A 72,089-nucleotide genomic window follows, 5' to 3' on the forward strand; every position below is an offset into this window, starting at 1 on the left:
GCGACTTCCTAGCGGAAGCCGCTCGGGGACTGAACATGCTACTGCTTTAAACTGCTTCACAGTTTCCAAAGCCTGAAGCGGTTAGAAGAAGTAACAAAAGAATGAACATGCACACAGCAATGTTATTTTTACATTACTATGCATAATGTTCATTTTTTGTGACACTGTTGAGGAGCTTTTTCAGTAGAATGTGCCTGAAAGGGGCTTTGTGTGCACATACCTAAGTTCTCTTTCACATGTCAGTGCCATTCGGTCTGATGTCGAATTGCGATGTATGGACTGGCCCTGACTCTCCCGATTCTAGTGTCACAGCTTCGTTTATTTTTATAAGGCTGTCACCCTCGGGTCATGAGTCTCGCGCCCTGTCCGTGCATTGTGATACGATATCGGACCGATTTGCACAGACTTGTGAAATACCCCTTAGACTTAGTATGAATGTCTACTCTTCGAAAAGCCAATAGTAATACTCAAAGAGTAAATCACAATCCTTGATTCACAAGTTTTTTTTTTATTTTTCTATAAAGGATGAACAGAAAAATATTTTTGGAGGGAACTGGAAATGGTAAAATTGGACGATACTATAATTTCCAAATTCATTTCCCCTGTGTCTATCCTCATCCAACTAAACTGCTCAGCGTGTGTAAATCATTAACTTGATTTTCTTTAAAACAACGAAGCCACTTTTTTGGTCTCACAGTAGATTTTTTTTCCCAGAGTCTGCAGTATCTGAATTTCCTCTGAATGTGATTAAAGTGGGAACAAAATGTTTTAGCACAATCAAAATGAAATATTCTGCCTTGAATACGGATATTTGTTGAAACTATTAACTTAAATGAGCTAAAAAGAAGATCAAAGCACCCGAAGCAATTTCATATTATGATGTGTCAGAGCGAAGACGTAGAGGATAACCTGGTGACTAATCATTTATTAGTGCCAGTCACAGAAGGGTTATATAGTCAACTGCAGAGTAATGTACAATTTATTCCCGAATCATTCTACATCAGCACAATTATAGCTGAAGAAGAAAAAAAAACTTTTTTTTTCTTTCCCTGTAGTTCAACCTGCTGTTTTATGTATTACTATAATTGTAAAACGTTATGAAATGAATATATCGTACATTTTTTCTTGAGTAATAGTCCTTTAAAGACAACCTGTCACCAGGTCAAACATGACCTAGTTTTGCTCCTACCAATAGGGTATTTCTCACAGGATCCTCTGGGGCGTGTCTACTCTGCAAAATCACTCTTGGAGCACCTCCTTCTTGTAAAGACCATACATATTAGCACTAATTAAAAAGGTCCATATTTCTGGAACCGTATGGTATATTTAAAAAAAAGAAAAAAAAGCAATCATCAGGGGAGCACCTGCAGAATACAATTTAAATCTACCACCCTCCACTAGTAACAGAATCATGCCATTTTTTGAGCTTTGCCCCTGTTGATGTCATTTAGTTTAGATATTAACTTAACTTCTGACGATATTATTCTCACTATTGCCTATACTTCATCAAAATCCTTTTTATTGACTCTGTACCACAGGTGACTTAGCCTATAAAGCTAGAAGTTGTATCTCTTGTTCCTTTGGGTAACTAATTTCATCAAGTCCTTCAGGGTAAATTACATTATATGTGTACTACAGGTCCTTCTCAAAAAATTAGCATATAGTGTTAAATTTCATTATTTACCATAATGTAATGATTACAATTAAACTTTCATATATTATAGATTCATTATCCACCAACTGAAATTTGTCAGGTCTTTTATTGTTTTAATACTGATGATTTTGGCATACAACTCCTGATAACCCAAAAAACCTGTCTCAATAAATTAGCATATCAAGAAAAGGTTCTCTAAACGACCTATTACCCTAATCTTCTGAATCAACTAATTAACTCTAAACACATGCAAAAGATACCTGAGGCTTTTATAAACTCCCTGCCTGGTTCATTACTCAAAACCCCCATCATGGGTAAGACTAGCGACCTGACAGATGTCAAGAAGGCCATCATTGACACCCTCAAGCAAGAGGGTAAGACCCAGAAAGAAATTTCTCAACAAATAGGCTGTTCCCAGAGTGCTGTATCAAGGCACCTCAATGGTAAGTCTGTTGGAAGGAAACAATGTGGCAGAAAACGCTGTACAACGAGAAGAGGAGACCGGACCCTGAGGAAGATTGTGGAGAAGGACCGATTCCAGACCTTAGGGAACCTGAGGAAGCAGTGGACTGAGTCTGGTGTGCAGGAAATGGGCTACATGTGCCGCATTCCCCAGGTAAAGCCACTTTTGAACCATAAACAGCGGCAGAGGCGCCTGACCTGGGCTACAGAGAAGCAGCACTGGACTGTTGCTAAGTGGTCCCAAGTACTTTTTTCTGATGAAAGCAAATTTTGCATGTCATTCGGAAATCAAGGTGCCAGAGTCTGGAGGAAGACTGGGGAGACGGAAATGCCAAAATGCCTGAAGTCCAGTGTCAAGTACCCACAGTCAGTGATGGTGTGGGGTGCCATGTCAGCTGCTGGTGTTGGTCCACTGTGTTTCATCAAGGGCAGGGTCAATGCAGCTAGCTATCAGGAGATTTTGGAGCACTTCATGCTTCCATCGGCTGAAATGCTTTATGGAGATGAAGATTTCATTTTTCAGCACGACCTGGCACCTGCTCACAGTGCCAAAACCACTGGTAAATGGTTTACTGACCATGGTATTACTGTGCTCAATTGGCCTGCCAACTCTCCTGACCTGAACCCCATAGAGAATCTGTGGGATATTGTGAAGAGAAAGTTGAGAGACACAAGACCCAACACTCTGGATGAGCTTAAGGCCGCTATTGAAGCATCCTGGGCCTCCATAACATCTCAGCAGTGTCACAGGCTGATTGCCTCCATGCCACGCCGCATTGAAGCAGTCATTTCTGCCAAAGGATTCCCGACCAAGTATTGAGTGCATAACTGAACATTATTATTTGATGGTTTTTTTGTTTGTTATTAAAAAACACTTTTATTTGATTGGATGGGTGAAATATGCTAATTTATTGAGACAGGTTTTTTGGGTTATCAGGAGTTGTATGCCAAAATCATCAGTATTAAAACAATAAAAGACCTGACAAATTTCAGTTGGTGGATAATGAATCTATAATATATGAAAGTTTAATTGTAATCATTACATTATGGTAAATAATGAAATTTAACACTATATGCTAATTTTTTGAGAAGGACCTGTATATGAAAAAGCAATGCTTAGAAACACTGCAGTAAGTAGATAAATATTAACACATGTAAAAAGTATACAGTACTTAGTTGACACCTCTTTGGTCAAAAAGGTGTAAAACCAAAAAGTAGATTTTAAAGTAGCAAGTTTTAAACACAGTCAGGCACAGGTCCTGCTGTGCCCGAGTCTATTTTGAAGCCTGGTTGGTGTAACACCCCAGGTAACTGGTTGTTACAGTGGCATTGCTTTCCTCATGGGTAGAGTGATGTCATGCTTGGAAGGGAGGGAGGATTCCTTTAAAGGGAACCTGTCACCCCGTTTTTTCAGTAGGAGATAAAAATACCGTTAAATAGGGCCTGAGCTGTGCTTTACAATAGGGTATTTTTTGTCCCCTGTCCTACCTATGCTGCCGAAATACCTTACAAAAGTGTCCTTTTTCGCCTGTCAATCAGGCAGGTTCGAATCTCGGCTTCAGGAAAATGGCCGCCGCGATGTCCATCTGCGCACGCGCGGCATCCCGTGGCCATTTTCCTGAAGCCCCGGGAAGCAGGAGACTCCATCTGCGCACGCGCGGCCTCAGGAAGATGGCCGCGCCCACCGAGAAACCACTGAATAGCGGCGAGCGCGCTCTTTTTCGACAGCTGCGCAGTGCATTCGGCACTTGCGCATGCGAGAAGCACTACGCCACCAACGGGAACTTAAGCAAGATGTGGGGGAAAAACAGCGCTGTGACCACGCTCATCTGACCTGACCAGCCTGATTGACAGGCGAAAAAGGCCACTTTTGTAAGGTATTTCGGCAGCATAGGTAGGGAATCAGGGGACAAAAAATACCCTATTGTAAAGCACAGCTCAGGCCCTATTTAACGGTATTTTTATCTCCTACTGAAAAAACGGGGTGACAGGTTCCCTTTAACAGGTATTCAGCACATACAACACTGTTCTGACTTCAGGCCAGAAGGGGGAGCTCTACACCCGACTTCAAGGGAGCTGCTCTTTCTGGTCAGGAGGAGGAGTCAGTTGCTAGGCAGTTGCTAGGCAGTTGGAGATAGTTAGACAGTTGGTGAGAGGAGAGCAAGGAGTGAGGAAGGAAAGCTGGGGCCGTGCAGACAAGTGATTCTGCAGCTTCTGGGAAGGAAAAAGAGAGCAAAGCAACTTTTAAAGAGACCGAAAGGAGAAAGGAGCAAAGGTGAAGTGAAAAGCTGGAGAGATAAGTTGTGACTGAACTTCCTCCACGCTGAGCTGTCCACTATTAACACCCGATGACACAGTAACAGAGCCCGGGTCGTGATAGAGATCCTGTAAAAAGGCTCGAGTTACCTGTCGCATGGGTTAGTGTCCTACCTAAAGCGGGACAGAGGTGTGAGACCAAAGGCAGCAAGGGACTATAATGACACAGAGCTAGAAAGAAGGCTTCCAACTCCACCTGGTTAGGGGGATTCCTGAGATGCTTCCAAGCCAGCCGGACCACCACCAGCACCTGTGATCCAGTACCTTGGTCTGTGGCTGCCTGAATCATATAATAAATAGGTAAAGAGACTGCAACCCTGTGTTGTCCACTTCTTTCTACACCACCTACCACCTGTCCCTACTACATCAGGAGCCCTGGGGACCCAGTTTCACCTGTAGGAAGACATACCATCCCTGCTGCCATAACATCACCCCAGTGGACCCCTATAAGCAGCGTTGGTCACCCCTGACCAAATACCATAGGTGGCGTCACGAACAAACTTTATTTCACAAACCCCTTTAGAGCCCGTCCCTTTTACATGGGTGACCAGGGCCATGGACCGGGTAGCTGCCGCCATGACACATCCCTTTAAGTACCAAACCCGGTACCGAGTACCCCACGTCCCTCACGGGCATTTCATTGGCACATAGCAAGAGGAGTAACTAGTTAGAGACCACACAGGTTGGGTATACCTTGTCTTGGATTGATGGCTTTTATGCTTTTTTATAAAAAAAAATGTCAACTAAGTACCCTATAGTTTTTTCATGTGTTACTATTAATTTACTTCCTGAAGTTCCTATGGGACCTGCACAATCAATGAATAAGCTGGCGTCAGTGGGGTAACTCAGTTCAAGAAAATGTCCTAGATGTATGGGACTATGGATATGCAGGGTCATATCTGGGGGAGGGTGAGAGGAGCACTTGCTTGGGGCACAACCAGCAGGGGCACTCCGTCAGGCTGCCTAATGCGGCAGTCCGACATGTCACCTTGGTAGCTGCATTTTGGGAGTCGGACACTCTCTTTGCCTGCTGTCAAGCTGACAGCCGACTCAGAGAAGCAATCAATTGTACTTGCCTCTGAAAGACATGAGTACAATTGAAGCCTTGAATGCTGGCACTTTTGAGTTAGGGTGACTTCAGCAGCGTAACCAGGTCATCTTATCATGCTGTTCACATGCCACTCTAGCCCTGCTTCAGCGGGGTGAACGTTGATCACGTTAGTGCTCCTCTGGAGCTGAAGAGTTGAAAAATGTATTGTAATTGAGGGAGGGGAGGAAATTTAAGGAGACTTGAGGAACAAGACTGACACAGTATTGGTGCAGACACAGTATATGGAGTGGGGTATGGTGAGTGGTGTGGACACACTGAGGAGTGAAGTTCATGAGATTGGTGTGAACACAGTATGAAGAGGGTGGTAGGGGATTGGTGCAGACACAGTATGAGATCGGGTAAGTGACTAGCGGTGACGTTACTGAGTCTGCGATCCCAGCCGGGCTGAACTGCGTTGACCTCAGTGACAACCCCACTAGCACAGTGGCACACGCCACATAAGAGTGTCATCGAGCATGTGGCAGGCATGCAGGACCGAATTGCGGGAGTACGGCCCATAGTAAAGGAGCATCTAATGGATGCCCAGGCCACGCAGATGTGCGTGTATAATAAAGGAGCCACTGTCATTACCTTTAAAAAGGGGACCGGGTGTTGGTAGTAGTGCCCACCCCAAAGGTAAGCTCCATGTGTCAACCAGGATGCGCAAAGAAGCATATTGAGGCCGTGGGAGTGCTTTGCAGACACAGGTGTAGCTGTGATTGGTCGACGCTCATAGCAAGTGAGTATTTCTGCTACACACTGTAGCCTGTGTGTAGCAGAGCCGATCAAAGTACTGCAGCTTCTAGTCTCCCATGGAGACTACTGAAGCATGAAAAAAAATGAAAAATATATAAAAGTTCAAATCACCCCCCTTTCGCCCCATTCAAAATAAAACAATACAAAATCAAATATACACATATTTAGTATTACCATGTTCAGAATCACCTGATCTATCAATATAAAAAAAAACCCGTTCGCTAAACGGCGTAACAAGAAAAAAATTCAAAACATCAGAATTACGTTTTTGTGGTAGCCGCTTCATTGCAATAAAATGCAATAACGGGCGATCAAAAGATCGTATCTACACCAAAATGGTATCAATAAAAATGAAAGCTCAGCACAAAAAAAAATAAGCCCTCATCCAAATATGCCCTCATCTAGCCCAAGATCACGAAAAATGGAGACGCTACAGGTCTTGGAAATGTCCCTTTTTTTTTCTTTTTACCAAAGTTTGGATTTTTTTTCACCACTTATATAAAAAAATAACCTGGACATGTTTGGTGTCTATGAACTCATAATGACCTGGAGAATCATAATGGCAGGTCATTTTTAGCATTTTGTGAACATATTAAAAAAAACAACTGTGGAATTACACTTTTTTTGCAATTTCACCGCACTTGGAATTTTTTTTCCCGATTTCCAGTATACGATATGATAAAACCAATGGTGTCTTTCAAAAGTACAACTTGTCCTGCAAAAAAATAAGCCCTCAGTTGGCCATTGTAATGGAAAAATAAAAAAAGTTATGGTTCTGGGAAGAAGGGGAGCAAAAAACGAAAATGCAAAAACAAAAATACCTCCGGCTATGAAGGGATTAAAATAACAAAGAATAAATACAATACAATTACATAAAACAATAACTTTCCAGTCCCCCCTCCCAAAAAAATACACACATGAGTAATCCCCCATCTTTCAAAAATAAGCCTTAGAGAGGATTTGTCACCAGGTTTTATAATATAAATTGCTTGCATTATTTGATTGATCTTTGAGACTGAATCTTTTGATTTTTAAGGAGCATAAAGAACTTTTGAGAGAAAGAGTTTTCTTATTAAAAAAATTTAAAGAGATCATAATCCCACCATATTGTTACTATATTTGTAAAGCATAATTATAATATCTAAAGTTAGAGAGTGGTAGTCCTCTCCAAAACGATTTTCTTCTCACTTTTTTTCCCTCCATGCCATAAAATAAATCTCATTATAGAATCCATTGGAAAACAAAATGTACTTGTGGTAAGTACAGATGATTTTTTTACATAAACACGTTGTAATAAATATAGATACCTGGAGATATAATGCTCATAATTCGGAATCATGCTTGACTTACTGAAAAAATTAAATACAATAAAAAGCAAAATAGAATCTTTTTTTGTATAAACACCATAAATTATGTACTTAGCTTTAATTGGCTTCACACGGCTTCAAAATAAACCCTTTGAAAGTGTAAAATGTAAAGAATAAAAGATGTGATGGAATAATCTCTAAACGCAAATATTCGCTTAATTTTATGTGATTTAACCATAGAACAATTAAACAACATGGGTCTTCCCTACAATAAACTGTATTGTATAAAGTGATCAGTCAGGTACCTCCAGATGAGGTTACACTTTTGTAGGACGGCGTTCAAATGAAAGTGGAACAAATCAACTTTAATTATTTTTATTATTTTTTCTCAATTTTTTTTTAGCCACTTAGACTCTATTCATTTTAGTGTCATACGTGGTGCCTCTTTATAAATCTATGCCCTATATTTATTTGTACCACATCCTAGAAATCCTGAGGGACCAAATTCTTTCTTTCTTAGGGTTTGCTTGGGTTCCGTTGGGCTTCTTACATTTTGAATAGCTCATGCAGACGACAGTAATAATCAGATGAGCTGTATATGCCATTTTGAGGCAGTGCAGATGTCAGATTCTTTCCTCGGACAGTGTCTGTTTGAGAAAAAAATCACGGCATGCTCAAATCCTGCTGACAGATTCACTTTAATTACTGAAGCTCCTACACCTGCACTGCCACTTCCCTGTTGTGAATTCCGCTCTTGGGCTCCCTCCGGTGGTTGTAAGTGGCACTTTTGTGAGTTCTGCTCTTGGGCTCCCTCTTGTGGTTTCTAGTGGTATGGCTGCTCCTTGGAGTTAGCTGTCATCAGCCGCCTCCACTTATCGTCCGCTATTTAAGTCTGGCTCTTTCTTCAGCCTGTGCCACTTGTCAATGTTTCCTGGCTGGATTCACATATCTGCTTGGATTCTCCTGGTTTCCTGACCAGCTCTGCAAAGATAAGTTCTGGCTTTGCTCATTTCAGTCCACATGTTGTGGACTTATTGTTCTGTGCATTCTATATTTGTCCAGCTTGTCTGTATGGATTTTTTCTGTTAGCTGGAAGCTCTGGGAAGCAGATTTACCCTCCACACCTTTAGTCAGGTGTGGAGATTTTGTAAACTCTGTGTGGATTGTTTTGTAGTTTTTATACTGACTGCACAGTATCCTTTCCTGTCCTATCTATCAAGCTAGACTGGCCTCCTATGCTAAAATCTGATTTCATTTCTGCGTATGTTATTTTCCCCTCCTCTCACCGTCAATATTTGTGGGGGGCTATCTTTCCTTTGGGGATTTTCTCTGAGGCAAGATAGGTTTCCTGTTTCCATCTTTAGGGGAAGTTAGATCTTAGGCTGTGCCGAGGGGTCTAGGGAGCGTCAGGTACCCCCCACGGCTATTTTTAGTTGCGCTGCTAGGTTCAGGGTTTGCGGTCAGTACAGATACCACCTCCTTCAGAGCTTGTCTCATGTAGTTCCTAAACCACCAGATCATAACACTTCCCCATTGTTCCTCCTTTTTTCTTGGCAGGTTTGTAGAGGTTACCACTGCTGCCAAATTATTGGATTTGGGTCTTGTTCACAAAGTTGCTCTTTGTGTGCTGAGCTTGTACAAAGGTGCTGTTAGTCCCTGGAGGGGTAAAGTAGAGAGGTATCTCCTTGGTTATGGTGTCTTGCTGTGCGCCCCTGCGCCTTTGGTGTGTGTGTTGTAGGCAGAGGCACGGGTGTGCACAACAAGACACCATAACCAATTAGATACCGCTCTACTTTACCCCTCCAGGGAATACTCCAGGAACAAGGTCCGCACACCAAGAGCGACTTTGTGAACAAGACCCAGGGCCAGGACAGGGGCAAAATATTTGGTCGCATTCACAACTTGTGTTGTATGTCTAACCTGAGCTTATGTTTACCTGCCTTGAATTTTTGAAATAAAAAGGAATGGCATTCCAAACAAGAGTGTGCAGTGAATTTGCTTCACTAGATGTTCCAGGGGCTCACTAACCCCTTCCCTCAGCACCTCGCCTCTATGACTGTGTGCACTCAAATTCATCTACCTTGACATTACCACTTAGTAGCGGAGTTGCCAAAATGAAAATTTGCCAAATTTCAAGAATTTTCTCAGGAAATTCAAATCGTAGTGAAGTTATTTTCTGTAAATTGAATGTCCACTATAATACTCCAACTCCACTAGAGGTAACTGCACATGGTAAGTTGTGATGTCACAGATTTTTCAACGCTCAGTGTACTCTTAGGCCTTCCGGCTGTGAGTGAACAGTCCAGAGCCCCCCTGGCTCCCATGACATTGTTATGCAATGTGAACACTGCAGCCAATTAGTGGCTCTTACTCCTTTAGCCTGCTTGGTTATGCAAATACATAAACCTTGGTTGCATGGAAGTTTTGAGAGCGCAGCAGTCCAATAGCGGCCTCTGATTGGCAACAGGTCTCACGTGGCATAACAATATCAGCAATCTCCGACAGCCCAAGAACTGACATCTCTGGAACAGTGCCTGTGCAGAAGTTGAGCATATGCTGTTTATGTTCCAATGGTTTGTCCCCGGTAGTGGGCAACCTCTTAACAGTTAAACTTTACTAAATGGTAAGATTTCCATCATATTCAGGGGTACAGCTCATGTAGGTCAACATCTCCTAAGCTTTCCCTGCTGCCTCTATGGACCATTCAAGTCACATCTGTTCATCAGCTCCCATCCTGGTCTCAGGCCCCGTATTTTGCCTGGGGACGATCCCGTTGAGCCGATGTCTGTCTCCACTGCTCTCCAGTCGGCTGCAGCTCTATCCCCCATGATCAGGTAACTCTCTGTGCTCACTGATGCACACGTCCTGCCCTGGGCAAGTCCACCCATGCTTCTGACACTACCCAGGAAAAGCTTCCCTTATACCCCCGATGACTCTGCACTGTCACACTCTAACTCCTCCCATCTACTTCACCCCTATGTTGCCATACCTTGCTAACACTCCTTCTATCCCTAAGCTTAAGCAAGACACATAACAATACATGTACATAACAATACATGAAGTAGCACAACATTCAATAAACATCAGTTCACAGCACGTAGCACAGGTGAACAGTGCTCAGGAGAGGAAAGGAAATCGAGGGTCCTCGACCCTCCTTACTTACTATTATAAGGAGATCATCAGGGGTTTCATCTGAATCCTGTTTTTCAGGGATTTAAATGGAAATCTCAACCCAGTGCAGGATAAATGAGCTCCTAGCCTAAATTCATTATTTGCCTGCTTTTATTCCACCTTTTCTATATAAATAAATATGCAAAAATTAGAATATTCCTTTGACGAAAGCTGTGTAAGAACAGCTTAAATGATTGCTCTAGTATATTAGAGGTAAATAATATGCAAAATGTTTTGTAACCAACTAAAAAAAAGGTAATTGTGCTAAAACTAAAATCAGCTTTTTTTATCAGAAAATTACTGAAACATAAAATGTTAGCAGCAAAAAGACCAATTATTGAAATATACAGGATTCAACTTGAAGCCCAATTAATTCTTCTGTGTCAATCAACAGTGTAGGAGATATAAAGCTAAAAAAAGAAATTCTCTATCTTGATGAATGTGAGCTTTAATAGCTCGGATTTAATAAGAAAAAGTAGATTATCTATGGAAACAATATGCAGTTGGCTTCTAGTTTGGAGTCCCATGTTTTACATTTACTAGAGTTTGTGTGCCAGCTCAGAGGCTCTTAAAGGAAACCTATCATGTGCAAAAAACAATATTTACCTGCAGATATAGGGTTAATTTGTAGGTAAATAGCATTTCATTTCTCCTTGACTGCTTTACTAAGACAAAATGAACTTATATCCTCCTGGGACCGGCTTCCCTTCAGTCGTAGGGTAGGGGCGGGGCAGAAAACAATTGCAGTCATCATGGTAGCCATGATGGTCTACTTGAATATCATATTCAGTCCCATTAACAATCAATGTAGCTGTTGTGCATGCGCAGCCATAGATCCATTCACATGGAGCAATTTACAGAAATATTCACAGGATTGGTGAGATTTTTGGGGAGTTGAACCTGTTGATAGAAGATGACTTGTTAAGGCCATGTCTTTTAGGCATCGGTGCAACCGTTAAGTTTTGCCAAGCGAAGCTGCCATCATTTCCATGAGACAGCTTTGTTGGTGGCATCGACTTTATGCTGTTAACCCCAAAGCCTGTTTTCACCTAAGTGACAGGGCCAATTTTTACAATTCTGACCACTGTCACTTTATGAGGTTATAACTCTGAAACGCTTCAACGGATCCTGGTGATTCTGACACTGTTTTCTCGTGACATATTGTACTTCATGATAGTGGTAAAACTTCTTCGATATGACTTGCATTTATTTGTGAAAAAAACAAAAAACTCTTAGTTTTTATGCCCTTAAATTAGAGAGTTATATCACATAATATAGTTAATAAACAACATTTCCCACATATCTGCTTTACATCAGCACAATTTTGGAAACATCATTTTTTTTTGTTAGGACGTTATAAGGGTTAAAAGTTGACCAGCGATTTCTCATTTTTGCAACAAAATTTGCAAAACCATTTTTTTACGGACCACCTCACACTTGAAGTGACTTTGAGGGGTCTATATGACAGAAAATGCCCAAAAGTGACACCATTCTAAAAACTGCACTCCTCAAGGTACTCAAAACCACATTCAAAAAGTTTATTAACCCTTCAGGTGCTTCACAGGAATTTTTTGAATGTTTAAAAAAATTGAACATTTAACTTTTTTTTCACAAAATTTTTAATTCAGGTCCAATTTGTTTCATTTTACCAAGGGTAACAGGAGAAATTGGACCACAAAAGTCGTTGTACAATTTGTCCTGAGTACGCCGATACCCCATATGTGGGGGTAAACCACTGTTTGGGCACATGGCAGAGCTCGGAAAGGAAGGAGCGCTATTTGACTTTTCAATGCAAGATTTGCTGGAATTGAGATCGGAGCCCATGTCACGATTGGAGAGCCCCTGATGTGCCTAAACAGTGGAAACCCCCACAGGTGACACCATTTTGGAAAGTAGACCCCCTAAGGAACTAATCTAGATGTGTGGTGAGCACTTTGAACCTCCAAGTGCTTCACAGAAGTTTATAATGTAGAGCTGTAAAAAAAAATTTTTTATTAATTTTCACAAAAAATGATCTTTTTGCCCCCAATTTTTTATTTTCCCAAGGGTAAAAGGATAAATTGTACCCCAAAAGTTGTTGTGCAATTTGTCCTGAGTACGTCGATACTTCATATATGGGGATAAACCACTGTTTGAGCGCATGGCAGAGCTCGGAAGGGAAGGAGTGCCATTTGACTTTTCAATGCAAAATTGGCTGGAATTGAGATCGGACGCCATGTCGCATTTGGAGAGCCCCTGACGTGCCTTAACAGTGGAAACCCCCCACAAGTGACCCCATTTTGGAAAGAAGACCCCCTAAGGAACTTATCTAGATGTGTGGTGAGCACTTTTAACGCCCAATTGTTTCACTAAAGTTTAGAATGTAGCATTGTGAAAATGAAAAAATCATTTTTTTTTCCACAAAATGATGTTTTAGCCCGCAATTTTTTTTTCCCAAGGGTAACAGGAGAAATTGGACCACAAATGTTATTGTCCAATTTGTCCTGAGTACGCTGATACCCCACATGTGGGGGGGAACCACCGTTTAAGTGCATGGCAGAGCTCGAAAGGGAAGGAGCACCGTTTGAAATGCAGACTTAGATGGAATGGACTGCAGGTGTCATGTTGCATTTGCAGAGCCCCTGATGTACCTAAACAGTAGAAACCCACCACAAGTGACCCCTTATTGGAAACTAGACCCCCCAAGGAACTTATCTAGATGTGTTGTGAGAGCTTTGAACCAACAAGTGTTTCACTACAGTTTATAACGCAGAGCCGTGAAAATAAAAAATATTTTTTTTTCCACGAAAATGATATTTTATCCCCTATGTTTTTATTTTCCCAAGGGTAACAGGACAAATTGGACCCCAAAAGTTGTTGTCCAACTTGTCCTGAGAACGCTGATACCCCATATGTTGGGGGGAACCACTGTTTGGGTGCACGGCAGAGCTCGAAAGGGAAGGAGCGCCATTTGAAATGCAGACTTAGATGGATTGGTCTGCAGGCGTCATGTTGCATTTGCAGAGCCCCTGATGTACCTAAACAGTAGAAACCCCCCACAAGTGACCCCATATTGGAAACTAGACCCCCAAAGGAACTTATCTAGATGTGTTGTGAGAGCTTTGAACCAACAAGTGTTTCACTACAGTTTATAACGCAGAGCCGTGAAAATAAAAAATATTTTTTTTTTCCACGAAAATGATATTTTATCCCCTATGTTTTTATTTTCCCAAGGGTAACAGGACAAATTGGACCCCAAAAGTTGTTGTCCAACTTGTCCTGAGAACGCTGATACCCCATATGTTGGGGGGAACCACTGTTTGGGCACACAGGAGAACTCGGAAGGGAAGGAGCCCTGTTTTACTTTTTCAAAGCAGAATTGGCTGGAATTGAGATCGGACGCCATGTCGCGTTTGGAGAGCCCCTGATGTGCCTAAACAGTGGAAACCCCCAATTATAACTGAAACCCTAACCCCAACCCTAACCCTAACTCTAACCCTAGCCCTAGCCCTAACCCTAGCCCTAACCCTAGCTCTAACCCTAGCCCTAGCCCTAACCCTAGCCCTAACCCTAGCCCTAACCCTAGCACTAATGGGAAAATGGAAATAAATACATTTTTTTACATTTTATTATTTTTCCCTAACTAAGGGGGTGATGAAGGGGGGTTTGATTTACTTTTATAGGCGGATTTTTATGATTGGCAGCCGTCACACACTAAAAGACGCTTTTTATTGCAAAAAATAGTTTTTGCATCACCACATTTTGAGAGCTATAATTTATCCATATTTTGGCCCACAGAGTCATGTGAGATCTTGTTTTTTGCGGGACGAGTTGACGTTTTTATTGGTAACATTTTCGGGCAGATGACATTTTTTGATCGCTTTTTATTCCGATTTTTGGGAGGCGGAATGAACAAAAACCAGCAATTCCTGAATTTCTTTTAGGGGGGGCGTTTATACCGTTCCACGTGTGGTAAAATGGATAAAGCAGTTTTATTCTTCGGGTCAGTACGATTACAGCGATACCTCATTTATGTAATTTTTTTATGTTTTGGCGCTTTTACACAATAAAAACTATTTTATATAAAAAAATAATTGTTTTTGCATCGCATTATTCTGAGAGCTATAACTTTTTTATTTTTCGGCTGATGATGCTGTATGGCGGCTTTTTTTTTGCGGGACAAGATGTCGTTTTCGGCGGTACCATGGTTATTTATATCCGTCGTTTTTATCGCGTGTTATTCCACTTTTTGGTCGCCTGTATGATAATAAAGTGTTGTTTTTTGCCTTGTTTTTTTTTTTTTTTTTTGCGGTGTTCACTGAAGGGGTTAACTAGTGGGATAGTTTTATAGAGCGGGTCGTTACGGACGCGGCGATACCAAATATGTGTACATTTATTGTTTTTTTTTTTTTTTACATAAATAAATGGATTTATTGGGAAATGTTTTTTTTTTTTTATTTGGGGATTTTTTTTTATTTTTTTTTACACATTCTATTTTTTTTTTTTTTACTTTCTAACATTGTCCCAGGGTGGGACATCACTGTATTAGATCAGATCGTTGATCTGACACTGCATAGCACACTGTCAGATCAACGATCTGACAGGCAGCTTAGCTGGCTTTCCAGCGCCTGCTCTCAGCAGGCGCCGGCTAGCCAGGTCACTTCATGACCCGGAAGGAGTCCGGCGGCCATCTTGGATCCGGGGACTCCTTCCGGGTCACCGGAGCAACGCGATCTCATTGCGTTGCTGCGGTGGGAGAGCGCAGGGAGCCCCCGTCCCTGCGCGATCCCCCTCTATGCCGCTGTCACTACTGACAGTGGCATCAGAGGGGTTAAATGCCCCCGATCGGCAATAGCGCCGATCGTGGGCATTGCTGCGGGGTGTCAGCTGTCATATACAGCTGACACCGGCACCCGATCACCGCGGCGCTCAGCGCGAGACCGCGGTGATCGGTGCGCCGTACTAGTACTGCTGCTGGCACAAATGCAGTGCCGGCAGCGCAGTACTAGTACGGCGCATGGCGCGAAGGGGTTAAAAGCTGTCCACTACTCAGACAACCCCTTATGAATCCCTATGCTTCCTCCCAGTAAAATAATAACACTTATGTTTACTTCCGGTGCTGGCACCATTAAAGTGCTGTCGGCACTGGCTCTCCCAGGGCTCACATGACGTTGTTATGTTACGCAATCCCTGAGGAAAATCAGCACTGTCTTCACTCTCCTCTGCTACAGCCATAACTGACATCTGGTTGAAGTGACAGCTGCTGTTGTTTGCTGACCTCCATCGGATGTATGTAATTTGTCTGAAGAAGAGAGGAATAATGGAACCAGCGCTGATTGGTCTCAACGACAATGTCACACTACTCTATGGAGAGGCATTGCCAATACTGCTGGAACGGCATCAGCATCGGAGGTGAGCATAAATGTTATTATTTTACTGAGGGGAAGCATAACGATTCAAAAAGTGATGTCTGAGTAGTGGACAACCCGTTTATGTATAGAGCGAGTGGCTTTCAAGCAGAAGTCGCTCCAAGAATGCACATGTGACTTCTTTCAACTGCTTTAGGGTTTCCGAATCCCGAAGCTGGGAAAAGATGAGAAATAAGATGGTGCATGTGCACAGCAATGTTGTTTTGACATTGCTGTGCATAATGCTCAACTAATAGGGTGCTTTACAGTGCGTTTTCAGGCGGATTCTAGGTTGAAAAAGATGCAGTGTGCACATTCCCAAAGATGGGTGTCCCCTTTTAATGCTGTGGCTACATGATGACCTACAGTATTAATTGAAATTGGACACTGAATGCAAATGGCTGCCTATTGCATTTCTATAAAACGTAATGTGCCGTGTGATAGTCCGAGAAATTTCAAACAAGTTCACACGTTTTATGTTTATTATAAGGCACTAGTCATTTTTTTTAATGACTTGGGTTATAGTTGTCTTCATTTCCTTGTATGCAACCACAAAAGAGATAAATCTGTACAGGGACTCATTAACCCTTGTCGATATTTTAATGTTACATAGTTATATAGGTTGAAAAAAGACCAAAGTCCATCAAGTTCAACCTTTCTCCACTGTTTCTGTCATTTTGGCCGGGGTCACACTTTCGAGTGTGATGCGCATCAATACCCGGCACTGCCGCCGACACTCGGACCAGAGCATGCAGCTGCATAGAAATACATGCAGCCGCATGCTCCGGTCTCGAGTGACGGGTATTGATGCGAGAGACTCGGGCGAGATTCTCACATCACACTCGCAAGTGTGTCCCTGGCCTTTAAGGGGGTGCGGGGTGCTAATTAATTTGATAAAAAAAGATAAGAATTTAAGCACTTTTTGAAAAATTGCGTGTTTACCATCTGCCGTGTACTTTTTCAAGCAACCAACCTTAGAATTATTTTTCCGAGGATATTTCAAAGCAAACAACAAGTCTGATGGTTGCAATTACCCCGGATATTGGTAGCACATATGGGCCATGAATTCGGAGGGATTAATTTCATCTACTGTCGAGAGCCATATCGTAAACAACCACACTTATTTTTCAGGTTTTCATTTTTGTACTTATACATTGTTTAATCTGTAGGTAAGTTCCAGGAAAATACATGTACAGTCGTTAGCTAATTAAATTTAATTAGCACCTTTCTCGCTGTGGAACCATAGAGGAAAATTGATGAGTTCGTTTACATTCCTTTATCATTCCGCGCATATAGGAACTGCCATACTGGAAACAAGACTCTCAATTTGCATTCACGTCTGACAACCGTTTGAGCCTGGGAATTTAATACGGGGCTGTATCTTTAACGAAGCTTTAACCATCTGATTTGCATTGAGCTATAAATCAAAGAGGGCCATGATTGTTTCTGAACATATACTACCTCTTACTTATCATAAATAAATCGCTCAGACCACAGACTTAGAAGAGATGATTTAATGAGACCAGGCCAATCAGATTCCAATCTGAAATCCAATTAATTCCGCGCTGCCAATCAAGAGTGAACAAGTGTAATAACTATATAACAAGAAGCCGAGCCAAGAACGCTCGGCGATGATATATGTCTCTTTCACATTCTCCAAAATTCTCATTCAGTTTCTTGGCTTTTATAATGAATTTAAAAATGTTATATTTCTATTTAACGGCTTTTTTTTATAGCATGTTGGAAATATTCTTATTCAGCAAGCCGTCTACAATATCCTCCTCTTTACCTAGTTTGGCCTGACTAAAGGGGTTGTCCACATATTTAATTAAATGCATTAGAGACGTGCAAATTTATTTGAGTGGCATTAAATTGTGGTCTCCACCTTGTTAAATAGTAGAGGTCCAACAAAAGGTCAAAAAGTAAAAAAAAAACATGCTCACTTTACTGCTCACTTACCCGGCTATCCTCACTCCACGCTGCTCCCTCTCCGGTTCTCTGTGTCTCCATCGCACCACATCTACGGCCATTTGTTCGCTCTAGGCCTTACTTTAAGCCAGGACCCTGTGAGGTCACTAAGCATGGAAATAATTGTTTAGATGGAAAACCAAACCAAAGATGAGGTGCGACACAGGTGAAAAAAAAAACCAGAAAGCTAACAGGGAGTAGAGAGCGTAGTTGGAGGGAGGAGTAGTAAGTATGAGTTTGTTTAAACATTAAAATGAAAAAAAAACATACATCACAGCTCCCCTCTCCAGCTGCCTCCACTGCTCCCTGCTACCTGCCTGCAGTCCGACTCTCTGCACCTCCATCACACATCATCTACGGCCTTGTGGTCACTTGAGGTCTTCGGCCCTAAGTCTTGGCTTGGCGTTTACTCTTGGCCAGGACTTTCAGGTGCGATCTTACCCCGTGAGATCACTGCACATAAAGGTCATTGCTTGGAGAGAGCACCATACTGGAGATGAGGGGCAACAGGGGCGCAGAGAACCGCATAGAGTAGCAGGGTTACAGGAGAAAGTAGAAGTATGAGTTTTATTAAACATTAACAAAAAAAACATATCTCACAGCTCCTCTCTCCGACTGTGCTCGCTTCTACCTGTCTGCTCTCTGGTTCTCCGTACATATATTTTTGACTGCCATGACCAAGTGGTTATGCCATCTTCAAAATAATAGCAATCCAATATGACTAGCCAGATTACTCACCGTTTTTTATATAAATTATGTTTCCGCGTGTCAAGCAATTTACCAGTTGGTGCAGTAGATTCTAAGAAAACCATCAGACACCGCATTCATGATCTACATGTTTTTGAGTTTGTGTATTAGAATAATTAATTGAAAGTGGGTGTGTTCAAAATAATAGCAGTGTGGAGATCAATTAGTGAGGTCAATCATTCTGTGAGTCAGGTGACCCTTTTTTAAGGGTGAAGCCAGGACATGTTGTACATGCATTTCTCCGTGAAAACGTGAGGAATATGGGTCGTTCGAGGCATTGCTCAGAAGAACAGCGTACGTTAATTAAAAAGTTGATTGGAGAGGGTAAAACTTATAAAGAACTGCAGATAATGATCGGCTGTTCAGCTAAAATGATCTCCAATGCTTTAAAATAGAAAGCCAAACCAGAAAGAGGTGGAAGAAAACGGAAGACTGGAAAAGGCTCAACCAATAATCAGCTCCAGGATGATCAAAGACAGTCTCACGTTACCTGTGAGGACTGTGATAGTTAGAAGGCACCTGAGTGAACCTAATTTCTTACCAAGAAGTCCCTCAAAGTCCCACTGTTAAAAAAAGACGTACTGAAAGCGGATACAATTTGCCAAAAGAACACATCAACTTGCCTAAAGAGAAATGGAGAAACATTTTGTGGACTGATGAAAGTAAAATTGTTCTTTTTGGGTCCAAGGGCTGCAGACAGTTCATCAGATGACCCCCAAACTCTGCATTCAGCCACAGTACACTCTGAAGACAGTGAAGCATGGCGTTGCAAGTATCATGATATGGATGTTTCTCTTACTATGGTACCAGACCTATTTACCGCATACCTGAAATCATAGACCAGTTTGTATTTATTAAAATATTTGAAGAGGTCATATTGACTTACGCTGAAGATGATATGCCCTTGAGATAGATGTTTCAACAAGACAACGACCCTAAACGCACAAGTAAAAGAGCAAAATCTTGGTTTCAGTCCAACAAAATTGAGGTCATGGAGTGGACAACCCAATACCCGGACCTTAATCCGATAGGACACTTGTGGTGTGACATTAAAAATGCAGCTTCTGAGGCCAAGCCAACAAATGCCAATAAATTGTGAGATGTAGTCCAAGCATCCTGGGCTGGAATAACAGGTGACAGGGGCCAGATGTTGGGTGACTCTATGCAACATAGATGTGAACCAGTTCGAAAAAGCTGAGGGTTACAACTAGATTAGTGATTGATAGGTGTATGGTAAATACAAAAAAAAGTATATATTGTGAGTTTGAAAAGACAAATGCAGACACTGCTATTTTTTTTAGAACAGGCCTATTTTATTTTTTTATTTTCTCTAAAGTAGTTACAAATTATCTACATTTCTCTTCATATTTTGAATTTAAAAAAAACAGTGCGCAATGTTCCCACTTCAGGAAAAAAAAAACTATTATAAGGATTTTGTGATTAACTTATGTTTTAAACACATTGCTATTATTTTGATTATCACTGTAGTTCCAGCTACCGCTGGGAAGAGCTGAGTGCAGCAGACTTGCAGTATCAAGTTCTCAATGAGTTCAGTGATAGGCGTATAAATCGATTTAAAGTTACAGATGTAGCAATTAGTGATGAGCGAGTGTACTCGGGTTTTCCCAAGCATGATCAGGTGACCTCAGAGTGTTTGTGACTGCTCGGAGATTTGGTTTTTGTTGACACAGCTGGATGATTTACGGCTGCTAGCCAGCCTGAGTACATGTGGGGGTTGCCTGGTTGCTAGGGAATCCCCACATGTAATCAAGCAGGCTAGTAGCTGTAAATCATTCAGCTTCCAGGATGAAAACTAAATCTCCGAGCAGTCACAAATACTCGGAGGACCCCCGAGACCCGAGCGTGCTCTGGAAAACCCGAGCAACGAGTATACCCGCTCATCACTAATAGCAATCTCTAAATGGACAAGGGTTTGTTTGACACATTTACACTATGTAGCTCTGCCATTTTAATACAAATTATATAAGAATTTAACAGCTATACAGCTTTCAAAGGTGTGCAGCACCATGCCACCATCGTAGATTCTTAGCTAGATAACGGTATTGACATTTAGAACATTTGTACTTCCATCTATTGTTGGATTCTGTTCAAATTTGCAAAAAGTCAAAACGTTATGACCTGCGCTGTGACCTTGAGGCTCGCATGTGCAGAACCCTGCTGAGATCCAGTTTCCCAGGAATAAATGCACAAAGAGCCAAATTCGAAGTTTGACTGATCTGATCCTATCAGTTTTGCAATGTCCAGAATTTACCTCTACTTTCACTTATAATGCCTGACCGAGGCCATTCAATGAGAACTGATGAGCGGTTGCTTAATACACTGCTTAGAAAGACGGACTGCATTACCATCTGTACAGAATGATCATTAATAAAATATTATTGTTCTCAGCAGCAAGTGTTCTGTTTACTCAAGACAATGTGCTGCCGAGAATGATGCTTTTTATGCTAGCTTTAAAGAGGTTGTCCAACATTGGGGTACTAGTCTGCAGTCACTCTATTTGACTGCAGACATGTGAATTCTCTCTTTGCCTGAGTTTGCGATGTAAGGTTTTTCCCTTTCCAGCTGTGGGAGTGGACAGTTATGTGACCACAAGTATGAAATTTGCATACTTCAGGCCACCTTCCAACTAGACATGTTGGCCTCACTCAATTCACTTGTATTGAGTGAGGTCGGACACGTTTCGTCACCACGTACCGCATGTATGCAAATGGCATACTTGCGGTCACGTGCCTGACCGCTCCCAACGCCGACATCAGAGAATCCTCACAGCGCGCACTTCAGATTTGTAACCCCAAGGCTAGTCAACCCCTTTGAAATAATTTCATCCGAAGAACAAGTGTTTTGCTTGTTCGTCTGGTGTTCAGTGACCGCTTTAGACAAGCAGGTAAGGCTACTTTCACACTAGCGCCGGAATCTCCCCGTCGCAATGCGTCGGGCCGAGATTCTGACTCTAGCGTTTGACGCACTGCACAATGGAGGCAGCGGATGCATTTCTCCGGCGCATCCGCTGCCCCATTGTGAGGTGCGGGGAGGTAGGGGCGGAGTTCCGGCCACGCATGCGCGGTCGGAAAAAGCGGTCCGTCAGGAGCAAAAAATGTTACATGTAACGTTTTTTGCTCCCGGCGGTCCGCCACAACACGGCACAACCGTCGCACGACGGTTGCGACGTGTGGCAAAGCGTCGCAATGCGTCGCTAATGTTAATCTATGGGGCAAAAACGCATCCTGCAAACAACTTTGCAGGATGCGTTTTTTGCCATAAACGACGCATTGCGACGTCTGGCAAAAAACGCCAGTGTGAAAGTAGCCTAATCGGAAAGCTATCATTATTCCCAATGACAAGCCAGCGTAAATGCACCCTTACTAATTTACAGTTTTTGGTGCCAGCAAATTTGACCTTTTAATAACATATAATATGATGTTAAAATCTGGTTTATCTTTCCTTATCAAATAGGCGCAAAATAACTATACTGATCTTGTCTAATCAAAGTATGAGCCATGAGAGACTTAATGGATTTTCGTTGACTTTTCAATTAATTTAATTGCTAACATACAGAGATGGTGCAGGAAGAAAAGGAGACACCAAGTTCTATGGAGGAAATAATAATTTAACCAGGTGACAAGTAGAAGACGCAGAGAATAAGGAATAATGAATACGTAAATATCAATTGTATAAAAAATGTTTTGCAAACTGTAGAAAACATTAATTTAATTTTCCCATCTTGTTGCCTGGTCACAGTTGACATACAGCCGTGGGATTGTTATTAAAGGAAAAATGAAGACAAAGACGTATCTTTATCTGTAATCTTACATCTTCATTATTGTTCAAGAGGAAAGCGAGGATATGTAATATATTGTGCTTAAGAATTCATATGAGTCAACAATCTCATCTATTGTAAAAGATGGATCTTTTTTTAATTTACTATCCTAAGGGGACGTGTCCAAAAGGCAACTGAATAAAGTAGTAAATACGGATGAGCAAATTAGCCAAAATTTGGATTGAGCACTTCACTCGAATTTGGTTCGGAAATTCGATTCTCATCAAAGTCATTCAATGTGAATCTATTGTTTGTATTAATGTTTTCATGTACCTATAGATTCCAGACTACAGAGCATAATAAGCATAGGATAAAAAAAAAGAAATACTCTCATCACTGCTAACCTGCTGTCCTCTGTCTGGTGCTCAGTACTTCCAGTCCTCCATGTGCAGTCCTCTGTATTGTGATCAGCACTTCCGGTCCTCCATGTGCAGTCCTCTATCTGGTGCTCAGTACTTCCGGTCCTCCATGTGCAGTCCTCTATCTGGTTCTCAGTACTTCCGGTCCTCCATGTGCAGTCCTCTATCTGGTGCTCAGTACTTCCAGTCCTCCATGTGCAGTCCTCTGTATTGTGATCAGCACTTCCGGTCCTCCATGTGCAATCCTCTATCTGGTGATCAGAACTTCCGGTCCTCCATGTGCAGTCCTCTATCTGGTGCTCAGTACTTCCGGTCCTCCATGTGCAGTCCTCTATCTGGTTCTCAGTACTTCCGGTCCTCCATGTGCAGTCCTCTATCTGGTGCTCAGTACTTCCAGTCCTCCATGTGCAGTCCTCTATCTAGTGCTCAGTACTTCCGGTCCTCCATGTGCAGTCCTCTATCTGGTGCTCAGTACTTCCGGTCCTCCATGTGCAGTCCTCTATCTGGTTCTCAGTACGTCCAGTCCTCCATGTGCAGTCCTCTATCTAGTGCTCAGTACTTCCGGTCCTCCATGTGCAGTCCTCTATCTGGTGCTCAGTACTTCCGGTCCTCCATGTGCAGTCCTCTATCTGGTGCTCAGTACTTCCGGTCCTCCATGTGCAGTCCTCTATCTGGTGCTCAGCGTTTCCCATCCTTCATGTGCAATCTTTGGTTTTTCCATCATCTTCAGCTCTGGATTAGACCCATCAAAACACTTCATGATGCTTCGACACGAGTTGTGACTTCACAACACAGAACGTGAGGTCTGAGGCCTGCTTAATGTTGGAAGCTCCGACACCAATGAGGAACCAAAAAGGACACACAGAGGAGCAGACGCTCAAAGGAGGAGACAGGAGGCTGTGACGACAGATGAGAGGGTTTTTTTCCACCCTCTACATTTTCTTTTGTAAAATTTGAGTCAAATTGACATCACCTAGAACAGATTCACTCATCTCTAGCAATGAATCAATTACAAAATAGTTATGTAGAAAAGAGACAAGAGGCGCTGACTCACTCACCACCGCGGTTCCCATTATGCTCTTCCTTTCTCATCGGCTAGTGCCCGGGATGCCCTTATGGCGTGCAAATCCCCAGCCACTATACTTAGGATGTGAGCGTGCTCCCTCCTTCTTAAAGGGGTCGCACGTGCCATCCTGAAGTGTCCCCGGCCATTGGCTGGAAGACAATTACTATTTAAGGCACCTCCTCCTAAATGAAGGTGCCTATACAATGATGTTAGTTTATTCCCCACATGCTTGCTAGTTCTCAGGTCCTTGTCTGATAGTACCCACTAGTGCTTCTACTCTCTGTCTATCCATCCCTCCTTGGTAGTACCTGCCTTGTCAGTCTGTATTTCAGCTAGTACCTTGCTGCACTTGCCATGCCAATCTGTATATCAGCCGGAACCACCTACACCTTCCTTGCCAGTCTGTATATCAGCTGGACCCGCCTGCATCTTTCTGTGCCAGTCTATATATCAGCTGGATTAACCTGCACCTGCCGTGCCAATCTGTATATCAACTGGAAAAGCCACCAAGACCCACCTGTATGATTAGGGCAGAGTATAGCTCAGTCCTTGGAAGCTATTAAAGGCATGTTTTTCTTTAAAACTCCACAGCGTTTCAGAGACAAATATACATAGCTGGGACACTACAGATAGTGGCTGATACATGCTGCACACGGTTTGGGTGGCATGTATCAGCTGACAGATTCCCTCTAAAGGGAACCTGTCACCTGAATTTGGCGGGACAGGTTTGCGGTCATATGGGCGGGGTTTTCGGGTGTTTGATTCACCCTTTCCTTACCCGCTGGCTGCATGCTGGCCGCAATATTGGGTTGAAGTTCATGCTGTGTCCTCCGAAGTACACGCCTGCGCAAGGCAATCTTGCGCCTTGTCCAGGTGTGTACTTCGGAGGACACAGCATTAACTTCAACCCAATATAGCCGCCAGCATGCAGCTAGCGGGTAAGGAAAGGGTGAATCAAACACCCTCGAAAACCCCGCCCATATGACTGCAAACCTGTCCCGCCAAATTCAGGTGACAGGTTCCCTTTAATGTCGATGACCTATCCTTAGGATAGGTCATCAATGTCTGATTGGTGGGAGTGTGTCAGCCAGCCCCGTGTTGATTAAATGTTCACTGTTCTCAGTTGGAAGAGACCTCCAGGGTCATTGTGTCCAACTCCCAGCTCAATGCAGGATTCACTAAACCATCTCAGACAGATGTCGGTTGAGCCTCTGCTGAAGACTTCCATTGAAGGAGATCTCACCACCTCTAGTGGCTGCCTGTTCCACTCATTGATCACCATCACTGTCAAAGAGCTTTTTCTAATATATAATTTGTATCTTCTCCCATTCAGTTTCATTCCATTGCTTCCCGTGTTTCCATGTGAAAATGAGAATAAGGATGATCCCTCTACACTGTAACAACTCTTCAGATTTTTATAGACAGCTATTAAGTCTCCACTTAGCTTTCTTTTTTTAAAGCTAAACATTCCTAGATCCTTTAACCGTTTCTCGTAGGACATACTTTGCAGGCCGCTCACCATCCTGGTAGCTCTTCTCTGAACTTGCTCCAATTTTTTCGATGTCTTTTTCAAAATGTGGTGCCAAGAACTGGACACAGTATTCCAGATGAGGTCAGACCAAGGAAGAATAGAGGAGGATAATTACTTCACGTGATTAAGTCTCTACGTAATGGCTCATAGTTGGAAATTCTAGGCAGAGGAACAACTTATCGCTATTTTATACACGTCCAACAGTACCTGTAATTATAATGGTTAAACTCAGTCAAGCAAAAAGTAAAATGTATACATGAATTCTAAGAAACTTTCCACTGATTTTCCTACTCATTGACTGAGCTGTGCAGAGGCTGTAAGAGCTATATGAGTATGAAAGTCATACATTTACTTACATTGCTTCTCTGGCCCCGTGGTGGCCAATTAAAACGACTGGTAAAGCTTCTTAGTAATAGCCCGGCACGGTGCAGTGTGTATTGTGAACATCGTTCTGCTTGGGTAGAGTTGTTCTTAAGTACAGTAAGTTCAGTGACCCAGTAAATACCTGTTTGTCACTAGATTGATCTCTTCACAGACACCTAGTAACTGCACTTTTCAGAAATCAATTTATATTTAACACTCTTGTGACTTAGTCTCGTAGTCTCGTATCTCAGGCAGTAGGACACTTCGAAATCCCTTTCATTCAGTCTAGAATTCTGTAAGGAAGTGTTATAAGGAAGTTGTTCAGGATAGGAAAAATAAAGTCTTTTTTTGCAGAAACAGCACCATTTTTGTTTTGGGGTTGTGCCTGGCACTGCAGCGAAGCTCTACTGATTAGGGCTGAGGTGTGATTCCACGCACAGTCAATGGACAATACTGGTGCTGGTAATGGAAAAAATATATTATTTTTTCATCCTGGACAACCCCTCTAAATACTAGATGCTAGCTGTGCACAAATATTTAAAAGGCCACTGTACTTTTTGCTTGATTTCATTTGATAGGTAAAGTGAAAAATAGACAAACTGTAGACCAATTTATTAAAAATTACCGCCCCCCCCAAAAAAAAGAAACTTATGCCAAAGTTCAAAACACTTTGTTCTAGATTCTTAACAATGTATACATAAACACTTTGAAAAGTTGCAAAAGTTTAGCTTAACTTTAAGTTTCAAAAGAACGTTGCGACTTTTGGCTTTGTTTGTGCCAGTCCCGGCCAACTCTGCCAAACTCGTATAAAAGGAACGAGGTGGTATGAATCAAGAGTTTCTTACTCTACCACATCCCGTCATTAAGACTGGCATGTACAATGTCAATCTTAGTGAATTGGGGCCTTAGTATCTACTTTTCTGTGCAACCTTCACTGTCCTTTGCATGTGTAATCCGTCTCTAGCAGGGAAACTGCAAATGAGGACTATAAGAATCAAGGGTTTGGTATTTTTTTCTCTTTGCTCCTTCTCTCCTGTCTGCCTAATTGCATACAGACATAGCATTTATGCCAGCTTTAGCTTAAGACAGGCAAGTGGAATTGATAAAAAATATTTGCAGGACCCTGTTCTGGCATCCATGTTAGTACACAGTGGCGGCTAGACCGGGGCAACACAAAATTCATCAACCAGCACTCCAATGCTGGCAGATTGGACGTCTCATGTGAAACAGTCCCGATGCATGTTTCATGGGCGTAACGCCCTGCTTTCTTAAGGTAAAGTACTCTGCTTGATCAACAGGACCTTCTTAAGCTCCGGACAGCAGGTTACATGGTAGAAATTGGCCAATCTCAGCAGCATGAGCGGCGCATGCGCAGTGCGCCCGAAAGGTCCCAGCAGTTACTGCAAAGGCATCCAGCATCACTGTACGTGCATGGGGAGGAGAGAAGTCCCACTAAATGCATAGTGACCCTGGATACCATGACCCCTAGGGGTCTTAACGAGACATTGACATTCTCCTGTTGATCAAGGTCCTGTTGTTCAAGGTCCTGTTGATCAACAGTCAGACCCCACCTGACCTGGGGTATCACTGTTTTGTTATCGGTAAGGACCTGTCAATATTTATTTGCCAGATATAAAGAAGCTTAACTATGGAACAGGTACCTTCCCCTTATATATTGCACTACAGTAGCACTTTTTTCCTCTTGGTATTATGTGGGGCATGTGCAATTTTGTTATAGGCGCTGATTTCAGTGCTTTTGTGCCTCCTGTGGGACAATTTTTATCAGGTCTGGGGCACGCTCTTTTTAAGGATGTGCTCTTTGTGTGATAGGTATAAATATATATATTGACTTAGTGACCCTTGACCCGTAGTTGTGCATTGGCATAACGATATTGAACCCATTTGATTTTGCCATTATGAGATACATGCAAGATTGTAGGCCTACCAACAGTGACCATAATATCTCTGTTTATTCCTGAATGTGTCTTTTGTATCGCAATTTTTACATATATATATATATATATACTGTATATATACATCATTTTTTGAAGTAGATTAATAAAATTATAAACTTTTATGCACCTAGGTATGCTATGTTCTCCTATTTACTGTGCATTTGTTTGGAGTCGGGGCAGTTTAATTGAGGGTGGACCATCATTGTGTGATATTCCCCTCTCGCATATAAGATGCAACTGGGTTTTTTGTTTGTAAGTTATACTGAATCTGCCTGATCACTGATACAGTCTTTTTGAGTCTGTATTCTGTGAAATATTACAGAATACCATGAATATGTAATGGCTCTAATTCACTGCCAGAATTTTGGTATAACGTTGTCTGACATATTACAAAATGTTTGCACAACAGCAAATAGTGACTTTTATTATTCATATCCTGTTCCCAGCCATCTCAATCAATTTTTGGGGAAGTTAGGCTGGGCTTTGCCATAAGTGAGCATGGCTGAGCACCGCTGGTAAACTCATCATTAGGGTTGAGCAAAACGGGTCGGCCATTTTCAGAAGTCACCGACTTTTGGTAAAGTTGGGTTTCATGAAACCCGACCCGACCCCTGTATGGGGTCGGCCATGAAGTCGGCGATCTTCTGAATCTGGAATCGGAATTCCGATACCGATTCCCGATATGTTTAAGATATCGGGAATTGGTATCGGAATTCAGATTTAAGTGTAAAATAAAGAATAAAAATAAAAAATATTGCTATACTCACCCTCGGACGCGCCCTGGTTGTAAGCGGGAGCCTTCCTTCCTAAGAATCAGCGCTTGAAGGACCTTTCGATGTCGTCACGGCTTCTGATTGGTCGCGTGACGCCCATGTGACCACTCACGCAACCAATCAGAAGCTGCGATGTCATCGAAAGGTCTTTCAAGCGCTGATTCTTAGGAAGGAAGGCTGCGGATTACAACCAGGGCGCGTCCGAGGGTGAGTATATTCCTAATAGGTATATACTCACCCTCGGACACGCCCTGGTTGTAACCCGCAGCCTTCCTTCCTAAGAATCAGCGCTTGAAGGACCTTTCGATGACGTCATGGCTTCTGATTGGTCGCGTGACGCCCATGTGACCGCTCACGCGACCAATCACAAGCCGCGACGTCATCGAAAGGTCCTACAAGCGCTGATTCTTAAGAAGGAAGGCTCCCGGTTACAACCAGGGCGCGTCCGAGGGTGAGTATAGCAATATTTTTTATCTTTATTCTTTATTTTACACATTAATATGGATCGCAGGGCCTGAAGGAGAGTTTCCGCTCCTTCAGACCCTGGGAACCATTAGAAACCCAATGCACTGCATTGGGTTTCGTGTTTCGGCCGACCCCGACCCCGACTTTTCTATAGGATCAGCCGATTTCACTCGACCCGACTTTTGAAAAAGTCAGGTTTCGTGAAATCCGACCCGATCCTATAAAAACAAAAGTCGCTCAACCCTACTCATCATCATTTACGCCAGAGAAGTTGGGTAACTTACAACTGAAATGTTCTCCTGGAATACCTTTCTTGTGATGACACCACAGGCAGCTCTAAGTTCATTTGGAGGGAATTTGTCACCAAATTATGATATAGAGGCATGGACCCTGATTCAAGTCATGTATCACTTACTGGGGTGCTTTGCCCTTTTTTTTTTAAATCCCTGTTTTAACTGTTGAAGATTTACCAGTTCTCTAATTGCTGATCTCTGTGTAACCCCGCCCACACCATTGATTGGAAGCTTTTTGTTTTTAATATGCATAGCCAGATAGCTGCCAATTATTGATGGGGGTGGGGTTGGACTACCAGGCAGCAGGTTTACTAGTCCTCTAGTGATAATCTATTGCTGATAACACTGTTATTTTATAAAGAAATAGAGCAGTAAATGACACATAACTGGAATCAGAGTCTCTGTTTCTACACCATGCTGCTCTCGGATTAGGTGTCAAAAACCTGATGACAGATTCCCTTTAAGGCTAGGTTCAGATTGCGTTAGTGCAATCCGTTTAGCGCCTGGCGCTAGCGGATTGCGCTAATGCAATGTGATATAAAGGGGTCGCGTTAAACGTCCCCACTCTCGCAGACCTCCGATCTGCGAGAGCGGGGAATGGACCGCGGGCGCGCCTCGAACGCTGCAAGCAGCGTCCTCGGTGCGCCACAAAACATCGGCACATCGCTAGCGTGTGCCAAAAATGGCACGCGCTAGTGATGCGCGTCCCCATTGCTGTTAATGGGCGCGCTAACGGAGGCGTTGCACGACGTTAATTTCGCCGTGCAACGCTGTCCGTTAGCGCAGTCCCATTAAAGCAATGGGAGCCAAGCCTTACCCTGCTGTACTGTTCGGTCAAAAATGACCGTTTTTGAACTTTGATATTTTTTAAACAATTCATTATGCGGTTCTGAAACTTGTGGCTACTTCTATTTTCCTAATTTGAGGGGTTCTTTCTAAGGGTCCTTTTTTACCCCAGCAGTCTTGATGAATTGAGGTCAATGGTTTACCAAGGTTTTCTCAGCCTATCTTAAACCTATATCATCTATAATCAGATGTATAATAATGGGTATCACATCAGAGTCTGAAGGAAGTGCTTGACCCCTAACTTTATGTTCGTAAAGGATTGTCAGAACTCCAATTAATTCCCCGTTATCGCATATATATATATATCATAATATTTATTACTAAACCTCCCTTTATAGCATGTTAATGCAAAAATGAATTTATGTTCTAAAAGGATTTTCTTACCAAACAATGGACCTTGGCGTCTTTTGTGGAAACAGGCAGAAATCTTTAAATATATATCCCTACAAGTGCAACAAGTAACAATGAGAGAGGAGCCAGATTTCCTGGGCTGACAATAATTAGAAGAGAGAGCTGGGAGCTTAAAGAAGAACAATTACTGACTGGCATGTCTCCAGATCTCACCAACAGGTTATTGTAGGACAGGCACGGCACATCTGCATTACAAAATGGAAAATTAGCTTATCAACAGAAACAGCTTGCAAGCAGACAACTTTGATGGCCGGCTCATAGCATCGTCCACCATCATCATTAAGAGCAGCAATGCAGAAGAGAACCTGACAAAGTCTATTATATCACTGCGCCTCGAATCCCGACCAACCTCAGACGCCGTGACAGCGGCTGCCATGTCAGTATTGTTATTTTCGTGCTTATGGGTGTGATGACATTTATTTAACAGAGTTCCAAAATTTGCCCTGGACCTAAACTTTCTTGCATACAATTTTACTATTATTGTTTTGCTGTTTTGCTAATTTCCTTATTTCTGTATGATTTGCACATATTACAATATTTACTATAGTATTTATTCATTTCTTTGATTGTTTTTAATAAATATTAATGCTATTTTCTTTTTTTTCTCCCGTTGTCTGCCATTTTGCCGGCACATAATTTGGCGGGATCGGCTTGAGAGTTGATTGGTAAGGTGAGTATCAGTTGGGATGGTTTTTTTTGCTCTTTTTTCTACTTCTTACATGTATTATTCTCTGAATTGTGGAGAGACACCAAAATACAATATTTGACATTCAGTTCGTGGAGAACATATTTCCTGAAAATCAAATTTCACGGTAAAATCAAGACGATTTGACGAGTTGATTCACTCCTCTCTAATTTGATATTTTAAAAGTCACTTTCTTTTTTTTTTATTTGTTGATTTTTTTTGGACCAATCTCTTCAAACTAGCTCAACATGGTTCGTGAATACCGGATGTAACCTTTTGTGTGATGTTTCAATGCAAGAAGTAACATGGTTTGCTAAATTCAACAGAATTTGCATTAAAAAAAATTAGGCATGCAAAAAAACTGAAAGAAAATTACTCCAACAAGGGTGGGGGGAAAGGGGATAATTGTAATGCGTTTGCGCAAAAAAAAATCGCAAATGATGAAACAGCCCCAAACATGTAGAAAAAAAAAAATCTCAACTTGGTGATCGTAAAAAATAAAGTTACTTAAAAAAATCACAAATTTAAAAAATTAAATAAAAAAAGGCTAAAAACACCAAAAGTAAGACAAAAAGCAAGTTCAAATGCAGTAACAAATGAGGAAACAAAAAAGAAAATAAGTGGCCAAAAATTGAAAAATGTGATGCTCAAATTATAGTGATGCAAATCAACAAAATCACAATTCTCTAAATATCTATGTCATCGATTGCTAAAAAATCTTCTCTAAAAAAGAAAGGGTAACCACTAACCAGCTCACCCGAACCAGGGACATTCTGAAGCACAGAACTCAAGGGACAACTTGTCGTGAAATGTGAGGAAAAAAAGGAGGATTCCAGCTTCATCAATTTCCAAAATTTATTCCAAGTGAAAGGATGCTATACTTAAAAATAGACATAACAATTCGTTTCGAACGCACAAACTGTGCTCGAAACGCGTTGCTATGTCTGTTTTTTAACTATGGCATCCTTTCACTTGGAATAAATTTTGCAAATTGATGAAGCTGGAATCCTCCTTTTTTTCTCAAAAAATCTTCTCTACGAACAACTAATTTCAATCAATAAACACCTAAACAGATTTATTTTCTCTGGGGTAATGTAATTCATTCACAAATTCAAAATAAGTATTGAGATAAATTATCGAGATGTTTTACTCACTGTACAGTAATTATTCCAATTAGTGATAGAGTATCTCTAAATAAATTGTTCTACTCAGCAAAGAAATCTAAAGGAAATGTAAAGAATTTCTCAACAGATTGTCCGCCGGTGCATGTTGCAATTAAATACTAGCACTAGTAATTACTGTCGGTTACAACAAAATATTTAATTGCAGAAGAAAAAAATTAATTAAACAACATAAGAGAAAACTTTTAACTTGATACCATTACTCTCTGAATGTCATAACAACGTATATCAGGATGAAGAATCAGCCAATTAATTGTTTTATATTTATAAACATTCTTTAAGGTGTTAAAAATCACTTTAGCCACCACCGCTAGGCTATTTTCATAAGGCTAATCCTACAGAGAACAAGGAGTAACAAGTCCCATACACAATTATAAAAATGTATATAAATTTTATTAAACAGATATAAAAATACAGACTAACAATACAAGGTCTAGAGAATGGTGCATATACAGATGACACAACAACTGTAGTAACACAGGGGGTATACTAAACGGATATCCAATAGTTACAAGCAGTGGGTACTTAAGCATATATCACTACGATGCTACATATCATGCGTGGTATCAGGGTATAAAGTGACCTTTACCCATTCCTAATTGCTAGTCTCCACATGCTTCCTATCACATATAGGGTTAAATGCTGGCATATATGGAATGTGTCCCGTTAGTCTTACCCGTATAAGTGTGCCAGTCAGTGTCGCCAGCAGCCCCGACGTGCGTTTTGCGTTGGGCTTCCTCGGGGGGCTGTGATGGTATGTGTATTTGGGGCGGTTATTTAAATGAAAGGGACACCTGTCTACAATAGGCGGCGCAATTACCGGCGCATGCGCGGTGGTATGCAGGCTTGCATATACCACATCACATCCTGCTCTTCCTGTGGCGCGGCGGGCAGAGGGAAATCCCTCCTGATGTCACTAGCCCGCCGCGTCACATCCTGGAGGCAGGGAGGGATGTGTCCCGGATCCTGCCACACCGCGCATGCGCACGCGCCGCCATTTTAGAAGAGGGCAATATCGCCAGAACACCATATGTACAAGCATAGTGCTAACGTGATCGGTTGTAAGTACGTGTACTAGTATAGCGGCGACCAGTGATCTACCAACGTGGTCGAAATAATATTGCATGAAACATACCCACCGCGTCCGATCCTGTAATCAGGAAAAAAGATGCGCCGGGATCTGTCATACCACGCATGCGCGCACGTCGCAACCGCCCTGTAGAACATGGGAAGGATAAAACCAGACAGGCATATTAAGTGTAACTAAAGTGATACGTGCCAAGAGTACGCCTACAAATAAGTACGCTTACATAGGGGCAACCCATGAAGAAGGGATGAGACTAAAATGATAGTGTGCAAGGTGATAGTGCCCACTCTAAGGGGCAAACTTAACATATCAGATAATAACAAAAAAATATATACATAATTACAACGAATGCACATAAAGCATATATAATACCGGATGACATACAAAAGCAAAAACACATCCCATATGGGTGAGAGACAAATATATAAAAGTCCCAAAAATTCAAGAGAACCAGGCTCCACAGAAATGACACAGTCACCAAAAGACTATATCTAATATATAATTGCCTAGAATACTACTTCCTGCAATTTGTGCCAACTTCCTGTCCGGAGCTAATGTCCGGAGATAATGTCCGGAGATAATGTCCGGAGATAAGTGACGTCAACAGTGTCCAGTGTCTGATTGGTTGCCGCCTGCTGCGAGCGACCAATCAGAAACGTGCCGTACTGTGACACACTCCGCCCGCCATTTTGGTGTGATTTTTGAATTTTTACCTCACAGCAAGTTTCTACTGCGTGGAGGCGGGCCCAGTGACGTTGCTCTTCAAGCTCCTGCCGAATTTCGTCAAAAAAATGATAATACCATTTACCAAAACTATATATATTTAGTTGTGAAGTGGTTCAGTGACATTTTCACACCAATTTTGAACTTTTGTTTGGTGTTTTCTCCATATACTGCCTATTATTCACTGACTGTTATACTGAGAGACTGCCGTTTATTAACCTCTTCTTTGCCACATTGGGTATATTGCTCTATTATTTGCCACATAAGGACATTGTCCATTATTGCCCAGCAATTTCTCTGCAATATAAACTGACTATTTATTAATATCTGCATTCCTGCAAATAACTATTGCCTATTATTAACTGGGTATTTTCCTACTACCTGACATTGTTCTTAAGCAAAGAACCGTTGTTGTGGCATTTGTCACAACACGCAAAGTTGTCGTCTGATGTCTTTCATCCCTCCCCTCATAAGCATGTTCATGGATCCTGTGTAACTGTACCTTAAATAACAAGAATTGTCAAGAGCTGGTGAGTGCAGCCATTTTTTGTTCTTTCTTACTATTATTTATTAATTGTATTATTCTTACATTTGAATAAATAAAGTATATATGGATTCTAGACTCCCGATTCTTTAGAATCGGGCTGCCATCTAGTAACATATATAAAAATAAAAAATAAAAAATAAAAAAATTATATCATAATAATCAAATAAGTGAAAACAGCCGTGAATGTCTGGTTTCCTTCAGATCTTGTATATGAACAAATATGTCCCATATAGCGTCCTGATATCGGGGCAATCCATAACCGCTCCAAAAGTGTGTAGATGATGAAATAGAACAATACGGTGACAGTACTACAATCAAAAAAGATAAAAACACATACAAATTAAAATCCAGAAAACATCATAGAAACAGAAATCTGACCCAGATACTACCTACAAAAAAGAAGAAAAACTTAATTGTTCATTAAGACCTAGGGGGGACATTGTACCCAAGATTGTAATCCAGCGGCATTCTAGTTGCGCTAATGTCCGCTTCAAGTCTCCCCCTCTAATCCCACTTCTCACATGATCAATACCAAAGACTTTAAGTTCCTTTGGATTGCACTCATGGTGAAGCCTGAAGTGGCGAGGTATAGTTTTTAATGTGGCAACATCATCCACCTTCCCGGCCCCCATTATATCTCTTATATGCTCGCGTGTTCTGACCCTAAGTTCGCGTGAGGTAAGACCCACATAGGACAGGCCACATGAGCATTTGGCCATATACACCACAAATGTGGTACTGCAGCTGATATAGTCAGTAATTTTAAACTCTTTTTGGCCATCTGCCGAGGTGAACGATGTTGCCCTAACGTGGTTGCGGCATACCAAACAATCGCCACATGGGAAAAAGCCCCATCTCTGTTTGGCAGCCCCAAACAACGCTGGGGCCTTGGTTGTATAGTGGCTTCTAACCAACATGTCTCTTAAGTTCTTACCTCTTCTCGCTGTCATCAGCGGTTCATCCGAGAGACATTTAGCGAGTGTGGGTTCAGTCCTCAGGATAGGCCAATGTTTACTTAGAATTTTTCTCATAAGGCCCCACCTATGGTTAAATGTAGATATGTATCGGATCTTCCCCTCTTCACTCTTACGTTTATGTGATTGGGACAGAAGTTCACACCTCCTCTGATTTTTTGCTCGATTTAAACCACGTTTAATGCTCCTATTGCTATAACCGTGTGCGCGGAATCTCTCCCCAAGGTCCACAGCTTGTCTGTCAAACGCCTCCTCAGTAGAGCAAATTCTCTTCATCCTGAGAAATTGCCCGATTGGTATAGCTCCAATCGTGGAATTAAGGTGGGATGAGGAGGCATGGAGGAGAGCATTGACGGAGGTTTCTTTCCTAAAGACATCTGTATGTATGAAACCATCCTCCTGGACCAGCAGCATTATGTCCAGGAAAGATATCTCACTATAACTATAGTTATAAGTGAGCCTGATGTTGAGGCTGTTGCGATTCAAATCCTGCATAAACGACTTGAGTTGTTCCACTGTACCATGCCAAATAAACAAAATGTCATCTATGTACCGATACCACCCCAGAATCCGCGAGGAGGCGCACGCGCCCCCCTGAAATATGCTCCTCTGCCAATATCCTAGGAATAGGTTAGCATAGGAGGGCGCGCACGCCGCCCCCATAGTCGTACCACGGCTCTGGAGGTAGTATCGGTCCTTAAAAGTAAAAAAATTATGTGTAAGGATGAATCGCAAGAGCCTCAACACCAGGCCACAAACCTCCGAATCAATGCTACTGGCCCCAAGAAAAAATTGGGCTGCCTCAAGCCCATCGTCATGACGGATAGAAGTGTAGAGTGTCTCTACGTCCGCCGTGACTAAGAGCATATCTGATTCCAGTGTCGTCCCATCCAGTCTCCTCAGGACGTCCGTAGTGTCTCTGACATAGGAGGGTAGAGTTTCAACCTGTGACCTAAGGTAATGGTCAACAAATTTACATATGGGATCACACATCCCTCCTATGCCAGAGACAATCGGACGTCCCGGAGGATTGACAGAGTCCTTGTGGACCCTGGGGAGGAGATAAAATGTAGGTATAACCGGGTATTTAACCACCAATCCATCAAATGTTTTTTTGGTGATGACCCCCTGATATAGAGCCTCCTCGAGCATCTCGACTAATTCTGACATGAAACTAGATAATGGATTTTGAGTCAACAGAGTGTATGTATCCTTATTACGAAGCTGTTTGAACGCTTCCCTCTCATATTTGTCCATAGGCCACACCACCACGTTTCCACCCTTGTCCGAGGGCTTGATAACTACACCCTCTAGCACCATTATCTCACGAAGGGCTTGTCTCTGAAGTGCCGTGAGATTGTCATTTTTATGTTTGTTATTGATCGTTCTTAGCTCTGCGGCAACTAGGTTTGTGAAAATTTCCACCTGTGGGCAGAGAGACAAGGGAGGAAACGTGGTGGACTTAGCTGAAATCAATGGAGGGGGAATACCTGAGATGGAGCCAGCAGACTCACTCTCCAATTCCTCCAGGATACAGATGGCTTCTTGCTCGGTAATATGGGGGCTCTCCGTTGGAAAACGGGAATGAAGCTTTTTCAAAACAAGCTTCCTTGAAAACAGGTGCAGGTCTTTCAATGCTGTGAAGTAATCATAGTTATTACAGGGAGAAAATGATAGACCAAGACTCAACACCTCAACCTGTGCCTCCGTGAGTGGAATTTTTGAAAGGTTAATTACCTCAAGGCTAGCATTTTTGGGTCTCTTCTCTTTTTGTGGGGATGCTGGTGTTTTCCTTTTATTAACAAATCTTGTTACTTTGTGCCAACGGTCCCTTTGTGTGTCATCTTTATCAGGTCCATTTCTTCCCTTGTCACTTACATTTGTCCTCTCATCAACAGATGAAACAGATGAGAAGGAGATTGATCTTGCCCTTGATGTTGATCTTTTATTCATATAGTTATTCCTCCATCTATACATCCTGTTATTTTGGGCATCTAAAAGATCTCTTTGATATTTTTTTATTTTAATGGTTACAATGTCTTTCTCCCACTTTTGAACCTCAGCATCTAAATCACTTATAAATGTCGTACCATTCTCAGGGGTCAATAAGTTGTTAATCTCTTCCTGGATATCACCCAGCTCCTTATCAATCCCACACATGGTTATTTCATTATTTTTGATTAGAAGTGTCATAAAACCTTTTGAGCACGTGGCTGCAACTTCCTCCCATGGACTTTTAAATGTATCATCTTCTATAGCAAAAGAAGGAAAGACCTGGATTCCTCGAGGTATCAGCCCACATGAGATGTATCTTTCTAAAAAGGACTTATTCCACCATAGGCGGGTCCTTTTTTGCAGGAGATCTTTATATCTAATAGTCAGGTCAGATAGGTCTCTAGATCTGGAATCTAAAACCATACACGCACCACCGCTGAAAACCTTGTCCAGCTGTAAAAGCCACGTCTTTTCACGTGCTTTGAAGTCCATTTGATCAATGGAAAAAGCTGTGAATACACAGAGAAATTCTAAGAACAGGTACCACTGATACATAGCTTAGAACAATACCGGGATACACCCCATATTACTTTGGACAAAATATAAGTCACCAGGACACTCCAGAAACACTAATCCTACAGAGAACAAGGAGTAACAAGTCCCATACACAATTATAAAAATGTATATAAATTTTATTAAACAGATATAAAAATACAGACTAACAATACAAGGTCTAGATAATGGTGCATATACAGATGACACAACAACTGTAGTAACACAGGGGGTATACTAAACGGATATCCAATAGTTACAAGCAGTGGGTACTTAAGCATATATCACTACGATGCTACATATCATGCGTGGTATCAGGGTATAAAGTGACCTTTACCCATTCCTAATTGCTAGTCTCCACATGCTTCCTATCACATATAGGGTTAAATGCTGGCATATATGGAATGTGTCCCGTTAGTCTTACCCGTATAAGTGTGCCAGTCAGTGTCGCCAGCAGCCCCGACGCGCGTTTTGCGTTGGGCTTCCTCGGGGAACTGTGATGGTATGTGTATTTGGGGCGGTTATTTAAATGAAAGGGACACTTGTCTACAATAAGCGGCGCAATTACCTGCGCATGCGCGGTGGTATGCAGGCTTGCGTATACCACATCACATCCTGCTCTTCCTGTGGCGCGGCGGGCAGAGGGAAATCCCTCCTGACGTCACTAGCCCGCCGCGTCACATCCTGGAGGCAGGGAGGGATGTGTCCCGGATCCTGCCACACCGCGCATGCGCACGCGCCGCGGCCGCCATTTTAGAAGAGGGCAATATCGCCAGAACACCATATGTACAAGCATAGTGCTAACGTGATCGGTTGTAAGTACGTGTACTAGTATAGCGGCGACCAGTGATCTACCAATGTGGTCGAAATAATATTGCATGAAACATACCCACCGCGTCCGATCCTGTAATCAGGAAAAAAGATGCGCCGGGATCTGTCATACCACGCATGCGCGCACGTCGCAACCGCCCTGTAGAACATGGGAAGGATAAAACCAGACAGGCATATTAAGTGTAACTAAAGTGATACGTGCCAAGAGTACGCCTACAAATAAGTACGCTTACATAGGGGCAACCCATGAAGAAGGGATGAGACTAAAATGATAGTGTGCAAGGTGATAGTGCCCACTCTAAGGGGCAAACTTAACATATCAGATAATAACAAAAAAATATATACATAATTCCAACGAATGCACATAAAGCATATATAATACCGGATGACATACAAAAGCAAAAACACATCCCATATGGGTGAGAGACAAATATATAAAAGTCCCAAAAATTCAGGAGAACCAGGCTCCACAGAAATGACACAGTCACCAAAAGACTATATAACATATATAAAAATAAAAAATAAAAAAATTATATCATAATAATCAAATAAGTGAAAACAGCCGTGAATGTCTGGTTTCCTTCAGATCTTGTATATGAACAAATATGTCCCATATAGCGTCCTGATATCGGGGCAATCCATAACCGCTCCAAAAGTGTGTAGATGATGAAATAGAACAATACGGTGACAGTACTACAATCAAAAAAGATAAAAACACATACAAATTAAAATCCAGAAAACATCATAGAAACAGAAATCTGACCCAGATACTACCTACAAAAAAGAAGCAAAACTTAATTGTTCATGAAGACCTAGGGGGACATTGTACCCAAGATTGTAATCCAGCGGCATTCTAGTTGCGCTAATGTCCGCTTCAAGTCTCCCCCTCTAATCCCACTTCTCACATGATCAATACCAAAGACTTTAAGTTCCTTTGAATTGCACTCATGGTGAAGCCTGAAGTGGCGAGGTATAGTTTTTAATGTGGCAACATCATTCACCTTCCCGGCCCCCATTATATCTCTTATATGCTCGCGTGTTCTGACCCTAAGTTCGCGTGAGGTAAGACCCACATAGGACAGGCCACACGAGCATTTGGCCATATACACCACAAATGTGGTACTGCAGCTGATATAGTCAGTAATTTTAAACTCTTTTTGGCCATCTGCCGAGGTGAACGATGTAGCCCTAACGTGGTTGCGGCATGCCAAACAATCACCACATGGGAAAAAGCCCCATCTCTGTTTGGCAGCCCCAAACAATGCTGGGGCCTTGGTTGTATAGTGGCTTCTAACCAACATGTCTCTTAAGTTCTTACCTCTTCTCGCTGTCATCAGCGGTTCATCCGAGAGACATTTAGCGAGTGTGGGTTCAGTCCTCAGGATAGGCCAATGTTTACTTAGAATTTTTCTCATAAGGCCCCACCTATGGTTAAATGTAGATATGTATCGGATCTTCCCCTCTTCACTCTTACGTTTATGTGATTGGGACAGAAGTTCACACCTCCTCTGATTTTTTGCTCGATTTAAACCACGTTTAATGCTCCTATTGCTATAACCGTGTGCGCGGAATCTCTCCCCAAGGTCCACAGCTTGTCTGTCAAACGCCTCCTCAGTAGAGCAAATTCTCTTCATCCTGAGAAATTGCCCGATTGGTATAGCTCCAATCGTGGAATTAAGGTGGGATGAGGAGGCATGGAGGAGAGCATTGACGGAGGTTTCTTTCCTAAAGACATCTGTATGTATGAAACCATCCTCCTGGACCAGCAGCATTATGTCCAGGAAAGATATCTCACTATAACTATAGTTATAAGTGAGCCTGATGTTGAGGCTGTTGCGATTCAAATCCTGCATAAACGACTTGAGTTGTTCCACTGTACCATGCCAAATAAACAAAATGTCATCTATGTACCGATACCACCCCAGAATCCGCGAGGAGGCGCACGCCTTATTTTCATAAGGCGCCATCATAAAAATGTGTAAAAAAAACTGTATTTTAAATTTAGAGTTTTTTTGTTTGTTTGTTTCAATCTTCCATATCATTTTTATTACTATTAATCTTCTCCACTACATTACACATTACATTGTCAAACTATCCACAGAAGCCTTCAGCTATCTGCCTGAATGGCTCCAGACTAGCGATGAGTGAGCGCAGGTCCGGCTCCAGGTTTTTGAGGGCCCCGGGCGAAAGAGTCTCAGTGGGCCCCCCCTTTAACACATACCATGATTCATGATCGCATATAAACACAGCCATGTAGTATATAACACAGCCCACGTAATATATAGCACAGCCACATAGCATATAACACAGCCATGTAGTATATAGCACAGCCCACGTGGCATATAACAGCCCATATAGTATATAGCACAGCAACATAGTATATAACACGGCCCACGTAGTATATAGAACAGCCATGTAGTATATAGCACAGCCCACATAGCATAAAACAGCCCATATAGTATATAGCACAGCCACATATTATATAACACAGCCCACGTAGTATATAGAACAGCCATGTAGTATAAATCACAGCCCACGTAGCATATAACAGCCCACGTAGTATATAACACAGCTCACATAGTATATAGAACAGCCATGTGGTATATAGTACAGCCATGTAGTATATAGCACAGACATGTAGTATACAGCACAGCCCCCCTCCCCCCAAGAATGGCCCCATATTCCAGTACTCACTGTTAGTTACAGAAAAAAAACCACTCTTCACCTCTCAACGTTCCCACGCCGCGCTGCTCCCTCCCTGCTCCGGTCTCGGCGGCTGCCGCTACACTGCCTGACACACAGCAAGTGCGCGATGACGTCATCGCACACCCGCAGCGGCAGTGTCAGAGGCAGAGTGGGGAATGATGGGAGAGGGAGCGTCAGGTGACACTCTCTCCTCCATCATTTGCTTTGAACTTTACCGGCAGACAACGGTAAAGTTCAAAGCGGCGGCGGGGGAGTTGGAGCTTGCAACAGGCGGCCCCCTGCCTCACAGGGGCCCCATAGCAGCAGCGTGATGTGCCGCTAGCTGAGGGCCCCTCGGGGAGCGGGGACCCTAGGCACTGGCAGCTGCCTGCCCCTAACACCGGCCCTAATTTGGCCCCCTTGTCTCACCAGGGCCCCGGCACTTGCCTGGGTACTCCGTGTGCCGACACCGGCCCTGAGAGAGCGTGCTCTAATAAGGTGTTATCTGGGCATGTTTGCATCTTAATCAAGTATTTTCGGCAAGTTCAAGTCTCCGTGACTGCATGTCTCACAGCTCTTCACACCGGCAACACATGCGGAGAATACCTAACAAACAGGCAATCCATTCATGTGTTGTGGCTGTTGAAGAGCCGTGAGACATGCAGTTCACGGGGACTTGAACATGCCGAAAATGCTCGATTAAGACGCAAGCATACTCGGATAACACCTTATCCGAGCACGCTTGCTCATCTCTTTCCCAGACATCTCCCATTAACTTTTTCACCACTTTCTTTTCCTCTTGCTCCAACTAGTTGAACTCCACACTATCTTTCTCTACAACAATCATTCCTGGTTCCCTTTTACTTTTCATCCCCTCTCTGTGGTTGCCCCCTCTTTCTCATCCTACCAACAGCTCAATCATCTCACTCACCTTCCTTCCCTTTTTTCTCCTAACACTGAACAGATTCAATCCATGCCCAACAATTCTCCAATCAACACTTTTTTCTTTGCCTCACGAGTACATATGAGTCCTAAAGGTGGCCGTGTACATTAGATTATTATCAGGAGAACCTGGCTATATCAGGAAAACTGTGGCAGATGTCATGGAAAAAAACGGATTGGGCTGTTAAATTTCAAAATGTCCAGTCCTTTTATTCTCAGGCTGCCACCTGATGTGATTGACAGCTGCTCAGTCTGTGCATGTGTTTGAAAGGGTTGAGGGTAATAGGAATCTAAAGTGCATCGTCAGCTTTCAACTCATTATTGTTACTAGTAATGGGATCTATATTGTTAAAACATCACAGAAAAAGGCAGCCATACTCACCATTACCCGGTCACATTACTAATGCCCTGCAGGATGCAGCAGATGCCCATGATAAAAAGGTGAAGGTGCAAAATCCTGATGAACAACTACTATTTTTTATCGCCTGTGTGAGTGGTGTGTTCATCAGTATTTTGCAGCCAGAGTGTCTCAACTTTTTATAAATGGACCACGTCCTGGTAAGTATAACTGTTTTTTTGTGATTTTGTTTTAGATTTTGTGTCCTTTTCTGTGAATGGCTCACGCCTGCATATACATCGGATGAGTGCTATTCAATGTTTTATCCGGTATCACTCGGATCAATGTTAGTCTATGGGGCAGTGCCGATCAGTGGTTTTTTTTTTTGTTCTCATGCCGATTCGGCATAAGAAAAAAATAACAGCATGCTGCAAGTGGCTCCGCAAGCTGGATTGTCATGATCCCAATGGCAGGGGATCACAAAAAGGACAAGCACAGATACAAACAAGCTCTAGGGCGATGGAACCTGAGCTGACCGCGACCCTGAACCTAACACACAAATAAAAGTAGCCGGGGAACGTGCCTACGATGATCCTAGACGTCTCGCTCCAGCCGAAGATCTAACTTCCCCTATCAGAAGAAACACAGACCTCTCTTGCCTCCAGAGAAATACCCCACAGCAAATAGCAGCCCCCCACATATAATGACGGTGAAATGAGAGGAAAGCACATACGTAGTATGAAAACAGTTTCAGCAAAATGAGGCCCGCTAAAGCTAGATAGCAGAGGATAAAAAAGTGAACTGCGCGGTCAGCGAAAAACCCTTCAAAAAACCATCCTGAAATTACTTGAACTCATGTGCCAACTCATGGTACATGAAAAGCAATTTCAGCCCACTAGAGCAACCAGCAGCAGAGAATCACATATCTGCAGGCTGGACTAAAAACCAAATTAAGCAAAACACAAAACAGGAAAATCCAAACTTAACTTGTCCAGAAGGTTCTAGGAGCAGGGAGCAGAGGTAACAAGACACACTGGATACATTGATAACCGGCGAGGAAATGCCAGCAAAGCCAGGTTAAATAGGAAACTCCCATATGCTGATGGAACAGGTGGAACCCAGAAACCCAGGAAAGACAAGTCACCCAGTACCATCAGTAACCACCAGAGGGAGCCCAAAAACAGAACTCACAACAGTACCCCCCCCTTGAGGAGGGGTCACCGAACCCTCACGAGAACCACCAGGGCGACCAGGATGAGCCCTATGAAAGGCGCGAACCAAATCATCAGCATGAACATCCGAGGCAACCACCCAAGAATTATCCTCCTGACCATAACCCTTCCACTTGACCAAATACTGGAGTTTCCGTCTGGAAACACGAGAATCCAAGATCTTCTCCACAACATACTCCAATTCTCCCTCCACCAGCACTGGAGCAGGAGGCTCAAGAGAAGGAACAACAGGTACCTCATACTTCCGCAACAACGACCGATGAAACACATTATGAATAGCAAACGATGCCGGGAGATCCAAACGAAACGACAAAGGGTTAAGAATTTCCAAGATCCTATAGGGACCGATGAAGCGAGGCTTGAACTTAGGAGAAGAGACCTTCATAGGAACAAAACGAGAAGACAACCACACCAAGTCACCAACAAGAAGTCGAGGACCCACGCGGCGACGGCGATTAGCAAACTGCTGAGCCTTCTCCTGGGACAACTTCAAATTGTCCACCACATGACTCCAAATCCGATGCAACCTATCCACCACCATGTCCACTCCAGGACAATCAGAAGGTTCCACCTGACCAGAGGAAAAACGAGGATGAAACCCCGAATTACAAAAGAAAGGAGAAACCAAGGTAGCAGAACTAGCCCGATTATTAAGCGCAAACTCGGCCAGAGGCAAAAAGGTAACCCAGTCATCCTGATCAGCAGAAACAAAACACCTTAAATAAGTTTCCAAGGTCTGATTAGTTCGTTCAGTCTGGCCATTCGTCTGAGGATGGAATGCAGACGAAAAGGACAAATCAATGCCCATCTTAGCACAGAAAGTCCGCCAAAATCTAGACACAAACTGGGATCCCCTGTCAGAAACGATGTTCTCAGGAATCCCATGCAAACGAACCACATTCTGAAAAAACAGAGGGACCAACTCAGAGGAGGAAGGCAACTTAGGCAAGGGTACCAGATGAACCATTTTAGAAAAGCGATCACACACAACCCAGATGACGGACATTTTTTGAGAGACAGGGAGATCCGAAATAAAGTCCATGGAAATGTGCGTCCAAGGCCTCTTCGGGATAGGCAAAGGTGACAACAATCCACTGGCCCGAGAACAGCAAGGTTTAGCCCGAGCACAAACCTCACAAGACTGCACAAAAGAACGCACATCCCTCGACAAGGAAGGCCACCAAAAAGACCTGGCCACCAAGTCTCTAGTACCAAATATTCCAGGATGACCTGCCAACGCAGAAGAATGGACCTCGGAGATGACTCTACTGGTCCAATTATCCGGAACAAACAGTCTCTCAGGCGGACAACGATCAGGTTTAGCCACCTGAAACTCCTGCAAAGCACGTCGCAAGTCTGGGGAGACAGCAGACAAAATCACCCCATCCCTAAGGATACCAGAGGGCTCAGAATTTCCAAGGGAGTCAGGCACAAAACTCCTAGAAAGAGCATCCGCCTTCACATTCTTTGAACCTGGCAGGTATGAAACCACAAAATTGAAACGAGAGAAAAACAGTGACCAACGAGCCTGTCTAGGATTCAGACGCCTGGCAGACTCAAGGTAAATCAAATTTTTGTGATCAGTCAAGACCACCACACGATGTCTAGCACCCTCTAGCCAATGACGCCACTCCTCAAATGCCCACTTCATGGCCAAAAGTTCCCGATTACCAACATCATAATTCCGCTCAGCCGGCGAAAACTTTCTAGAAAAAAACGCGCATGGCTTCATCACTGAGCCATCGGAGCTTCTCTGTGACAAAACCGCCCCCGCTCCAATCTCGGAAGCATCAACCTCAACCTGAAAAGGGAGCGAAACATCTGGCTGACGCAACACAGGAGCAGAAGAAAACCGGCGCTTAAGTTCCTGAAAGGCCTCCACAGCCGCAGGAGACCAATTAGCAACATCAGCAACCCTCCTTAGTCAAATCCGTCAAAGGCTTAACAACACTAGAAAAATTAGTTATAAAACGACGATAGAAATTAGCAAAGCCCAAGAACTTCTGTAGACTCTTAAGAGATGTAGGCTGCGTCCAGTCACAAATAGCCTGAACATTGACGGGATCCATCTCAATAGTAGAAGGGGAAAAAATATACCCCAAGAAAGAAATCTTCTGGACTCCAAAGAGACACTTTGAGCCTTTTACAAACAAGAAATTGGCCCGCAGGACCTGAAACACCTTCCTGACCTGCTGAACATGAGACTCCCAGTCATCAGAAAAAACCAAAATATCATCCAAATACACAATCATAAATTTATCCAGATATTCACGGAAAATATCGTGCATAAAGGACTGGAAGACTGAAGGAGCATTAGAAAGTCCAAAAGGCATTACCAAATACTCAAAATGGCCCTCAGGCGTATTAAATGCGGTTTTCCACTCATCACCTTGCTTTATTCGTATAAGATTATACGCACCCCGAAGATCAATCTTAGTGAACCATTTAGCCCCCTTAATGCGAGCAAACAAATCAGTCAACAATGGCAAAGGATACTGATATTTTACGGTAATCTTATTCAAAAGACGATAATCTATACAAGGCCTCAAGGAACCATCTTTCTTGGCCACGAAAAAAAAACCTGCTCCCAAAGGGGACAAAGATGGACGGATATGTCCCTTTTCCAAGGACTCCTTAACATAATCCCGCATAGCAGTATGCTCTGGCACTGACAGATTGAACAAACGACCTTTAGGAAATTTACTGCCCGGAATTAAATTTATAGCACAATCGCAATCCCTGTGAGGAGGAAGCGAACTGAGCTTAGGCTCCTCAAAAACATCCCGATAGTCAGACAAAAACACAGGAATCTCAGAAGGAGTAGATGAAGCGATAGAAATCGGAGGTGCATCATCATGAACCCCCTGACAACCCCAGCTTAACACAGACACTGATTTCCAGTCAAGGACTGGATTATGAGTTTGTAACCATGGCAGACCAAGTACTAGAACATCATGCAAATTATACAGTACCAGGAAGCGAATCACCTCCTGATGAACGGGAGTCATACGCATGGTGACTTGTGTCCAGTACTGAGGTTTATTCATAGCCAAAGGTGTAGAGTCAATTCCCTTCAAAGGAATAGGGACTTCCAGAGGCTCCAGACTAAACCCACAGCGATTGGCAAATGACCAATCCATAAGACTCAGGGCAGCGCCTGAATCCACATAGGCATCGACGGAAATGGATGATAATGAACAAATCAGAGTCACAGACAGAATGAACTTAGACTGTAAAGTACTAATGGCAACAGACTTATCAACCTTTTTTGTGCGTTTAGAGCATGCTGATATAACATGAGCTGAATCACCACAATAAAAGCACAACCCTTTTTTCCGCCTATACTTTTGCCGTTCACTTCTGGACTGAATTCTATCACATTGCATTATCTCAGGTGACGGTTCAGACGACACCGCCAAATGATGCACAGGTTTGCGCTCCCGTAAACGCCGATCAATCCGAACAGCCATAGTCATAGACTCATTCAGACCAGCAGGCGCAGGGAACCCCACCATAACATCTTTAATGGCCTCAGAAAGGCCATCTCTAAACTTTGCAGCCAGAGCGCACTCATTCCACTGAGTAAGTACCGACCACTTCCGAAATTTTTGACAATAAATTTCTGCTTCATCTTGCCCCTGAGAGAGGGCCAACAAAGCTTTTTCAGCCTGAATCTCTTGGTTAGGTTCCTCATAGAGCAAACCCAATGCCAGAAAAAACGCATCTGCATTAAGCAACGCAGGGTCCCCTGGTGCCAATGCAAATGCCCAATCCTGAGGGTCACCCCGCAGGAAAGATATAATTATCTTGACTTGCTGAGCAGGGTCTCCAGAGGAGCGAGATTTCAAAGAAAGAAACAACTTGCAATTGTTCCTAAAATTCAGAAAACGAGATCTATCTCCAGAAAAAAACTCTGGGACAGGAATTCTAGGTTCAGACATAGGAGCATGTACAACAAAATCCTGTATATTTTGAACCTTAGTGGCAAGATTATTCAGGCTGGAAGCCAAACTCTGGACGTCCATGATAAACAGCTGAGATCAGAGCCATTCAAAGATTAAGAGGAGGAGGAAGTAGCCAGGCTGCAATAAGGCTAGGCAGCAAACTCTGAGGGAAAAAAAAAAAAAAAACTTCCTCAGACTACTTATCCTCCTACTTCAGCCAATACAATTAACACTTTGTGGGCCGGTTATACTGTCATGATCCCAATGGCAGGGGATCACAAAAAGGACAAGCACAGATACAAACAAGCTCTAGGGTGATGGAACCTGAGCTGACCGCGACCCTGAACCTAACACACAAATAAAAGTAGCCGGGGAACGTGCCTACGATGATCCTAGACGTCTCGCTCCAGCCGAAGATCTAACTTCCCCTATCAGAAGAAACACAGACCTCTCTTGCCTCCAGAGAAATACCCCACAGCAAATAGCAGCCCCCCACATATAATGACGGTGAAATGAGAGGAAAGCACATACGTAGTATGAAAACAGTTTCAGCAAAATGAGGCCCGCTAAAGCTAGATAGCAGAGGATAAAAAAGTGAACTGCGCGGTCAGCGAAAAACCCTTCAAAAAACCATCCTGAAATTACTTGAACTCATGTGCCAACTCATGGTACATGAAAAGCAATTTCAGCCCACTAGAGCAACCAGCAGCAGAGAATCACATATCTGCAGGCTGGATTAAAAACCAAATTAAGCAAAACACAAAACAGGAAAATCCAAACTTAACTTGTCCAGAAGGTTCTAGGAGCAGGGAGCAGAGGTAACAAGACACACTGGATACATTGATAACCGGCGAGGAAATGCCAGCAAAGCCAGGTTAAATAGGAAACTCCCATATGCTGATGGAACAGGTGGAACCCAGAAACCCAGGAAAGACAAGTCACCCAGTACCATCAGTAACCACCAGAGGGAGCCCAAAAACAGAACTCACAACACCGGATCACAGTTGGCCATTCAAGTCTATAGCTGCTTGAAAAACATTGGACAGCATCCAGATGACATTTGAGTGCAGTTTGTTTTCCGCGGACTCACAGAATGGAGAAGATGGAGAGATTTGTTCTCCATCTTCTCACTTGTGCTATTATTCTCTCATTGGATCAGAATCATAATCGGATCACACTAAGCTGCCAAAACTCTGATCATAGTTTGATCTGAGGGTCATTTACGTAATCTAATTCTTTCTGAGGAGAGAATATGTGTGTTAGGACTGTATACGCAGACTCGCACGGGTAATGTACAAACCAGGAGAGACAAACTCCTGAACCCAACAGGTCCCTGTACAGACTAATCTGACCCCGATTTGTCCCTGCCTGACCGTGGTGGTTGGCGCCCTAAGTACGGTGCCCCCACTCAACGCCGACTTACCCTGAATGTCCTTAACTGCACCCTCTCTATAAATAATAGGGGCGTGATAACATGCTAAGTGGGCCAACTAGTCTTGGGACACTAACGCCCCCTCGGCTAGTGAAAGTCCTCATTTACATATACTGTAAAGAAAGAACCTTAGAAATACTTTTTTTAGGCTCTGTTTGTGTCTGTAATGTAATCCTGGGACTGTTAGGCAGGGTATATATATATATATATATATATATGTATATATATACTAGATTGTGGCCCGATTCGAACGCATCGGGTATTCTAGAATATGCATGTCCCCATAGTATATGGACAATGATGATTCCAGAATTCGCGGCAGATTGTGCCCGTCGCTGATTGGTCGAGGCAACCTTTATGACATCATCGTCGCCATGGCAACCATTATGACATCTACGTCGATACTGTGCCCGTAACTGAATCAGAGACGCGGGATTTCTACGTCGATACTGTGCCCGATACTGTGCCTGGCGGCCTTGACCAATCAGAGACGCGGGATTTCCAGGACAGACAGACAGACAGACATAAAAACCCTTAGGCAATTATATATATATAGATATATATATGCACACACAACTGCTGGTGGTTCTGGGTGCACGGGGGACCTGACAAGTTCCGTTTCAGGATTACCGGGCAGCACGCTTGACCTAATAGGCTGTAAGTCTTCATGGTGAACTACATGTATCTGGATGACTGGAACCCTATATCAGCCTTATCCATCTGCATTTGGGATACTAAGCAAATGTCTTCCTCTCATTGATTATAGGCATTGATATAGCTGTTCATCAATATTTTGCATCTTTGCTTCTTCCACTTTTTATCATGACCGTCTGCAGCATCCTGCAGTGCATTATTAATGTATCCAGGTATTGGTATGCATGATTTATTTTTTCAATAACTTTTTTTAGATTTATGTCCCTTTCTGTGAATTGGCTCCATATTGTAAGTTCTTCTTTGCCATTCACAATCTCATTTGATATTGCATTCATTTTTACAGGTCATTAAACAAATACATGTTGTCCAATCATTTCTGAATATGTTTTTGGTCCTTCCGAGCAGATGGTTCCTCATCTCTTTCTATATGCTTCTCGCTTTCTATCACACACTCTCCATGTTTCCTACTCGCGCACGTTGACATTAATAATGTTCTTAGGAGAGAGGCGATGCTAGGAAGGGAGGGCCAGGTTAAACAAGCCGGTTCACACTCCACAGCTATATTGTGATTCCTCAGAAGATGCTTAATGATTTGGGAGAGAGAACTCTCTTAAGATTATTGACACAAGCAGAGGACTGTTCTGAGCCGATGGATAGAATCACATCTGATCTAATCAAGACGTTTCATTGATGCATGAGAGTTAAGAAAAGAACCAAATAAAGTCTACTGAAATGATGTACTTTCTCATTTATCATAATTACAAACCTTTTCTGCAAGAACACATTTGCAGTCAAGTTCTCCGGAGTGCTTAAAGGCAGACGCCTAATGGTTTTCTAACAGAGTTTGGCTGTGAATGTTTGACAGAGCGACACAAAATATATTGATGTTAAGCATTAAATATAATACAGGTAAAGGAAGGAGTTTTTTTCTGTATCAAATTATTTTGGGTCTAAATAAATGTTCACTTTTTAGCATGCTTATTCCATTGATTATTCTCTGATCTCCTCGTTATCTCAATGGCAATTACAATGAGGTCATGGTTGCTTAGGACTGCAGATACGACTTCACAAGATATAATATCGTGATAGATGACAATTGGATGTTAATGTTGAGCGAATTTATTCTAAACTCAAAACATTTGCTACAAATTTGATGGTTGCTGCACCCCACATGACTGTTGGGTCTCAATAGAGGTAGCCATCACCAGGAACCCTTTGCGAAAAGAGACTAGACCAAAGAAGAATTGAAGAAGAGCCAATTGGCCAATTGAAAGAAAAAGGAGTGGTGGCTAAAGGACCGGTATGATGAAGACAGAGGCGAGGTAATTTTATGAGTTCACTATACTGCATGCCTCCTTACATCCAGTCAGTTCTTCTATTTACTAGGAGCCACACCATTATCATCATCATTGATGTGCTTCGCACTTCATTTTACAGCTTTGGGTCTAGTGACCAAGCTGGAGGGAAGATAGAGGACAAAAGATAGATGAGCTGATCAGAGGGACTGGTGACAGTGGGAAATTATGAAATTTGCTGAGGAGAAATCAATGTAACATTCAATCCCTTGAATTGAGCAAATATATTTCATTTTAGGAAATTCACTCACATCTTGTGGATATAAAACCAATGACAGCTGCACAACTGTTGTGAATTCCGCTCTTGGGCTCCCTCCGGTGGTTTTAAGTGGCACTTTTGTGAGTTCTGCTCTTGGGCTCCCTCTTGTGGTTTCTAGTGGTATTTCTGCTCGGCTATTTAGGCCTGGCTCTTTCTTCAGCCAGTGCCACTTGTAAATGGTTCCTGGTTGGATTCACATCTCTTTGGAGTTCCCTGTTATCCTGACCAGTTCAGCAAAGATAAGTTTTTGCTGGCTCTTTTCTGTCCATAGATTGTGGACTTATCCATTCTGTGCTTTCTATGTTTGTCCAGCTTATCAGTGTGAATTAATTCTGTCTTGCTGGAAGCTCTGGGAGGCAGATTTGCCCTCCACACCTTTAGTCAGGTGTGGAGATTTTTTGTAAACTCTGCATGGATTTTTGTAGTGTTTTATACTGACCGCACAGTACTCCATCCTGTCCTATCTATTTAGCTAGACTGGCCTCCTGTGCTCATCCTGGTTTCATTCTATGTATGTCTTTTCCCTCTCCACTCACAGTCATTATTTTTTGGGGGGCTAATCTATCCTTTGGGGATTTTCTCTGAGGCAAGATAGCTTTCCTGCTTCTTTCTTTAGGGGTAGTTAACTCTTAGGCTGTGACGAGATGCCTAGGGAGAGTTAGGAGCATTCCACGGCTACTTCTAGTGTTGTGTTGAGCTTAGGGACTGCGGTCAGTACAGTTACCACTTCCTTCAGAGCTCGTTCCATGTTGCTCCTAAACCACCGTATCATAACACACAACTTTATAAAACATGCTGTGAAATTGGGAAAAAACAATATTCCAAGTGCATTGAAATTGGGGAAATGGGGGGAAAGTGGGGTTATTTGAATTTTTTTTTCTATTTTTCATATTTAAAAAAAAATTCTTATTTTTTACTGGTCTTGTTAGCGCCAATTCAAGATGTGATCGTCTGCTCGCTTGTGCTATATGTAGCTGCCTCTGCTCCTTTGAAGGAGCTCCGTAATGACAAGCACGGGGGTCATCAGCTGGCTTCCAGCTGTCATAACAACCCATTGGCAACCAGCGTGCCGATGGGCATAAGTACTGATACATGCAAACGTTGGCACGTGATAAATGCCGCTGTGAGAGATTGACAGTGGCATTTAACAGGTTAATAATAAATAATAATAATAAATAATAAACAGGTTAAAAATCGTGTGCAGAGCTCTGCTCCACCCACAATTGTTAGTGGGAGGTCCTGGCTGTAATACTCAGCCATCACCTGCTAGGTATGGGGCGGACTCTCTGTGTGAGCCCACCTCCATATAGCCGCTTCCGACATGTGTTTATATGGCGGGTGTCATGAAGGGGTTAATAAAACAAGATCTTTTAAAATTGCATTACCTTGTTTTGGTCCCAGAACATAGTTGTTCAATTTGTATAATGTTCATTCTAAAATGTGAATTCAACTTTTCACTCACCCGTATGTCCATGCAATAAAATAAACACAAGAGTACAAGTGCAATTCAGACATTTTTCGCAACAGTTGTTTTGTTTTCATTAAAAACCATAACTGAAATAAAAGGTTTTCTTAACTTCTTACTAATGGAAGATTTTACAAAGTTCAACATCTAAGTAACTGTTTTTTCTTCATTCTTTTTGATGACAAATTCTGATTTCTAAGAGTTCACTGTAAAATCAAGCCTGGCCCCAAGGGACTGAGTCACAAACCACAGACGTCTTCGGCAGACTTCTTACATATAAATGGGATGCAGATTATGTGCGAGCAGGCGATGGTATATTCCAAGGACTGTTCCTCCATGTCTAAACCAAAAAAAAAAAAAGGATAATCCCAAAAGCATTACATCAGTCGGCTGAAAGAATGACAGACGAGTCACAGCTAAGAAGTCAACTCATTTATCGGAGTAAAAAGTAACGATGAGAGTCTCGAAAAGTAGAACAAATTCAGTAGATTTTTTTTTATCATTTCCAGGATAACAAGAAATGGTTTTTTTTCCGAATTCTAATTTCGTTTTGCCAACATTTTTAATACGCGAGAGAGCTGCAAAATTCATAGACTACAAATAAAAGTAAGACTACAATAAGAAGAGTTTTCCATGCTGATGTTGACACTTCCTCCTTAGAATAGACCATCATTATATGATTAATGGGGTCCCATTAATCTCCTACTTAAAAAGGTTTTCAATTATTGTTTTCACATATTCAACCTAATGCCACATTGTTATGATTTCTAATACACCTTTGTTTCAGATTCTGTAACTTTCAAGTGACCACGTCTTTATTGTTCGATGTTCTCAGTGGCGGTGCCTGGGATCCACTGCACTACTCGCTCTTCCATTTTCCATTAGGGATCTGCCTCCGAGAAGCATTACTTCAAGGGAAATATTTTTAACTAATGCATATGAAGAAACATGCTACCATGTGCGTTCATAAAAATGCAAAATGGACCAATAGCAGTTACAGATTTATATGATGCAGATCTCTCGTGTTGTATTTCTGCTTAGCTACTTAGCAGCACGGTGGCTGAGTGGTTAGCACTGTTGGGTTCTTGGGTTCAAATCCACCCAAGAGCAAGATGTGTGAGGAGCTTTTATGTTCTCTCCATGTTTGTGTGGTTTTTCCTCCCACCCTCCAAACGTGTACTGATAGGGAATTTAGATTGTGATCCCCAATGGAGACAGGGTTAATAATGTCTGTAAAGCACTGTGGAAATCAATGGTGCTATATAAGCATATGATATAAATTAATATAAAAAAGTAAACTGTAACTTTTCAAAATAAGGTCCTGTGTGTGTACACGAGGAATAACACCTATATCTGGCCAGTGTATGACTTATAGCCTACATGTTCACCAGTTTCCCCTCTGCAGATTCTATATCTTAATTTTCAATTGAGCTGGTGGGCATAGACTAGCTGCTATTATGTCTACCATGCCCAGCCCAGAACATGGACAGATTGATTCCTACTCTTCATTCCTTAGTTAGCACACAGAGAAGCAGCAGAATCATGGATGAAATAAAGAAGCACTGTAGATGTGAATCCAGCTCTACATCAGTGTAGATGTGAATCCAGCTCTAGAATAAGGTAAAAGACTTGTTAGAAAGTTCAGCAGTGCAACCTCTCTGTTATGACCGGGTGGTCACGACAATAATGGACCTGGTGGTTAAGAGCACACGGAATGACCTGATAGTTACTGATAATAAAGGACGAGCTCTGGGACGTGGGAACTCTGCTGACCGCAATCCCTAATCCTATCAAACACACTAGAAATAGCCGTGGATTGCGCCTAACGCTCCCTATGCAACTCGGCACAGCCTAAGAAATTAGCTAGCCCTAAAGATAGAAAAATAAAGCCTACCTTGCCTCAGAGAAATTCCCCAAAGGAAAAGGCAGCCCCCCACATATAATGACTGTGAGTAAGATGAAAATACAAACACAGAGATGAAATAGATTTAACAAAGTGAGGCCCGACTTACTGAACAGACCGAGGATAGGAAAGGTTACTTTGCGATCAGCACAAAAACCTACAAAAAGACCACGCAGAGGGCACAAAAAGACCCTCCGCACCGACTCACGGTGCGGAGGCGCTCCCTCTGCGTCCCAGAGCTTCCAGCAAGCAAGACAACAATAAAAATTGCAAGCTGGACAGAAAAATAGCAAACCAAAGAAATACAAGCTGGTACTTAGCTTCTGTTGGGAAGACAGGTCACAAGAACGATCCAGGAGTGAACTAAACCAATATTGGAACATTGACTGGAGGCATGGAGCAAAGATCTAAGTGGAGTTAAATAGAGCAGCAGCTAACGAATTAACCTCGTCACCTGTGGAAGGAAACTCAGAAACACCCACCAGAGGAAGTCCATGGACAGAACCAGCCGAAGTACCATTCATGACCACAGGAGGGAGCCCGACAACAGAATTCACAACACCTCTCTGCTTGTTTTTTACTCTTCTCATCACTTCCACTCCCATCGCCATGATGTACAGTAGGCGGTGTATTCAGACACCTCACTCTACTGTCTGTCCATCCTGCCTTGTATAAGCTGGATTTGAGCTATCTTTTTATAATGGATGGTGAGTTTAGAGAACGAGGTAATGTGTGAAGCAGCAGAAGCATGGATGAAATCATAAAGAAGCACTGTAGATGTGAATCCAGCTCTACATCAGTGTAGATGTGAATCCAGCTCTAGAATAAGGTAAAAGACTTGATAGAAAGTTCAGCAGTGCAACCTCTCTGCTTGTTTTTTACTCTTCTCATCACTTCTACTCCCATCGCCATGACCTACAGTAGGCGGTGTATTCAGACACCTCACTCTACTGTCTGTCCATCCTGCCTGGAATAAGCTGGATTTGAGCTATCTTTCTATAATGGATGGTGAGTTTAGAGAACGGGGTGGTGTGAAAGTACAAAATGGCTTATAGTTGTAGAAAGAAACCGAATTCTCTTATAATATATGTCACAAAGTTTCCCATATTTGCTTGTGCTATTGATTTATGCAAAGTTTGTTGAAAGCACAGTTCTCATTTAAATGTAATAATAGCCTTAAATGGATGGTGTAAATATCATCTGTCACGGTGGTAATGTTCTCCATTATATGTACGCTACAATATCTAAACCCGCAACGATACATTTCATTTTCACAAGCCCGGCTGCATCTTATCTGAAAGGTCATGCAATGTTTTGCATTGTATTTCATCGGTACTTACCGCGGAGGGTATAAATAGAATGGCTCTCAGGCATGAGACTACGCGGTAGGAATGTACAGGACCCAGGCTGTTTGAGAAATGAGGTGCCCGCTATTAACAATTCTTTTGATATGTTTATTTTTCCGCATCTGTCATCTCCATTCGTGTTCCTGGCATTCTCTATTAACGAGAAATACGGCATTCACCAGCCTCTTTAAGCAGACTATAATTGGACCAAATGAGCTGAGTTAACCGGAAAAGAGTCTATAATAGTTTGTTTCCGTCAGTTAAGAGACATTGCTGAGACCACCTGCTGGTGGTCATTCCCGATAACATTTTTTCCTTCGATGCTTCTAGGAAGCGCGCTCTCAGGCAGAGCAGCCATAATAATACAACCAAGTTTTAGTCTTCGTCATGTTTTCTAATGCTGACTACTGTGACGTGAACATTTTATTTGAGCTCATACCAGATTTGCCCTCCTGGACCTGACCGTCTTGGAGAATGCATTAGCGCCATATCGTCTCTATAATAATTCTTCCCAATGTGTTTATAAATAAAAATAATTGTTGTGCAAAAATTTTCTTGATATGATAATTTTAACAAAATCAGCAGGTACTCACCCTCTCTGTGTCTAGTACTGTGTCTCCACCACCTCTCGGGTGATTGTGTGCAGGCTGCAGAGGTAAAGTCATGATTAGTGTTGAGCATTCCGATACCGCAAGTATCGGGTATCGGCCGATACTTGCGGTATCGGAATTCCGATACCGAGATCCGATACTTTTGTGATATCGGGTATCGGTATCGGATCAATAGGGATGTGTAAAATAAAGAATTAAAATAAAAAATATTGATATGCTCACCTCTCCGGCGGCCCCTGGACATCACGCTGCTAACCGGGAGGCTTCTGTGTTTAAAATGCGCGCCATTAGGATCTGCGAATGACGTCGCGGCTTCTGATTGGTCGCGTGCCGCCCATGTGACCGGCACGCGACCAATCAGAAGCCGCGACGTCATTCTCATTCACAAAAACTCCTAATTCTAGGAATTAAGGACCTGCGAATGACGTCGCGGCTACTGATTGGTCGCGTGCCGGTCACATGGGCGGCACGCGACCAATCAGAAGCCGGGACGTCATTCGCAGGTCCTAAAGGCGCGCATTTTAAACACAGAAGCCTCCCGGTTAGCAGCGTGATGTCCAGGGGCCGCCGGAGAGGTGAGCATATCAATATTTTTTATTTTAATTCTTTATTTTACACATCCCTATGGATCCCAGGGCCTGAAGGAGAGTTTCCTCTCCTTCAGACCCTGGGAACCATGAGAATACCTTCCGATACTTGATGTCCCATTGACTTGTATTGGTATCGGATATCGGTATCGGCGATATCCGATATTTTTCGGGTATCGGCCGATACTATCCGATACCGATACTTTCAAGTATCGGACGGTATCGCTCGAGTCAACACTAGTCATGATTAAAGTGCTGCAGCTCAGTGGCTCAAAGTGTGTGCCGGGAGATTCTTGGCATGGATTTCCCTGGCCGAGAAGCTGCAGATAAGCCTTACATCATCAAGCACAATGCCAAGGGTTGGATGAAGTGGAATAAAGCATGCGGCTATTGGACTATGAGCAGTGGAAATGGGATGAGTGGATCTGATGATATTTGAATTCACCAAATTCCATGGGTTTTACTGGGAAATTCAATTTGGAGCCAATTTATTGTCTGCAATTCGCATGTCCCTTATTTAGCTATGGAGTTCTTAGAGACCCCAGAGCATACTAAATGTATAATGTAAAAAAAGACCAACAAAACATCTAATACTCAACTCATCGCTCACCTCTCTGGTGATCCCAACTGCTCTCTGTACCTCATAGGTCCTTTTCTTACCACCACCGCACGATAAAATCTTAGGGTTCTTCAGACTAGCATGCGACTTTTAGCTGCGACTAGGCTTGCAACACCCCTATGCATATGTATTGTATGGTCTTGGTGTAACCTGTTACGTCACAATGTCACGAGATTACGACACCCAGAAGGCTATCTTGGCTTATCTATCTTGTTTCTAGATGAAGAACAAAAAAAAACTTTGTAAAACACAGATCTTCCAAGATTTGTTCTTGTTTTTTGACAAATCATAGGAACATAGACCATAGACGTATAAAATAAGCAATGTACAGATACTGTGGCATGTAAGTTTGGGCACCCAGGTCAAAATTACTGTTATTGTGAACACTTAAGCAAGTTGAAGGTGAAATGATCTCTAAAAGGGCTAAAGTTAAAGATGACAAATTTCCTTTGTATTTTAGGAAAAAATATACGGGGGAAAAAAGTATTTGATCCCTTGATGATTTTGTAAGTTTGCCCACTGACAAATTTTAAGGGTAGGTTAATTTTAACATTGAGAGATAGAATATCGAAAATAAAATCCAGATAATCACATTGTATAAATTATATAAATTTATTTGAATTTTGTAGTTAGAAATAAGTATTTGATCCCTCTTAGCAAACAAGACTTAATATTTGGTGGCAAAACCCTTGTTGGCAAGCACAGCAGTCAGGCTTTTTTTGTAGTTGATGATGAGGTTTGCGCACATGTCAGGAGGAGTTTTGGTCCTCTTTGCAGATCTGACTGGGACAAGGCCAATAACGATGGACATTATCAGCCTGATAATATCAGCCTACATCTGTCTGCTTTGCCTTAGCTGGTTAATAAAAATATGAAGGACACCACGTCATATTTTAAAATTATTTATTTATTGCTAAAAACGACAGGGAAATACGACAAGAGATGGCATTTGATTGTCATTCTTATTTTGCCTTATATACAAGCCATTATAAAGGAAAGAATGATTCTTAACCTTGTTCCCAGCAGTGTCCTGGGGCTCAGAAATATGTCCACGGGTTATTCTCCGTGCTGTTCCCATTCCATTTCAGTGGTGTTTCCATCCATTTCAGTGATTTTCCCACCCCGCCAGACCTCCTGGTAAGGTGTGCCAGAAAAATGTTCGAGTTTCCCATTGACTTCCATTATACTTGTTATTCAAAATGAGCCCCCAAGCATTACAATTTGTTCAAGTCAAGTCATGAGCACCCAAGTATTTTAGTGCTCATTCATCACTAGTTATTGCTCATGTCCTGAGAACCCCTTCACCCAATCACATAAGGGTTGAAAATTGCATATTTTCCAAGGCCAACACGTAGGCATCACTGGACTTTATCATAGTATCGGGGAATGAAGGACTGTCATGACATTTTTTTGAGTATTTTCTTATCTTCTAAACATACATAGAAATTCAGATTTATTGATATGTTTACTTTTTGGTAGGCTGAGTTTTTGCCTTTTGTTGATGATCATACCGTTTCAAATTCTTATGTAAAAAGGAGAAAGCAACCATCAATTATGGATTGTCCTGAATACATTTCAAAGCGTATTGAGGAGGAAGCTCCAAGTTATATACTTGGCTTGAACTTTTCACAACAAAGCAATATATAAAAAGCATCTGAAGTGCAGAATTCTGAGATAATTCATGCAACATTTTGTAAAGCAATCCAGTATTATCCACAGGAATGCAATTTGTGAGCAATTTGTCAAGGTTGATTATCAAATGTTAACACTGAAAAGTCAATTGAACTTTATTGTGAAGAGTGTTAACGCATTGCCGGGGTCTTTTCTTCTATAATGCATGGATTTATTCATTAAGTTGAGGTACTTGGGAATGTATGAAATGCGATCATCACGATTATGCAAATTTAAATGTGATTGCCCTTCACAGAAATCTGCCCAGGAACAATCAAATAATGTAGATTTAGAAGTCATGTCAACGGAGATAATAGGCTTTGAAGGTCACAAACCTCATTAGTGATCCATGTTTCCCAAATTGTTAGAGTGTTTGGATAACAAAACATCTTTCAGTCTTGAAGAACTGACTTTAAGAGTATGACTTGTGCTGTAAATAGGTGATGGAAAGTCATGGGACAGGGAGACAATGAGTCATGATAGAAGATAGAACACTTGAGTAATAGGACTTAACGTTTATGAGATGTCAAAAAATCTACAATATATTATGACTATGGAGACCATTGCATACTAGCTTTCACCATGTGAAAATATTTACATGGTTGGAAGAGTTGAGCCAAAAAATTAGCAAGACCTTGTTCCAGTAGCCTGATAGGGAGTCTGTGGCGGCCATATCAGAGCCCTGTGAACCTTTTCCTACCTGTTGGCATCTCTGAGACCTCTTCTATTTAGCATGCTTGATGTCATCAAGGTAGTCCTATTATAAAACAAGAGAAAGAAAAAAGACAACAGGCACTACCCGGGGTAACAACACTGGCAATAGATAGAGGTGAGATGGGGGGGCTGGTCGCACATCGGAATAGGTTGAGCTCCACACAACTCCATTGAAGGGTGATATAAGATCCAAAAGTGGCTGCAGCACTGGCCTTTGTAAAGGAAAGAGGAATATGGTGTATCCCCGGACCTGATGTTTGCAAAGGTGATTCATATATAAAATAAACTCCCAATTCATTGAAACGTGTTTCGAATTAGATTCTACTCCTTCCTCAAGTAAAGCACAAATGAAACATCCTTCTCTCGTACAAAGGGGTTTTATATGTCACCTCTGACCAATGTAAAATAGGGGAGGATGTCCCATTTGTGTTAACCCTTAGGAAGGACTAGAATCTACTCCGAAACTTGTTGCAATAAAACGTGAGGTTCTTTTTATACCTACCGTTTTGAATCACCTTTGTTAATGGCAGTGCTTGGGATCCACCGTACTCTTCTTTTATTACTATCAAATGAAGTGTAGGTGGTGTCAACAGGTTGTAAGAGGGTTCTCAGGGTCTCTGATTCAGCAATCACAAACTAGCGACGTTGGACCTGAATCCTTCAAATATTTCTGATGACTTTGCCTTAATACTGCATCTACTTATCTATCTATAAAGAAAAAACCTGACCAGCACCTCCTAAGTGTGAACAGGTGCAAGCTGCGATAGCTGCATTATATAGAGAAAGAAAAACATAGTAGCGCTCTATAGGAGCCAAGATATATGCAAACACTAAAGACACTACTCAGTAAGATGAACTTGCAAAAACGAAGATACTTAGTGCATAAATTGGCCAATTCATGTGTGCCTATCACAGCTCATAGCCCGGGAGAGACATGTTTGTCAATTTAACTATAGGCTAATAGCTCAAGAGAGGTATGTATAGTAGAACAAGGACCCATCAGAGGGAGGTCACCTTGCCGTGGTTGCTGGGCACACATGAATTGGCCAATTTATGCGCTAAGAACCTTCATTTTTGTAAGTACATATTACTGAGTAATAACACAGGTTAGATTCAATCACTTCAGTATTTGCATATACCTTGACTTATATAGAGTGCTGCTGTGTTTTTCTTTTTAGATCTATCTATCTACCTAACATATTTTGATTTTAAGAAAAGTCAATTTTAAGGAGCAGCTGTGCGCTCAAAGGGGTGTGCTACTTTTTTAAGGTATGCAAACAACTGGGTGAGGGAGATATACCGTATATTTCGGATTATAGCACGAACTTTTATGATCCTCAAAATTAGGGGTAAAATGGGGGTGCGTCTTATAAACCGAACACTGTTCTTAGTGAGGGGTCAATGCTGCTGGAGCTGGGAGTGTTGCGGTGGTGGTGCGGTGGTCCTGCGGTGTGCGGTAGTGGTATGGTGGCGAGCGGTAGCCCTGCGGTGGTAGCATATGGCAGCCGCCATTCTTCTTCTGGGGTCTGGCTTCCGGCTTCTAACTCAGTGCAGGCGCAGATGGAGGAAAGCCGAGATCTCCATCCTCTACGAGATGTCTCCAGGAAAATGGCCACGGATGCGGCGCAGGTGCAGATGGAGATCTTGGTGACAAGATCTCCATCTGCATATGCGTCACCCCGGCAGCCATTTTCCCAGATTCCACCGCATAGTAAACAGTGCGGAGGCTCTGGGTTTTCACATAATGTCGGCGGAGCCCCGCAACACTGGACACCCGCAGCGCCACTCTTGCCTCCTCCAGCAGCAACCATGGGACCCTGCTCCACTGTGTCCTGCACCACCGAACACCAGCAGCGACTCTGGGACCCTGCTTCACCGCAGCCACCATCCTCGGTAAGCAAAGAGATGCCTGGATTGTAAGAAGTACCACCATTTTATTAAAAAAAAGTTTTTAGTTTTCTTCCTACTTTTCTCCTCAAAATTTGGGGTGCGTCTTATAATCCCGTGCATCTTATAAACCGCAAAATACGGTATATAGCTTTCTAATCTATAGAGGGCTATTTGCTTAAGACCGTGCTTTTTATGTAGCTCTTAATGAAAAATGCTCTGTAATATATTGTACAAATTTGTAGTACAGATCTTTAAATAAATTTGTTGCATCTTTGTTCTTACCATACGCAGTCATAGATTTGTTGTTATATAGAAATAATCCAATCTATTCTAAAAAAAAATTGGATTAGTCTCAAATTTCCTGAAAAATTCGAATTCACCACAATCCAAATTTTTTTGCGATTCTATTGTATACAGAAAAATGGCAACATCCATTTGCTAGATTACTTTGGAGGTTGGGGAGTGGGCTAAAAAAAAATTGCACTTACCTGTCCTAGACCTGATTCTCAGCTTCCATCCTCTGGTCTTCTCTATTGACATGCTTCCAACCATTGGTCTACGAATTTCTATTTGGGTCTTCCACTGCTGACTAGGTCTCGTGCTGTCACGTGGGATGTGAAAATTGTAATTTGTGTGAAGGTGAGTAAAATGTTTTATTATTTCCTAACTCTATCTTGTGTCTCCATTTCTTACACTTTGGGTTTGTAGAGAGTCCACAGCTTTGATTCTTTTCAAATCGATTCTGGACTAAACAAAGTTGGGATAATTCAGATGAATCGACCCCAAAAAGATTTTTAAAAAAAAAAATCATTCAACTTTTGTGTTAAAATGTACTACAATTTCTGGTGTAAACTGTAGTACATGTTTTTTGGCGACAGTAGGCCATGCCCCTTGAGCCCTATCTTCATTTAAAAAATTATAAAAGATAACATTTTTGCAGAATGCACCAGAATTAGCAACATTTTTAACCAGAATTTTGTCACATAATAAACATCCATAATAGTGTTTGAAATTCTTATTCCACTCTGTAGCACTGTGAAGCACAAGTCTTCTCTGAGGATGCCCCTGACACTCAACTGCAATGGGGGTTAGTGTGTTGGAGGGCCATGTGCAAAATGACCTCATCCCTTCACCAAAGCCCTCCCATTTCTTCGATATTAACTGTATATTTGGTGTAAGGCACCGGCCGATAACTACTGTGACTAACAGTTTAATATTTTAGATGATGTGATGAACAAAGACCATGGCATCTGATTGATTGGACAGAATCGAGGCCTCTGTCTCCTCCATTGGACCCCCGCAATGCCCAACCTAATGGGTTCCTGTAATGGCATCAGTTGGCCAATTTGGACATTTGCAATAGGGCTTCACTATTTCTTTGTGATCCCCTTAGTGACTCTGTTCATCTGATCCCCTTAGTGACTCTGTCCATCAGTATTAAACAGGAGTACTGTCTTGAAATAAAATTTGCATTTGTTTCATTGCTTGCTATTGGATGACTAACAAAACTTTCACTAATAGTGACCTCAACTGATTATGAAATGGTATCATTAATACCTGAATATCTGCAAGCTATAATTGGGGAAACTCTATTTTTTGGCACAATGGCCCCATGTGAAGAATACATGATGTTGTGCCTCCAATTATGGAAGAATTCTATTTTAATTCAATTGTATTCAATATTTGCAGCTAACGTTTCTTCAACTATGGGATGCTGATGAATAAATAGGAGACTGATTGCTGAATGGATAAGAACACTCAGTAATTATACTTTTTCATTAATTTAATTAGACATTAATAAATCCCCTGAGGAAGCGGGATTCATTTGACGCGAAACGCGCGTTGGGGTAGCACCTCGGACCGGGACAGGACCTGTCACGACTATCATGGGTAACTAATCCTTATCCAGCACTTGCATTTGTACGCTATTTTGATGACAGCTATGTGGGTAATAGTACCGGTATTATACATTTGAATTAGCTATAATTTGCCACAATCTGTCTTCATTTTGGTACATTTGTTTATGGCATGTTAATTGTACTTGTGTGCATTGCATTACGTTTTATATACCTTTCAGTATCCTGTTCTGTGATCTTGGGTTCTTGATGTACCCACGGTATTATCACATGATGTCACTTATATGGTACATGATCTTATTTGTTTTTTGATTACATTTTCTAATAAAATTATTCTAGATTACCTTTTGGCCTATTTTGACTCATAGTTCTCCTGTTTTCATATTAATAAATCCCGGTAGCTTGGAAAAGTCAAGATCTTGGGTATTGTACGAAGTCAATATTCCCGGCAGAGAATATGTCATGCTCTGTACAATGTGAAAGTTGTTTTATTCTGAACGTTTCATTCATTTGTCTTGTCCTGTCTGTCATGCCATATTTTTGTCCATGTCTAGAAGGAAAATGTGGAAGGTCAGCAAACATAGCCAGGTTAATTATGATCTTCGCCCTTACTAACCTCTCTGCCTTAGAAACAAATGTGTTCATCGCTATTTACAGACAGGAGACGTAATGATGGTAATAGAAGGTGAATCTTTGCGATATATTTTAAAGGGAGAAAACAACATCTTCCTCATCTTCGAGGAGCCTGTTATTCCAATTCCTCAGCCTGCAGGCGCACTGTAAATGTTAGGAGACCTTGTTACCAGAATATGTGTTTGTGGTAATGCAGTAAATAAAAGAGTGGGAGGAGGGGGATGAAGCTGCAGGATGTTTCCAATTTAAATTGGTTTTCCCAAAATTGCAAGATATACAATATTCATTATTTAGGCAATAAATTTGCTGATTGCTTGGTGTCTGATCTTTGGGAACCCAATGATCTCAAAACAGGTTCCAGATCCCAGAGAACGGGACACTGCAGATCCCTGTCTTGAATGTGGAGGAGATGCACTTGCTCAGCATCTGCTCTACTGATTATCAGTGGAACTGCCAGAAATAGTGAAGTGCTGTTCTCAACGTTCTCCAGCAATCCTTTAGACAATGAATGGAGCAAAAGTCATGCTTACATACCTTTGCTCCATTCAAGACATAGAAACTGCCCGAGGGAAAAAAATAGTAGCATGCTCAAGTTGCATCCGATATTCGGATCGCACTCAGCAGTGCAAATCAATGAGTCAAAACTTTATCCTGTGGAATCTTTCAATAAAAAGAGTTTTAAAAAAATCAATGAGTCAATTGAAACCATTGGGCTGCCCTTGGATTACATCTGAGTGCAGTCTGATTTTCACAGACTGACAGGATGGAGAAGATGGAAAAAACATTTTCTCCAACTTTTCCACATCTGAGAAAATCGGATCACACTGTGATCAAACTTTGATCAAACACTGACCAGAGTTTGATGAAAGTGTGATTAGCTTAATCAGTTCTATTCTCCGATGAAATAAAATACTGTTGTGTGACCATAGCTTTAGGTTGTGCTCATACTAGCATAGATTCTTTCATGCGGGAAAATTGGGTCGATTATGCTAATGATGACCCATCCGAGGACTGTATTAACGTGTTTGATATTTTTATATGTGCTGCTTTATATTGACAGGTGCCGCCATGGTCGTGGAAGACCATATTCTAAGAGGGAGGAATGTAAGGGGATGGCGGGGACCCTCACGTGCCCCCTCTCGCTTAGTCAATGTTTGTACACTTACATGTGGCACCTCATTGTTTATTAATGTCATATGCGGTTTCCTAATGTTTCTGATGTGATATGTAATATTTGTATACTGTAATGTTATGTGCTGCTTATAGGATTAGAGCTAGAATAGGATATTAGGTAGCATGGGGCAATAGTGGTGTAGAATAGAGGGGGCAGATTAGTGATAGAGGACAGCATAGGATAGAGTAGGAGGTTGGCAGCACAGGGGTTAAGTAAATGGGAGGGGCAGCACAGAGCAGGGAAGTTTAGTCAGGATACTTCCTGATTAGTGTCAGACGCTCAGGCAACCTGCCCACAGGCAGGACATGTAAGCAGTGATAGAGCAGATGATTATAGCCATGGGGATAAAGCTGCTGTAGCAGTAAAGGGCCCCAGGCAGTGAACAGTGCAGATGGGCACTAGCTCGATAGAACCATCCCCAATCAGGATCCGGGGTCTATGACCAGGGCAGGAGCCACAGAGGAAGCATTCCTGGCACCTCTTCCCACTGGAGCTGGACAAGGGGCTGATAAGGAGCAGGTGACGGGAAAGAATGGGAGGGACATGGATTGTTCAAAAGATATGACCGAGATTGCCAGGCAGAGTAAGCTGCTAGAAAGAAACAGGGCCTGTCTGGATGACAGGGAAAGAAAGGAAGATGACTCTACATGTGATGTGTGCTGCCAAAGTAAAGACTGTTTTAATGTTCAGTAAAGTTTCACTGTTGATCAAGAACATGGAGTACAGAGTGATTTATGGGACTCATGCATTGGAGACTGAAATAAAAGGGATTACGGAGAACCAGCTGCTGAAGTGAGTACAATATTGTGTGCAGAGCTGACAGGACTTGTTGTTTCATCTGTGAGGTGCCAGGGTGTGGGGACAGTACAACCAGTTGCTGCAAATATCACCCTGGTTGCCTTACAGAATCTTGGCACCATCCAGGTTGAAAATTGTTTATCCCCCAGACATGGATTATGGCATGGGACGGAATGATGGACAGGTGAGGGATAATGATTTTTTAATGTTTACTCTATTACAGGAGATGAGGGATTCATTGGAATTAGGCATTAGGTGAGTATAACTGAGGTTTGTTATTTATAAATAAAAAGGTAAAAGTGTTTTGTTTCAAATAAAAGACTTTATTCTTGCTGCATGTTTATTTACAATATAACTAAAGGAATAGTAATGGATAGGTGTCTTATAGATGCTTCTCTATTACTAATCTGTGGGCTTGATTTCACCTGACAATAAAATGGTGACATCAACCCAATAAATATGCACCCCACTTGCCACCGCTACAGGGCAAATAGGAAGAGCCGGGCAAATAGATGTTCCCTTTCTGGGCAGCTGCGGGCTGATATTTTTAGGCTGGAGGGGCCAATATCTATGGCCCCTTACCAGCCTGAGAATACCAGCCTCAGCTGTCTGCTTTAGCTTGGCTGGTTGTCAAAAAAAGGGGGGACTCCACGTTGTTTCTTTAAATTATTTATGTAAATAAATAAAAAATACGGTGTGCGAACCCCCTCTATTCTTGATAACCAACCTTGATGAAGCTGACAGCTGAGGATTGCAGCTCCTAGCTATGAGTTTTGCCTGGCTGATTATCAATAATACAGGGGAACTCAAGCCATTTTATTATAATGATTTAATTACAGTGTAGGCGCCAGCTGATGACTACTCAGATCAGCTGCTCCTGCTCTCACTGCTATTAGCGGCAGCAGGCGTCCACTGATGGGAGCAGCAATCCCATCAGCTGACACCAATGATAGGAGATAAACTTTATACCTCTGACCACAGCTGCACACTCACACTGTCTTTTGACATAAGTGGTGTTTGCCGCGCTGTCATGCACATGACAGCATGGCAAACACTGGAAGTTCAGCCCTTATTCAAGTGAATGGGGTTCGGGTTTGGGTCCGTGTACCGTTCTGGTACCCGAACCCGAACTTTTTGTAACTGTTCGGCCATACCTGCTGGACCTGAACATTCAGGTGTCAGCCCATCTTTAGTGATGTGCAGATCTGCCAAGATTCAAACTAGGTAAATTGTGTGGATTTTACTTAGAAATTTGATTTGCAGCAAAGTTATTCAATGCCAAATAAATGTTTCAGCCAGCATTCATTTCTGTAGTATAAAAAGGGCTTAGACAAAGGCTAAGACTAAAGACTGCTAAAAGTCAGAAACACATTGCCTGTTTTAATTTATGCAATTTTTCTGCCAATATTTACATTTTTAAGCTGCATTGTACCAAACCACTTCAGGTTGGATGTTTTTTAACAAGAAGAAAATAAAGTCTTACTTTATTATACTAAAGAAACGATTGCTGGTTTCAACTGTGGATTGTTGTGCTAGAGTGGAATTGCCGTGCATTGGGCAAGTGAGCTGATTATTGTTCTCCGAATACAAAATTAATGTTCCTTATTATGCACAGGGGTCTATCCAGACCCCAGAACATAAAAGATAGAAGATTTATAAGAAGGTAAAAAATATATGTATATATTAATACTAACCCATTGTTCTTCTGTCCCATCACCATTGTAGCCCCCATGCAGTCCTTCGTGACCCTTCGCATCCATTTCACCATGTGGATCCTCTTCGGCCTTTTTACTCCAGGCTAGGACTTCTGGCTTTACCAGGCCAATAGCATCCTTGTGCTCTGTATTATTATTCGGCGATGCATGTCATAATGTCATGATGGCACACAGGGACAATAAGTCGACTTAAGATCATGAAAATTATACAGAAATCAATTTAAGCATCTCAATTTACCAGATTTAAAGGGAATCTGTCACCCCATTTTTGGCCTATAAGCTGTGGACACCGCCATCAAGGGCTTATCTACAGCATTCTGTAATGCTGTAGATAAGCCCCCGATGTAACCTGAAAGATAAGAAAAACAAGTTAGATTATACTCACCCCAGGGGCAGTCCCGGTGTGGTCCGGTCCAATGGGCATCATGGTCCGGGTCCAACGCCTCCCATCTTCATACGATGACATCCTCTTCTTTCCTGTCACAGCTCCTGCACAGGCGTACTTTATCTGCCCTGTTGATGGCAGAGCACAGTACTGCAGTGCGCAGGTGCTGGGCCTCTCTGACCTTTCCCGGCGCCTGCGCACTGCAGTACTTTGCTCTGCCCTCAACAGGGCAGATAAAGTACGCCTGTGCAGGAGCTGTGACAGGAAGCAAGGAAGAGCATGTCATCGCATGAAGATAGGAGGCGCCGGACCTGTAGCCCGATGCCCATCGGACCCGACCGCACCAGGACCGCCCCTGGGTGAGTATAATCTAACTTATTTTTCTTATCTTTCAGGTTACATCGGGGGCTTATCTATAGCATTACAGAATGCTATAGATAAGCCCCTGATGGCGGTGGACGCAGTTTATAGGCCAAAAATGCGGTGACAGATTCCCTTTAAAGGGTTAGTAGCAGCTTTTTAAGGTATTCCCTTTCAATAGCAGATAACAAATTGATCATTGTGGGTTCAACTGTTAGGACCCCCACCAATCCCCATCATGCACACCTCCATTCCATTTATTCTGTGTGGGACTGCAGGAGGCAGCAAAATGCATACAGAAAATGTGTGCATGCGATACTTACTCTCTACTGAGGTGAGGCTCTACAGAGTCCCATTCTTGAAATAGGTGTAGGTGCCAATGGTCGAACCACCGACAATCAATCTTTTATTGATAACTTATTGATTAATACAACACCATTAAGCTGATTGCAATAACATGTATGCTTGGCACAACCCACTTACGCTTCCTGCAAACGTTCATTGACTGTGAGCTGCACACTATTTAGTTTTGCAGTTATTCCTCCCGACTCCCCCATAAAAATTAAAATTCAGTTTACAGTTGTGATGAATTCAGAGAGTGGAGTAAATTGCATTCAGACCCCTCTGGAGATGGCTTATCTCCCGTGAGAACAAAAGGATAGGCCATTAAAATTCAATAAGCCTGGTCCTTGGATCACCCTCATATGCATAAGATAGTTGACCGGTCCCAAATTCTCAAATTGATGGCTTGGTCCCATTGCAATGAGTGCATTCCGATAACTTTTTTCTTACGTGCATGTCAACCTGCACTCTTCTTAGTTTTATATAATAATTGCATTTCCCTGGGTTGTCTTTAATGGAGTTGTTTTGGATTTTTTCTTACTTTCCCTTTGGGGCTAAGCACTTTTTGAAGAGGTAGTTGCCAACAACCTCTCTGTGCTCCAGTGCAACGATCACGATCTCTCCTGGCTCAGAGTGATCACAGACCACTTCTGCCAGCGATTCGTCTGCTTCCTGTTACATCAAGTCAAGAGAGGAGATCCTCCACTATGCTTTGTTGAAGGAGCATCACTGTCAGTGTCATTTTGATTGACAGCTTGCTGCCTCCTGCGTTAGGCTGAGCCAGGAGAGATTGTTGCAGGGCAGCACAGGTAGATAGTTAGTATCTACTTGCCGATGTAGGAAAATATCACAATATTATGTAGTACACATCTATTGTCTCACTAGCACCATCACCAAAGTGGAGGATTTGCTCTGTCGACGGAGCATCACTACCAGTGTCATGTTGATTGACAGCTGGCTATCTCCTGCGTTAGGCTGAGCCAGGAGAGATCATTGTAGGACAGCAAAGGCAGATAGTTAGCATCCACCTGCCGATAAAGGAAAATTTTGAAACGAAGTCTTGAATAACCCTTTCATGTTTCCTAAAATTTTTAGTCAAAAATAGTAGAAAAAGAAAAAAGTTACATCAGTCAAATAAAAACTTCACCACGAAACTGGAATACAAGAGATCATGACTCAACGAAGGAAAAATAATCAAATCCTGCACAATGCCGGGGAATCTTGCAGGAAACTCAGAACAACCTGTATTTTAGATAGCTGGAAACCTTAATCAAAGCCGGAAAGCACAGTACCCTGAGGCTAGCAGACACATATATAGCAGATTGTATGAAAAGACCTCGGGAATCTGAAGAGGAGAAAAGCACAGGAAAAGGACAAACAGCGAGAGAGAACATGAGATGAACAGAGATGAGCTGAAAATAAGCTGCTTGGAATTTCAAACACAGTGCGTGAGAAATAGTGTCAAAGTGCGGAGTACGCGGAGCGATCTAGACGGAGAGCCGCACAGTTATATGCAAAGACTTATTAAAAAGGGAATGAACAACGCGCTTGACGCTCCCGCTTGTAATATATAATGCAATTTCAATTACCGTTGTTAGTGAGATAATAGATGTGTACTGCATAATCTTCTGATATTTTCGAGTAAGTATAGTAAATTTACAGGCACAGCTAATATAAAGTTATTTTTCTATCAATGCTCAGTAAACCATATGGGCATAAGTCATTTTGCGCCTAGACTAATTTCTCTGCATATTTGCATTTATTAACATGAACGGCAGCTTATGCCGCTTTCCAAGCCAAGATAATCTCAAGCATTGTTCTTTTGGAGGATTTTATTACAATGAGAA

The sequence above is a fragment of the Ranitomeya imitator genome, chromosome 8 (assembly GCF_032444005.1).
Source record: "Ranitomeya imitator isolate aRanImi1 chromosome 8, aRanImi1.pri, whole genome shotgun sequence".
NCBI classification, from domain to species: Eukaryota; Metazoa; Chordata; class Amphibia; order Anura; family Dendrobatidae; genus Ranitomeya; species Ranitomeya imitator.